Source organism: Pinus tabuliformis, chromosome 1_1 (genome assembly GCF_031772625.1).
Source record: "Pinus tabuliformis cultivar Carrire ecotype Pingquan chromosome 1_1, CPIR1, whole genome shotgun sequence".
In the NCBI taxonomy this organism is placed as follows: Eukaryota; Viridiplantae; Streptophyta; class Pinopsida; order Pinales; family Pinaceae; genus Pinus; species Pinus tabuliformis.
Window position 1 is genome coordinate 181,648,928 of NC_142297.1, and position 72,089 is coordinate 181,721,016.

Consider the following 72,089-nt stretch of genomic DNA (forward strand, 5'->3'; position numbering starts at 1 on the left):
GTTTCCTCTCCGAAGTTGCATATATTGTTTTTAGAGATAGCTCATCAGAATGATCTTATTATGACACTAGATCTGCATTGTGCTTATCGGCGGCCAGTATCGTCATATCTCTTTTATGAAAAAATCACTCTAACATAGCTACTGAGTGTGGGAATGCTCGACTCAGAGCATGATTTTAGTTTATGTGTGTGTGTGTGTGTGTGTGTGTTGTATCAGGTTTCCCATACCACCTGAAGCTCCCATCCTCTCTCTATTTTTGTCGAAGAAGAAAATTACAATTAAGAAAATTATTTCATCCATTGCCATAGCCTCTGATCTCACACTTTAGGGGGCATTTGTTATACAATAAAATTACCTCCTCATCAGCTCAGAGGAGAAATACATGATGGCTGAAGCAATAGCCAAGATCACAAGCCTTGTTTCCACACTAATGTTGTCTATACACTAACAACATGATTTATAAAGCTTCTCTGTAAGCTTAAGGGAGCATTAGTGACCCCACTAACTCTACTTGTTGGTTTGGGGATAATGTTAGTGGATCCTAATGAGAATCTAAAGGTCAAAGGAGCGAATTGACTCATAAATATCTCTATATTCCCTCCTAAATCTACTCAGAAAAGAAAGGAAACATCAAAAGCTTGACCTATTTGTGGGATTTCTAATCCAAATGAAGGAGGCAAATGGTAAAAAGCTAAAAATCATGGCAACATCATTTCTTTTACCTAAATAAACTCATGGAGGAACTTGGAAACCCTAACTTGAATGCTCCATAAGCAAAACTAGGGCTATTGTGATGGAGGTCAGATCATTTGAAAGGATAGATTACTTGATTGTCAAGCATAGTCTCAAATCTAAGCATAAGAAGTTGGTAAGAAGGGAGAGAGAGAGAGGATATGGAGGGGTAAGGGAAGGTTGATGCGACAGAAGGTTGTAATCAATATTCTGACATTAATATAGAACTACAGTTGTACTATCTACTCCATGGTGTTGGTACTATCATTCATTCAATTGTTTTTCCAATACCTTTTAGAATGAGTACCTTAGTTATGTGTAACTAGATGTCTTTTATTTATTCATGTATTAATTATCAAGTTTGTATGATATGATTATGCTTGTCTCTTCTATGAGTAGGACTTGATTTGGAGCTGGCTCAGGGGATTTCTGTTTCTGAGAAAACTAGTGTCTTTTCAAACAACTAGCCCTCTAGGTTTGGAAGCTACCCTAGAAACAACAGTTTAAAGCAGTTCAATGATTTCTTCTATGTATAATAGATAAGATAAAGATAATGGCACCAACCTGGAACTTCTTCTTAATCCCTTGCTTGATCTCTCTCCCCCTTGACAGAGCTTGAAACTCCTCCCCTTACTTAACCTGCTTGGAGAGTACCTGTAGAAACACAGTAACAAAAAACTGTCAAAGCATCTTGATCTATTATAACATAAAAATTACAGAATCAGATATATAATGAACATACAATAGCATTCACAAATGATAACATTCACAATTACACAATCATATGGAAGAAAACTTGAAGAACTTTATTAAATAGAAGGGAGAATTACAACCCGGTTGTCTAATCCAGCATCATCCTCCCAGCATCAGTCCCTCTTAACCTCATGAAATAGCAAGATCACACCAACAATACAATGCTCCTTCCTCAATTACAAACTATCAACACTTCTTTGCAATTCACAATCTTCCAACCTCTGGATCTCTTAGATGAGGGATCCATTTATAGATGTGTGCAAGGGTGTGAGTCATCTCTAGGTTTTGATTAGTGTCATTCCACTTGTTACAATTGGTTCCACTTGGAGATTTCTTGGATATCTTACACATCCCTGGGTGAATTTAGAGAGGCAAGTGTCATAGGATAAGTTTCTAGAAGATTCCATGAGTAACCACGTAGCAAACTGTCTCAGACATTTGTCCATCCTCACCCATCGCACCTTATAGAAGGCCCAAATAGTATGCATCGCATCTGGGCAATGTAACACTCAATATGTAACTTGTACTATCATTTTCACTCTCTTCTGGAAGGGACAATGTAGCCATATAAGGAGCACCAATATTTCCCCAAGAAGGAAAAGGACTAGGATTGCCCTCAAAAGGGATTCCTTGATTAGTGGACTCTGAATTCGACGCCATATGTCTCAACCTAAGATCAACTAAAGAACATGGATGTTATTCTGATTTCAGTTAATTTTAATGACGCTTTGACACAACTTTGCTTTTTTAGTTTTTAAGATTCGAGAAAAAGTTAAAGATGACTCTAGTCACCTTCAATTTTTAATGAGCCTGGAGTGGCAAGTGCTCAGATGGACCTTTTATTTTAAAGAGTCGAAAAGGAACAAAAGTGACTACTCTGGAAAATCTAGATAGAGGGATTACCAAACCAATCAAAAAACTACAATATACACCTTAGTGATAAATTAAAGGGAAATTACCAAGGACTTATGTACGACATTCAATCTTCCCGAATGTTGTGTTCAGTGCATTGCAATCAATAAGGCGGCAAACTCGACTTCCTATGGATAAAGGATATAAGCCTATTGTGGTCTCCCAATATATACACGATGGTACAGGGAGCACAAGTCCGTGCTAACACTTGTCGTATCAAGGAGGATTAATCACCCAACCTTCGATGAAAATGATAGTTACTATTTTTTCCGATGCCGGAACACGTCTCTAGCCTAGACCTCTAGATGTGTTGCATTAAGTTCCAAAGCATTGTTAGGTTCAAAATTTATTTTAGAATTGATCTTGTTTAGAGTTTTCCTTTCAATGGTTCACCGTGTGATGATGATTTGAGATTCCTAAAATTCAATCTACAATGATAAACAATCTTTGTTTATTTTGAGCAATGAAAATCCTAGCTACAAGGGAAAGAAGATTACAATTCTTTCAAAAAAAGAGCAAAGAGCACACACTAGTGAATTTTCCTAAATCATTTTCTGCACACCAAGTAAATGCAAATTCAAATGCATGTATTTGTTTTTCGTTCTCCTTAATGTAAAAAATGCCAAAAAGGGAAACTAAATGCAGCAAAGATCTGAAATACTTCTTTCAAAATGACATTTTCGACAATTTCTTCTTCAAAAGAGAAAGGAAGACTAAATGACACTTTTCAATTTTGAATAAAAAAATGCTTTCGACACTTTGAGTAAAAACAAATCAAATGAAATACATGATAAAAAGTTCAATCAACTATCCAGGGAAGGAAGAATCCATGACACTTCTCTTTTCGACACAAAGCGACAATTATGACACTTTTGTACCAAAGCAACAGATCAATTTAAGCAACTTTTCCACAAAGGATTGTAAATGATGAACAAATACATAAAAACATTTACTAATCCTAATCTAATGGAGGCTAATCTATGTGATGCAAGTAGGCTTACTGTTCATAGGCAGAAAAACAACTAAACAAAACTAAAAACAAGGTCAAAAACCCCCAATTTCTAGAATGGAAATAGGTTAAGTCATTCATCGCACCTGGGCTTCACAGAAACAAGGATGCATCACACTTTACACACTTGGGAGGTGTGATGCATACTGGGTTACAGTGACAGATAGTGCGATGGGTCAGGGAGCACAACTGAAATGGGTTTTGGCCCATATGTGCGACTGTTTTCAGTGAGGTAAGCTGAGTTATGATGGATAGTAAAGAGCAAAGTACATAAGAATGACTTGAGAGGTTACTGAGCTACCAAAAGGGCATCTAGATGTGCTTGTAAGTCAAATGTTTAATTCATAAACTAAACCAGAGATTGACTGAAGTAGCATTCATCTACTATGCAATTGTAGAGCAAGAGCAGTTCGAAGGCTACCTGGCTGACTTCAGGCTCTATCTATAGTTTATAAAACAAAAAATAACAACAAACAAACATCTATTCGCTCCCCAGTGGAGTCGCCAATTTGTTTTTGGGAAAACTAGAGTCTTTTCGAATGACTAGCCCTCTAGGTTTGGTAGCTACCCTAGAAACAATAGTTTAAAGCAATTCAACGATTTCTTCTATGTATAATAGATAAGAGAAAGATAATGGCACCAACCTAGAACTTCCGCTTAATCCCTTGCTTGATCTCTCTCCCCCTTGACAGAGCTTGCAACTGCTCTCCATACTTAACCCACTTAGAGAGTACCTGTAGAAACACAGTAACAAAGAACCATCAAATCATCTTGATCTATTATAACATAAACATTATAGAATTAGATATGTAATGAACATACAATAGCATTCACAAATGATAACATTCACAATTGCATAATCATATGGAAGAAAACTTGAAGAACTTTATTAAATAGAAGGGAGAATTACAACCCAATTGTTTGATCCAGCATCATCCTCCCAGCATCAATCCCTCTTAACCTCATGAAACAGCAAGATCACACCAACAATACAATGCTCCTTCCTCAATTACAAACTATCAGCACTTCCTTGCAATTCACAATCTTCCAGCCTCTAGATCTCTTCGATGAGGGATCCATTTATGGATGTGTGCAAGGGTGTGAGTCATCTCTGGGTTTTGATTAGTGTCATTCCACTTGTTACAATTGGTTCCACTTGGAGATTTCTTGGATCTCTTCCTCATCCCTAAGCGAATTCAAAAAGGCAAGTGTCATAGGAGGAGTTTCTAGAAGATTCCATGAGCAACCACCTAGCAAACTGTCTCGCACATTTGTCCATCCTCGCCCATCACACCCTATAGAAGGCCCAAATAGTATGCATCACACCTGGGTAGTGTAACACTCAATATTTATCGCACCTTGCCAATGGAGTAGTCAGTATGGTTCAATTTAGGCCATTTCTAGATGGTTTCTCAGGTGGAATTTTTGGGGAATGATGTAATCAGATGACCATGTTCTTTTAGGGGTTGATGAGCCCTAGTTTATCGACATATAATTTTGGGGTTGATGTGCCCAAATATGTCTATAACAAATTCCACCTAGCTAGATTGTGCTCTCCAACAAATCTACACGGATACTTGAGGTAATGAATTTGTTTTGCTTTGATAGCTAGTTATTGAGTATGTACATGCATGTAGCTTTATGACAACTGTAGATAATCTTACATTCTACCAAGGGTCCCAGGAAGACCCTTAAGGGTATCTTCATTCTCCATACACCATGAATTTTATACTATAGTAACTTCGTATGAGCTAACAAGGTTAACCATGGACAAGATAGGCATGCATGAGGTTGCATACCAGATCTCCATAGGGTTATCATCAGGACTGCACATGAGGAATAAAGCACCATGGCTTACTCCTCCTTTGTGGATTGTATTGTACAATATATATACCTTGAAGGATGTGGATGTCGAGGTCGAGGACTTGAAGAAGTTTGGGTTCGGCACCAAGAGTTTAAATCTGTATGATCCCCACTGCATATGGAAGAACCAATGTGTGAAGGTGTATTACGCTTGGATCCATGAGGCATGTCATTGGCTACAGAAATATCCTTGGAGTTATTTCTACAACTCCTCTAGGCTCAGTGAACCAGTCAGCATAGTGGTATAATGGAAAGCAGCACTATAGGAAGAAACAACACTAGTAGTAGTGATCAGCAAACCAGCACAAGAGAAAGGCAAGAGGAAAATTTTTGAGAGCGCAAAGGCTAAGAAAATCTATAAGTTCATAGAAGATCTACTTGTTGAGAAAGTAGAATTGGAGATAGAGGTGAAGAGCTAACAATGTGAAAGGAGAGTAGAATGGAGGAAGAGAGAGAAGAAAAGGTTGGAAGATGTAGAGAGGAACTTGCAGAAGATGGAGAAGAAGTTGAAAGCATAGCAAGATCTTAGGAGAAGAGAAATGGAAGAAAAGAAAAAACAGGAACAGGAGGAAAGGCAAGGTGCACTAACAGAAAACTACACCTATATAGGTCGAGGAAGCAGAGAAGCTTGCAGATGAAAAAGGGGGTGAACAGGTGCAAGTTACAGAATTTCTCAGCAGGTTGAGCATATGTTTGAGGCAATAGACATGGAGACCAAACAAGAGGTACAGGACCAAGACACTGATCTCATGCTGAGAGCATCTGAGGTCACACCGTAGCCTCTGCCACCTCCAAAATGACAACCAGTCTCGAGCAAGCAAGGAGAAGTTGTTCTACTTGATGATGATCTAGAGATGGGTGTGTGCAATCTATCATTTGACAATTCACAACAAATTATTGTACAGGCATGAAGAAAGCATCTCCCAGATGATCACACATCACATGCACACATAGACGAAAGGGTGATTGTGTCAGATGTTAGAAGACATCCAGCTACCATAACCGAGGCTTCTAAGGCTTATGTGGAATCCATGAGTTTGATGAACAAGTTCTTGATAGAAAAGAATGGCTGGATGGCCAAGACTTGCAAGAGGCCAGGAAAAGAACAGTGCAGTCTGTAGAATCCGGTATGGCAGAAATGAGGAAAGAAATACTTGCAGAGATATCAACTTTGGAGACCACCATGCGGACATTGTATAGCATATTTTTTGTTGTGCACAAAGTGGTTGTCCATCTATATGGTATTCAGCAGCAGTGCACACAGACATTTCAAACTCTCAAAGAAATCCACGCTGCTATTGCGCATGTACAAGAATGGACAATGAGGTACAAGGGAGCCCCGCTGTACTTGTAGAATAGGATGAAGCCATATGTAGATCTAGAAAAATCATGTATTCATATGTTGATCCAAAACTATGAGCATCTCCATCCGCTTACCACTAGCATTGAGGCGTCCTATCCATGCTTGTTCAGGATTCTGGTTGTCATGGTGTGAATGCGCAGGATCCCTTCCATCGGAACCCTCACCCAAGCCATGAAGAAGAACCAAATCATGTTGGAGGTCGACGGGTACATAGAGCAGTTGATGCATGAAGCCACCAGTGATTACTTGCAGCTCAACATAGAAAACATGCAAAATTACATCGGTGGTCTAGCCACATTCATGACAGTGTTGCACATGCCTCAGGATGAGCTGGAGATAGGTTTTAGAACCATATACCCGAAATCCATGGAGGCAAGAGTCTGCTTCGATAAAGATGTCACCAAACAATATGCGGACACAATAGCATAGTGCCAAGCTTGGTATCAATTCATCACCGAAGACCAACACAAGGATGTTACCAAGTTAGTCTTTCCCCAAGACCCTGAGTGATGTTGTTTGTGTTGTTAGGCTGAATCAAGCTTATTTTTTCCCACATGGGTATATGCAAAAATTATATTATTGTAAATATGTTGTAAGTGAAATTCCAAGTGTCACTAGTGGAATGTGAATAGTCACTATGTAATGTGAAGAGTCATGAGGGTATTCCAAGATTCAATGGGGAATGTCAAGTGTCTCCCCACCCTTTGTTATATATAGAACCTCATAACTCATAGTACAAGATTTTTGGGGCCAAGCTTTTGGCTAAGAATTTCTTTGAGAAGGCTTGGAGAATATTGTCACGAACCTTGGCTTCTCCATAGTGTAGAGTGAGTACTTCTATTTGGAGGAGTAGGCGGTGTTGACTGTAATGTTTCACTATTGGGGCTAGTGGCTATCAATGGTGTATGTAAGGATGGAACTTTAACATTAATAATATATAACGAAGCCATCATGTTTTCATGCATATGTTGTTATTATAGTTGGACTATTCTGGTTGCTTTATAAATTTATATTATTTAACTTACGCATTTTTTTATGAACTATTTTCTATGAAATTGTATGAATATTGTTGCAGACATGTTGTTGGTTTAACCCATCACTTTGGTTTGTGGACTATTTCACTTTCCATCTTGTGATGCCATTCCACTCGTTTGTTCCTTTCAGGTCCCATACTATTACAGGCTTCTAAGAGACACATTTTATTTCCCCTCCATGTGTTAGAACCCCCATGCATCTCACTTGACTTGTTACAAGGTCACACACTTGCTTCTAACAAAGTTATCACACTCACCTCTACATGCTACCACATTCAAGGAATTACTTTACTACCTACTGCTAGGAATCCTACTCCAAACAGTCTGAGGTGTAGTTGGGACTTCTTACTTGGGATATCCCTTGACATGTTGGTAGGTCCAACACCGTCAACAAGATGGAAACACCATAGGTCAAGACACAACAAACTATGGGTAGAGGAATGGAGATAAGAGAGTGTTATAGGCCATTTTGTCACGTCCTATTAATGGAACTACTAATGGGATCAATTAAAATCCTATTCCCCCTTGTCATCATCTTGCACAAGGATGCCACTTTCATTCCCTAGATTTTTTGCCTGAAGCTACACCATATGAGCTAGTTTTAGGACCAACTCACTCTAGCCTATACCTAGACAACTTTAACCGAAAGGTTGCTCCACTGTGGATTGTGTTGATCACCTACATGTTGCTCCCCTTTGCACCTATGTTGGTTATAGAAATTCGAGAAAAAGAGAGAAATTTTGGAAGCTTCCTCTTCCAAAAGTTTCCAAAATTTGTTACAACCATTTACCTCATAAAAAAAAATTGAATCCTTTCCTACCCTGTTATAGACATTTTTGTGCCTTATAGTATGAAGCATGAAATGTCCATAATCTAAGGGATCCAAAGTCCCTAAACATGTTGTTCCTACCCCTAGAGGAACAAGGTCAGCAAACCACAGCACTGAATAAAAGTTCTCCACCTGAAAACACTAAAAAACAAGGCAATTCTGGATCATGTCAACTGCTCCACTGAGCATCTGCGTTGAATGTCAACTGCTCCACTGTCTACCTGCGTTGAATGTCAACTGCAAAGAAGGCTACCTGCGCTGGGCGAGTTTGGACATGTGGCACAGTCATTCCTCAAGGTGTCAATGCCCAGGAAGCTTCCAAAATGACACTTGGATCAGGGAATTCGACTAGTGATGAGTAAGAGGTTCTAGATCTCCAAGTGGAAGCAAGAACCTCCAAGTGGACTCAAGAACTGAAGAATAACTGAAGTGAGAGAGGACACTAGTCAGCTTCATGCCAGCCTCAAGCTGACTCATCCTTTCTCCAAAACTCCTATATATAAATCTCTCTCATGAGGTCTAGGGAGGCTGGAATCTTGTAAATGTAAAGAATTGCTGTTGGTTTGAGTTTAGAACTATTGGGTGATTTGCTTTGAAGGAGGTGAAGAGGAGATTTCTTTCTGCTGGGAAGGTGATGCTGGATTGGGCCTCTTATGGTTGTATCACTTAACTTTACTTCTTCCATTAATAAAGCATTTGAGGTTCTTCTATATGCATGTGTCTCAATGATGTATTATTATACTTGTGTATTTGATTTATTCTAATCCTTGAATGAATTATGAATGTATGCTTCTTGTAGTTTCCCTCTCTTGTCATTTTGCAGGATCTTGGTGTAGCTGGGCCAGTGAAAGAGCAAGGAGCTGGGGGCAAGCAGCAAAGAGAGAAGATTGGATCAATCATTAGCGGAAGACATCGGTTAGTGGATCTCTTTCTCCCCTCTTTTACATCTCATAAAGAAGTAATCTCAAATAGCTTTGCTTTGATTGTTGTTGAGGTACTATCACCCTTAGAGTGGGATAGGGTCATTCCGTATTCGATAGGGTCTAAGATAGCTACCTATCTTAGTGGGACTAGCAGCTCTGCATAGACACTGTATTTCCTGATAACACCTTGGCCTTTACATTTTATGCACCATACTTCCTCACGCGCCTCTTGCCAGGGTGCCCTATCCTGCTTCAAGCTCTACATTTCCAGGAAGATATTTTGTAGTTGTTCATGGATTTGTTGAACTCCCAACCCCGGATCTTGTATCGATGTTTCATGCAACCTCATCGCCATTTCTAACGCTTTGGCCTGGGTTGAAAGCCTCTGTTGTGATAATGTCATTCTAAGGTGTGATGTCAAAGATGCCACAAACCATGTGTAGTGTTGTGCATCCATTAGCATCATATTAGCCTCGCAAATCATACTCCTCAGCCGCTGATCCAAATCCTAGGGGGGTCTCGCCTGGAAGCATCGTGATTTCTTTAAACCCGATGATTGACTGTGTCTCTAATTTCAAAAGGGCTAAATTCTCTGTTCAACACATTATGGATCTCTGTTGTCCCTAGATTTGGGTGGTCATTGGAGTGCTTGATATACCACGTCAACACATGATCTTGCATTGCGCTCACCAATGTGGCCTTCTTAATGTTGTCATCTATAACACCCTGTGCTTCCCACGCTACTCTTACCACGAACCAGAACTAGTCCAGATCCTCATTCCCTACTCCTCTAAATACAGGCAGCTCGATTGTGCTCGCCATGCTGAACTACGGGGTTGGTGGAGGTAGAGTGGGTGGAGATGGAGGTGAAGGAGGTGAAGTGGATGGTGGCATGGGTGGAGGTGGTAATTGCGAAATGCACTACCTTATCAAACTGACCACACTTCTCAGAGAGACCCGAGCGAGCTCTTCCTCGCTCTCTTGTGAAGGTGAAATTAAGGGATTGTTTCCTAATTCCCCGCTACCTTTGTAGATCTTTCTTCTCCACGTCATTCCAAACATTAATGTATTTGCATAACCCGCTTTTCACATAATAGCATCTTAATCCAAGTATTCAAATATTTAATGTACTTACCTCGTAGTCCCTTGATAAAACTTCATTCTACTTTGTTGTATCTCACGGTCATGTCTATCGCAAACTCAGTGATAAATCACCCTATTATCCAGTCGAGCCAATGGTCCACAGCTCGTGTGATCTTGTCTTCTGATGCCTCTACTCTATGCACTAATTTTGGAGTCCACACTATCAATTGATTGAGCTTACACCTTCCCTGGTTGTCGGCTAACCTTGCGATCCACTCATACAATTCAAAAGGAAAGGATGCAAAGAAAATCTCATGGATTTCCATATACACGTAGGGATCCAGCCACCTCTTCTCGAATACCAGCAAAGTTCTTTTCTTGTGTCACGAACTCGTGAATCTTCTTGTCCACTCACTCTTTAATTTCCTTCTTTGCTGGGTTATAGTGGCACGACATCAGACATCCCTTAGGTAGATCCCAGTCCCGGCAACAGAACCACTTTTTGGCTAGTTTGGGCCTGACCCAGGTTCAACAGTGAGTTTAGCCAAGCAAATCCTAGTACTATTGGCCCTTTCAGCAACAATCCATGGAGCATGGACTGAGGTCTCACCCGAAGTAGTATGGGAGGGTGTTGGAACCAGGTTTCCACACCCTAGGGATGCCTTAATGAGGGTTTTGGAGGTTCGAAATCCTAATCTTCATGCTGCATTGCTTCACGCAGCTTTCTATTCTTTGCAACCCATGCGCACCTTTGTGAATACAATATTATTTCGATCTGATCCTTACTATGCTTATTATATTAGTGCTTAACTTAGTTTGTGCAGGCCCCATATTTCTTATTACTTATTCAACTTTCAGATTAGAGCGTGTACTCAAAAAAAATATAAATGCATAAAGTTAACCGGAACATAGAAATACAAATTTGAAAATAGACGCACAATATTCTGCATCAAACTTCTTTATTAATACTCAAGTTCAGTTACGGGCCTACCTCCGCCCTGCGCACTCATCTATAGGAGTCCACACACTCAGCTGTGGACTCTACTAGGCCTCTGCGCACTCAGCTGCAAAGCCTATACCTACTATTACGACCCAATATACCTCAGATTCACTTCTATCTTCTAACCATGCCTTTGCATCTATCTATTACTTCTCAAAACTCAGAAAAATTGTCTTTACACTTAAATCCTCACTCTATTTATACAATCCCATGGTTTGCGGACCACGAGTAGGTAGACACACTTTACATTAAATTACATTATTTTAGGGTAGACAACCCTAGACTCTCACATTCTGCAGCCGTATTTCGCAGGGTCTTTGCATTACATTGACCAAAACTCGGGCTTTATGCCCCAAAAACATGTTATGGGGGGGATCTGCTACCCAACACTTACCCAGTGATGGAACCTTCACAAGTCTAAACACATTACTGTGAACAAACTCTAATATATGTTTTGCCCTATTACCACTAGAGGCGAAACTCACCTGATTCTGCTTCCCATATACACAATTTTCACAAAAATAAAATTCCAAAGAGTTATTACTCATACCTTCTACCATACCTTTATCATGAAGTATTCGAAGGCCCTTCTCTCCAATATGTCCAAGCCTTTGATGCCACAACATGGTCTTCTCTCCAGAGACCATTGGGATTTCTGCTCTACTTTCAGGAACCACGGAACTGTTTCACCCGTCAACAACAGTGCTACCTTGCAGCTTCTATAGAGTTCCAATTCAAACTCCCCACATCAATACCAGTGCCCCCTGAACCATCTTGCAGGTATCCTTCTCGAACACTTTTTTTACACCTGCATCATCCAGCTTACTTACAGAAAACAAATTTTAGGCTAATGTAGGAATATGCAGAACACCCGGAAGTGTTCTAAGCCTTCCACCTTGCAACTTCAACTTTACTTTTCCACAACGAATGATTTTAGCCTTCCTGTTGTTAGAGCCTAGATTTGCCTCAGGCTGAAAAGACAAGGTTCTAGGTCCACATCAAACCACGCTCAGCCTCTAGCTAGCCCTACGAGGATAGGAGAGGGCTATCTCCAGGTCGATCTCGGAAAAAGACAAGCGATGGGCCTTGAGATGACTGAAATAAAAGCTAATTTTAGGCTAGGTATGAAGTACAAGGGTTTGTTTTGAGTTTTTGGGGGTTTTGTCTTGGAAACAGGGAAAGGCAAATTGGGCTCGGGGATGAGGCACAGTTTCTGCAGAGTTTTGATTGGGGCAAGGAAGGCAATCATTTTAATGCTTTAAATTGAGTGAATGGGTAGATCAAACTGGTGAGGAGCTAAGGAGAGCAAGAGAGTCTCAAGAATTCTCCTTAAACAGATGAAAACAAGGAAATTTAAACAAATTCAAAGGCAGATCATAGCAGTTAATGGATATTACCTTAATCACTCATTTGTTTCAAATTTAGAAGAAGAGATAGGAACATGATACACATAATGCTAATGAACTGACAATTACTTAGAGAAGAACACCATCAAACCATAAAGCCACATGGATCCCAAATAGTGGTGCAAAACCCTGGTCATTCCTTAGCCAAAAATGCAGAGATAGAATGTACAATGATATGCCAAAGAAATCACTAGTGTCCAACCCTGAAAATGACTTAGAAATTACATGATATAGACTATCCCAACCCATTCCCTTGCCTCTATGGATTGAGCTCATCATTCTAGGAGTTGTTTCAACCAATTCTAAACAAAGCACTAAAATCTAGGCAATCAAAACAACCTGCCTCTATAAGGTAGGAAACTGATTCATTCATTAAATTTTCACTTTTTAGTGAATGAATCCTCTAGAACAAGTAAATAAGTGCCAAAATTACATCAATTTTATCCAATTACATCAAGATAGATCAAAAATTACATCAAGAAGCAAAACTAGTCAAACTGGCCGAATTTCTGAGCTGGAAGGTGAAAAATTGAGCAAAAATCCTTTATGCGTCGCGCCAAATCCTCTATGCATCACGCTATTTTGACTCTAAGTTTTAGGCACTTCCTGAAGTCCAAATTGAGCCCCAGTGTGCTGGTTGGAAAGCCCTACCTGTCTACTTTCCAACCCAAGTGGAATTTCTGAATTTGGATGTCATTTGCCCATCCAAAACTTCAATCTCCCAAGACTTCTTCCTGTGTGTCAAAATAGGGGCAATGAGGTCATTTTTTGTGTTTTTGGCCTCTTGAGGACTCAAAACTTGCCCAAACTTCTTGGACATGCACCAGAAGTCATGATTTTTCATGAAAAATCCAAAAATGTAAACTTTTTGCAATTTGGAGCTCCCTAGCAAAAGCGCGCGCCACGTGGCGCGACGCACAAGGAGGAAAACCCTGTTTTTTAGTGCAAAAAATTTCAAAATGTCAAAAATTGCTCCAAATTTCTTGAAATTTGGGTTGGAGCTTCTTCATTAAGTGCCATGCTGAGCTAAAGAGGCTTTGGCCAATATCTGAAGATGATCAAGCTCCCTTTGCCTCTTTTGCTTCCTTATTGCCTTCCTCAATTTTGCCTTTAAATTCCTGATTCGTGCCTTGCAGACCTTGTTCCACGCCATGTAGTGGAAAGCCATGTGTCTCAGCAATGCATGGTCCTTATTGGCCTTTTCCAATAGTCTCTCTAAGTGCATGTTAACTCTCTCAATATTAGACTCCTGATCCTCATCAATCTCTTGCTCCAATGACGTGAGCTCAATTCTTCTCCTTTGTGCAGCTTGGTGATTCTCGCAGATGTTTTGTAACTCCATGATTGCTTGCTAATATTCAAGCTATTTGTTCCTCTGCTCCAAATACTTCATAATCCACTTAGCTCTCTCCAAGTCAAGGGATAAGGCTTGGATCTCTGTTTGCTGCTCCTGGATGATCTCTCTAAGCAGCGCACTTTGCGGGCCCATATATGTATCATCATCATGAAGGAGAATGAAGACGGTCTCTCGTTCACCTGATGGCCCCTCATCCTACATTGGCCTCTTGCCTTTGTCATGTACTTGTGGTGTTGATGTCGAAAATGAGGCCCCTTCCACCCCGGGTGGAGATAACACTCACTTTGCTACTGCAAAGAAATGTCTAGTGCCTCTCTAATATGTGATGAATACGGCACACTAGCAGTCTCATGGCGCACATACTAATGAGAAGGTTCACCTTCATGCTTAACCTCTGATAATCCCTGTGAATCTCTGAAGAAGTCATGGGAGATGAAATCATCCCAAGTGATGCCCTGTAATCCAAGCTGATGAACCACCATAATCTTAGTAAGAGCAAAATGATAAACACTGTTAAGTTGCTGCTGAGGTGTTTTGTGTTGCACAAGGTTGGTCATCCTCTCTATGTTCTGGAAAATGAAATATGGAATGTTCATCATCCGTACCCTGGTGAAATGCATTAGCAACCTGATGTGATAAGCGTATAAACGAGAGAACCGTCCCTCACAGCTGAAATATTTCATGATCAATTTCATTAGTGGAGCATATTCATCTTTCAGATATTGGAATGGAAACACTCTCTTGAGCTGCCTCAAGAAACCGGTTTTAATGTATGGCTCATAATGCTACCGGTCAATCTTTTGCTTCTTGTTCCATGGTTCTCCAATGTTCGGTATGCCAATTTCTAATGAGACAGTTTCTGGTGTAAGAGTGAAGGTGACACCGGCTAAGATAGCTTGATCTCCATGTAAGTGCAACATGAATAGACAAGCTAGCTCATGATGAAATTGAACACTAGCCACCTTTTGACAAAACTCATAGCATGATTGGCTAGAAACAAAGCATAGCAAGAGGGCAAGCCTGCAATTCTGTAAGGGTGGTCGGTTCTTCTCTAACATGTCTGCCACTTTTATGAGGCCTCCAGGGTGCCTGTTCTTCCAAGGGTGAGTCACTTTGGGTTTCCACTTCATAGTCCGATGAATGCTCAAATGCCATGATTGTTGTTTTTCAAACTGCCTTGGAGATGAAGATGCTGGTGTATGAAAACTGTTTAGACTGCTCTTTTAGTAATGTGTGCCAACTTTGCCACCAAAGGGGAAAACCAATGACACAGGGACTGTTAGGAAAGGGACATAATATCAAGGGATTAGGAATTATTGGGAGAGATTTGTTAGGGAAATATGGGAGAGGGTTTGAGGGATTTATGTGTGGGATAGGGTTTAGGATTTCACATTTGAAAGTTTTGGGAAAGGGAATTTAGGATAGGGGTTTAGTAACTTTAGGGGATGGGGAACAATGGAGTCAAGGAGCAAAGGGAATTAAGGAAAAAAGAAATAATGGAAAAGAGTAACTTTGGTGGTAAACAAGTTTTGAAACCCTAGGCAGCAGCTTACATGTGAGGAATTCAAAATGATAGGGTTTGAATTTTTGTTTCTATCATTAGCATCCATAAACCACCATCACTTATCACACAATTGGATGAAATACTAAGATAAGGACCCTACCTGGCAAATCCATGCAAGTTATAGGCAATTTGCAGAAATTTCAATCAAATTCAGGCTTTCAGGTGTATGCGCCACGCCGCATACCCAACGCGTCGCGCCTATTCAGAATTACACTGGACAATTTCTCCCTGTGCGCCGTGCCTCCCCAGTGCGCCGCGCCACCTGCTCTCTGTGCCACGCCGGCCAAATTTCCTCCAACTTCACCCAAATCGCACACTAACTCTACCAATTTGCTTTGAATGGCTTCTATTTGGTCTTGGCATACAAATGACATTGATCTTCATGAAAATATATTTATAAAGACATGGATTATATTTTTGACTCTCCAAGACCCATATTTGTAATGTTTTGGCATTAGCACTTTTTCCATTTTCATACAACTCTATTTTTAAATTTCCTTTTTGATTTTTTGACTAAAATGATGAAATTCTTGGCAATTTTTTTTTTTTGCAGGGATAGCTGACATGGAATTTGGCAAAGGAGACCAGGTGTTATAAACGTTTTTGGGCACTGCAACCCCAAGCATAAATGTCCATAAACCAAGGGCTCCTAAGTCCCTAAAGGTGTTGTTCCAACCCCTAAAAGAACAAGGTAAACTGATTACAGCTTCTACCAAAAGTTCTCCATGAAAAACCACTCAGAACTGGTCAAAACTGGATCATTTCACCTACTCCATAGGCAAAGTGCATTGCATCCCACCTGAATACACATATTAGGTGCATTACATGTCAAAAATCCCTTCTATGGGGTGCGATGGGCGATAAGAGACAAATGGCAGGGTCAATCCGCAAGGTGGAAAAGCATGGAATCTTCCAGAAACTTCTCATGTGACACTTGCCTCTCTGAATTCGACCAGGGATGAGTAAGAGATCATCAATATCCAAGTGGAATCAAGACTATCAGAGGGAAGACACTAATCAAATCTCAAGTTGACTCACCTCCCTTGCAGACACCTATATATGGATCCCTCATCCCAGAGATCCAGAGGCTGGAATTTTGTATCTTGTAAAGAAGTGTTGTTGGTTTCTTGGTGCAATATCATAGTGTTGGGTGATCTAAGCTTTTCATGAGGTGAAGAAGGGCTTCTTGCTGAGAGGATGATGCTGGGTCAGAACAATTGGTTGTAATTCTCTTTGCTCTTTCTTGATTATCAATAAATCTATTCAAGTTTTCCTCCATACACTTGTGTTATTGATGTTTTATGCATTTGTATGGTTAATATAGATCTGATCCTATATTGCTTATGATAATAGATCTATGTTCTCATATAGTTTTATGCTGCTTTGATTCTACAGGTACTCTATGAAGCTGGGCACACAAGAAAGCAAGTAGCAAAGGACTATCAGAAGAGAGAGGAATCGAGCAAGGAACCAAGCGCAAGACGGAGGTTGGTCTCCTTTATTCGTTTCTCATCTATCTCTCATAAAGGAAAACGAAAGTAGTTTTAAGTTTGTTTGTTTCTAAGGTAGCTACCAGCCTTAGTGGGATTAGCAGCTCTACATAGACACTATTCCTGGTAACAAAATGGCAACTCCGCTGGGGAGCGAGTACATTGTTTTTTCATCTACATTTGTTTACTTTATAAACTTACAGACGAAGCCTGAAGTCAAGCCAGCTAGCCTTCGAACTGCAACTGCTATGCAAGTGCAAAGTGGATCAACGCTACTTCAGTCAATCTCCTGGTTTTGTTTATGAATTAAAAAATTGATTTACAAGCTCTCTAATTGCCCTCGTGGTGGCCCTAGTAACCTCTTTAGATCTACCCCTATGATTGATTTACTGATTACCACTTTCTCGGCCTAAATCCCTGAACTGAACTGCAAACTGTGACCCGGAACCCAATCCAAGTCTCGTCCCTAATCTAGCGCATTGTCTGTTCTGTGAACTTCAAATGCAGCGCACTTCCCGAGTGTAGTAGGTGCATTGCATTTCAGTTTCACTGTGTTACAGGTGCGCTGATCAGACAAGGCCTTGTTCCTAAATTTTGGCTTCTGTGTTCATTCTTTTCAGTTCTATTCAAGAGTTTTGCTTCCTGTAGTCAGTACACCTCTGTTTGAAACCCCTTTTCTTGCTGTTATTCCGCCTCCATTGTGCAAATAATTGTAAATGTTTTTATGTATTTTTTGAGTCATTTTCAGTTCTCCTTTACAAAGAAGTAGCGTAATTGCACTGTCGTTTCTTGATTTGAAAGTATCGCAAGTGTCGTTTTCAGTCATAGAAGAGAATCTGATTGTTCTTGATAGTCGATTACACTGTTACTCTTGTATTTGATCTGAATTAGTAGTTTTTTCTAGTGTCTAAAGCAAGTTTTCAATTCCAAATCACAAAGTGTTGTCATTGTCCTCATTTTGTCTTGAAAAGAAACTTGTTAGTAATTGTCACTTTGAAAAAATAATTCAGATTTGCGCTTAGCTTTCTTTTTATCATTTACACATTAAGAAGGCTGAAAACAAATACATGCATGTGCATTTGCATTTAGACTATTTTTTGGTTTGATTTAGGACAGTGCATATAGTGTGTGCTCTTTGCTCTTTGTTGAAAGAATGCCATCTCTCTTTCCTTAGTAGCTAGGATTTTCATTTGCAAAAAGAAGACTAAACGACTATTTATCATCTTAGATTTCATTTTAGGAATTTTACATCTACATCACACGGTGAACCTGAAAGGCAAATTTCTTAAGCAAGATCAACTATAAAATAAATTTAATGAATCTAAAAACGCTTTGGAACCTAACACACAACATCTATAAGTATAGGCCAGAGACGTATTCCAGCGGCGTAAAGCCTGGTAACTGTTGTTTTCACTGTTGGTTGGGTGATTCCTTCACTTTGAGATGATAAGTGCCAGTACGGACTTGTGCTCCCACATACCATTGAGTATATTTTGGGAGACCACAATAGGCTTTATCCTTTATCCATAGGAAGCCGTGTCTGCCGCCCTATCGATCGCAATGCACTGAACACAGCATTCGGGAAGATTGACTGCCGTACCATAAAAAGTATTCTACAATTTTGCGATTGGTTTGGTAATCCCTCTGTCTAGATTTCCAGAGTAGTCTCTTTCGTTCCTTTTCAGACTCCTTAAAGGAAAAGGTCCATCTGAGCACTTGTCACTTCAGGCTCATTAAAAATTGAAGGCGACTAGAGTCATCTTTTGTTTTTTCTCGACTCTTAAAAATTGAAAAACAAGTTGCGTCAAAGCATCTAAAATTTATTTTAATCAGAATAACATCATTGTTCCCTCGTTGGTCTTAGAAGTTAGTCTCCCTTCATCGTAAGTTCTTGTAGAAACGCTACGAAATCTTTTGGATATACTAGATATGTCTGAACAACCATCAACATGCAGGACTATGTCATCTGACACAGCAGTGGTAGAGCCTCCTGTTGCTACTCCAACGATGTTCGCCAGTATACCATATGTCCTGGCAAGTTATCAACAACAAGTCGGAGTCCAATCAGGGATTGTTTCGACGACATGGTCAGTTCCTATTTCTTCATCCGGATTATCATCTAGTATTTCTTATGTTGAAACTCAACAAATTGATCCAATGTGTCTTCAAAGGCCAATCTACCCTTTAAGTACTGGATTGCCACCATATGGAGGGCAGTATGCCTTTTCATTGTTCCCTCCCGGAGAACAACCATATCAGAGTTTACAACAAAGTTCAGGTCAAACTGGAACTGCATCCAGTGGTTGGGTACCAATACTGCCTCAGCAACCAAGGGTTGTATATTCAATGCAACCAGTCCACCCTGTGTCGAATATTCCCACTATACCTGCTATGGTGACTACGTCGCAAATACAAGAGCTACCTATTGTATGTCAACCCCAAGTTTCTCAGGTTGCAATACAACATCCTCTTGTCTCAACGACTCAATCACAACCTTAGGTTAGTGCCTCCTTATCTGGAGCGACTCAGGCTCAAACCAGTAATATGACTCCTCATCTTGGTCAATCATCCAGTATTGAGAAACAACAAATGGTCCAACAACCATGGCTGGTTCAATCTCAACAACGCCATTCCAGCAATCATATCAAGGACCTGAGCAACAAGTCCTTATAAGTAATGGGCAACCGCATTTCCAAAGCGGTTATCAACAACCATATTATAATGGTTATGCCCATCAACCTTATCAAAGTTACTAGCATCAAATACATTATGCTAGTATGCAAAGACCCACTGCTCAAGCGATTCCATCTTATCCTGGGTATGCTTCGCCTAACCTGAATCAACAGTTGCTCTTTATAGCAACTCTAGAATTACCAGATCTAAACTGGCTGACGAATGATCCAATTGCTTATGCCCCTTGGTGGCCGACGATTCCGCATAAACTTTCGTCAGATATTCCTAAATTTAACAGAAATCCAGGTGAAGACCCGTCGAATCATGTGATGAGCTTTCATCTGTGGTGTTCATCTAACACTCTAAACGATGATTCGATTAGGCTTCGACTTTTTCAACGAACGTTAACTGGTCCAGCAACAAAATGGTATATCGAATTGCCTAGAGCTTCATTCGATAACTTCAGTACCCTAGCCACAACCTTTTTAACCCATTTTCAGCTACCCATAAGGTACGAAACCGGAACAGAGCTTCTTACCAATTTCAAACAGACAACGACCACTCACATATCTGATCATATTCATGAGTGGCGACGTCGTCACAGAATGATAAAAACATATGTTCCTGATCAGATGCTAGCTGAATGGTTTATTAAGTCATTATTACCTTCCATTACAAAAGATGTGGCAAAGGGAGGAGTCGTCACTGAAGAGCAAGTTATTGCTCGTGCACAATATTTAGACTTGATTTATACTCAGTCTGGCACGCTCTACGATAAAATCCCTGACGCTCCCAGACTGGAATTTTCCGTTCCTCCTCCTCCTAAATCGAACAATGACTCTCATGTCGGCGATGGCGTGATTGATACGACATACACGAAATCGACAAAGGCTACATCTAAAAAGGCCCGTAAGATTTCTAGTCAAAATTCAAATGAAGAACTTCTCGCCTCGGAGGTAAATGTCGTGTCGACCGACAAGGGAAAACAACTGAAGCAACCAGGGGGCAAGAAGAAAAAGAAAGGGAGAAAAAAGAAGCAGGATGAGTCATCTCCTGAAAAACCTTCTGCAAACCCTTCTGGGCAAAGGAAACCCCCTGCGGGGTGTCAGATATGCGATGAGGATCATCGGACGAGAGATTGTCCACATAAAGCTGAAGTTAAGAAACTCTTTAAGAGTTCAAAAACCTCAGCAGTATTGACTGATCCGTTTCCAAACCCGGGAACCAAACTGGTTGCTAATCAAAATGCTTCTCGATCCCAAGTGCTTATGTTGTCTATCTCAAAGCAGCAAAATGATGCTTTGACAAGGAATAAAGATTACGGGAATCCACAGCTGTCGAATAACAAGGCTAATGAACAACCTAGTAGTTCGACAACGACTTTGACCGAAGTTATACCACCCATCATTCCTGACCAATGATAAAGCCGCCAAAGGGAGTAATACACAAATCGACATTTAATCCTTGTGCCAAAGTAGCACAGAATTATAATATAGTAGAGGACCTCGCCCAATCGCCGTCCGCTATGTCGACACTTGAGGTACCACAAAATTTCCTCTCCCAAAAGCAGGATCTATTATCAGTAATTGGTGGGATTGACCCAACGGATTCCAATCTTGTATCCTTTAATCAAAAACGATATGACCCTCAGTTACCAGCTCAACTAGCTTTCCTTATTCAAGTGAAAGCCCTCAACAAAACTGTTCATCAAACAATTATTGATGAGGGGGCATCTACATGTATTATGTCGATGAGTTGCTGGAAAAATTTAGGCTCACCACCCTTGTCGCGATCATCAACAATGTTAAAAACATTTGATGGATGATCATACAGTCCATACGGGATTTTAAGTAACTTGCAAGTTGAACTAGGGGGAAAAACAATAGAAATTGATGTTGAAGTAATCGACGGAAACCTCGATTACAACATCCTACTGGGAAGGCCCTAGATATATGTCATGGCCGCAGTTGTGTTGACCTACTTCAGGAAGATTACATTTCCCTTTCAAGGAGGAATTACAATCGTCGACCAACAAAAATTTCTCCCCGACAGTTCACAAGTTACGGGAAGCATTCCAATGATCCATGGAAGCAATGATTCGCTTCAAAATATTGGAGTAGGCCTCCTAAAAGACCCTGCCTTAATGGGTACTTTTGCCCTACCGTCTCCGAGTAATTTGGCGGAAGTGGCCACAATGGAAACTTGCAATATGAAATCTTCTATATCTAATGGATTCAGAAGATTCCTAAACATTTTGTCAGCATGGATCATCGCCATTTTAGAAATATTGTAGCAATCAATTTTCTTGGCCTGGGGGGAAAACCCAAATCAACGCTCATCGAGTGTTTGGATAGATAGGTCTAAGGAATATGGCACCTCTTCAGACCCTTATTTCGAGGATGGTTCTTATCTTGTGTCGACCTCGTTAAAAAATGAAACAAGAAGGCATGAGGATAGTTCTTTTATTGTGTCAACCTCATTAAAAAATGAAACAACTCCCTTTCCAAATCGAGTCTTTGATTATGGTCTCGTAAAATCCAAGTCAAGACTTTCAAAGATCTTGGGGGTAAACCTACATTCCAACCACCATGTTGAATGCAATGAAGCTTGGGGGGCATGCACCTAGACTTGCATTATTATGCTGGGGGCATGTAAACTTATCATGAGCAGTTTTAACGCGGACTTCAAGCTCGTTAAAAAATAAACATAAGCAATGAGCAAGTGTTTCCCCCAGCATTTAAGCTCATTTTAAAATAAAAAATGAATCAATTTTTGGTAAGTAACCGTCGTGAATGTAGTAATTCAACCTTTAAAGCCTTGGTCGTGTTCTCATCGCACCTCCACTTTGTATTGGCCGATCATTCACCTCCACTTGATTGTTTACCCCTTTTGAGGAACAGCTACAAAGAGTGATCCTGTTAGCCATCCTTGTATCACTGCCGTGATTGGAAAATTATAAACCTTACCTGGAATCATCTGCTACCCGAATTTATCACTCGTTCTGCAAATATGAGTCTCCTTTAAGCTCTTTTCAACTGACTCGTAAAATATGAAAAGATTGCCGAGCCATTGGCCTCTCCAGCTCGTTAAAGTGACCGGAAGTGCTATCCCTCCTTTAGATTTTAATCTTTTTGGACCTGAGGGATTATTACACAAAAAGATCGAGCGCTTGTTTTGTTCGGCTCGTTAAAAGTATCGAAAATTCATCCCTTCTGTATTATTTTATACTTTTTTGGACTTAAGGGATTAGATGACGAAAAAGGATTTTTTGGAGTTTCCTTTACGTCCCTTTTTAGACTCTCTAAAATTGAAAAGGACCGAGTTATGTTTTTCGTTAAACTCGTTAAAACCTAATAGCGACAAACTTGTCCATAACATACAAGAACGAGTTTCACTATCGTTAGGCTCATTAAAACATAGCGATGGGTTTGCCCGAAGGGCAAATTATAGAACAAGCATATGTTATCCTCCTCAAGCTTGACAAAAATAAAGAGATACTAGTCAGCAATGACTGGGGAAAAATTGGGAAGAAAACTTGAAGAAACTTTGTTGGTAGCAAGTCTCTCTTGAACATGACACTTTCACTCTGCATCCAAGTCGGGTTGGGTTGTTCCATTCACTAGTCACATCACCATGGTTCCATCACACCATCCACATTTGGGGTTAATTCTACCGATCCATCATGTAAGTGTCACCGATATGTTCAAGAGAATTCGCTCAGAGAATTCACCTGTGTCTCACCCACTGCAATACATTTACGCTCCATTATTTCATGACCGCCACCCTGAACCTTATATCACCAGATCATTTTCACCTCCATTAAAGTCATTTGCTCCATTCTGTGTCATTGATGTGGGATTCATTAAGGCCCTCCTATGACGGATCGTTTCTTGTCGACATCAACTCATTATCCAAGAATTACTTTGAAGCTTGCATGCATCAATGGCAAGTTTCTCACTTCCAGCAACAGGTTTACATCAATGGCCTTTGACCGAAAGATTTTGCGTGGTGTTCGACACCAAGTCCTTTATTCACACCACGTAAATTGTACTGTAGTACCTTGAGGGTCATCATCATTATCGGTGATTCCTCTCGCACCTGTTAACGGCTTACATCATTGGCTGGTAATCAGGCGATGTCTTTCCATGTTCGACTCCAGAACATCTCTCACATGGATCAACTTGTACTTTGAGTGAAGATCGAATGAGATTGAAGACCCCAGATCTAGTTTCATCCATCCGGGCTGTGATGTATATTTAAGACAATAAAGACATCAAATGTACATCATTGCTGCAGAGATAATCATCCAATCCAATGGATGATGGCTCTACTAGAATCATCAGTCTACACTCAGACAATTGTCTGTCTCATGTACATGAAAAATGAATTTATAAAGCTGAGCATGGGAATGCCCGCCTCAGCTAGATCATGAAAATATTATGAAGATAATGTATTGTATTGTATCTTATTACAGGTCTCCTTCCAGCTTGAAAGAACTTCAGATCCTCATGATAAAGCATTTCACCCGACATCAAAAAGATTAACGACCTCATGCTTTAGGGGGCAGCTGTTATAGACATTTTTGGGCACTGCAACCCCAAGAATAAATGTCGATAAACCAAGGGCTCCTAAGTCCCTAAAGGTGTTGTTCCAACCCCTAAAAGAACAAGGTCAACTGATTACAGCTTCTCCCAGAAGTTCTCCATGAAAAACCACTCAGAACTGGTCAAAACTGGATCATTTCACCTGCTCCATAGGCAAAGTGCGTTGCATCCCACCTGAATACACACAGTAGGTGTGTTGCATGTCAAAAAGCCCTTCTATGGGGTGCGATGGGTGAGAAAAGACAAATGGCAGGGTCAATCCGCAAGGTGGAAAAGCATGGAATCTTCCAAAAACCTCTCCTGTGATCATCAATCTCCAAGTGGAATCAAGAACTATCAGAGGGAAGACACTAATCAAATCTCAAGTTGACTCACCTCCCTTGCAGACATTTATATATGGATCCCTCATCCCAGAGATCCGGAGGCTGGAATTTTTTATCTTGTAAGGAAGTGTTGCTGGTTTCTTGGTGCAATATCATAGTGTTGAGTGATCTAAGATTTTCATGAGGTGAAGAAGGGCTTCTTGTTGAGAGGATGACGTTGGGTCAGAACAATTGGTTGTAATTCTCTTGGCTCTTTCTTTATTATCAATAAAGCTATTCAAGTTTTCCTCCATACACTTGTGTGATTGATGTTTTATGCATTTGTATGGTTAATATACATCTGATCCTATATTGCTTATGATAATAGATCTATGTTGTCGTATAGTGTTATGCTGCTTTGATTCTATAAGTACTCTGTTAAGCTGGGTACACAAGAAGGCAAGTAGCAAAGGACTATCAGAAGAGAGAGGAATCAAGCAAGGAACCAAGTGCAAGACAGAGGTTGTGTTACACAAAAATATCGTCACCATGATTATTTGCAGTCGGTATGGGTCTATCATCACTTGTACTGTCCTCCTAAGCAAGTCTCAGACCTCAGCTCTTCAAATCAAGCTTTGGAAATGAGAGAAAGACATTAAAAGTCAGTGTAACTCTGGTTCCGCACTTTCTCTCATGGTCACTTGCGGTCCCGCACCTTCTGTATACAAAAACTGCGGACCTGCCCGCTCTGTCCCTAACGGTGTAGGTGCGGACCCCTGTGAAAGTCAAAAGGCGCAAGTTTTATCTTAAAAAACTCACTTTGGGTTAATTCTAGAGGTTTCTAGAAGGAATTTTGACGTGGATTGTTCGCTCTAAGGTGGTTCATGCATTCCAAAAGAGAAGGAGCTAATCCCTTGATGAGAGGAGCTATCCCTTTGAAGGAGGGCTTTATCCCTTTGAAGGAGGACCTAGTAACCTCCCTCCATTGCACTATAAATACAAGCATTGGGTTGGTTGCTGGGGAGGTTAGAAGCTGAACATTTTTTAGGGTAAATGCTGCTGAAATCAAGACTTCCTAGTTGAGCTTAAGAGGAGAGATCACACATCTTTTTGGCTTCATTGGGGAGTGAGTGAAACTTGTCAAAGTAGAGGAGACTTCTTGCTGGACCCTGGGAGGAGCTTATATAGCGTCAAGGCAAAGGTTGTAAAGTTCTTCTTCTTTTGAATTAATACAATCAAACTCATTTTTCTCAACAAGTATCTTATGTTATTTGTTTCATGGACTCCTTGACTTTCATGTTGAATATGTTTTATGCAATCGGCTTTTCAGGTGCTATTTAATTTGTTTGCCTTGTTTGTGTTTGCAGATTCGCGAAAAAAGCTCATTTGGATCAAAGGAGCGAAGGCATCCACAAGCTTGCGTTGGACCTAAGGTAGGCCCTAAAAACACTTGTTTGCTATTGTTTATCAAAGCATATTTAGAGAAAGATAGTGTCTGGTTGGTTTTCTTGTCATTAGGTCTTCTTTAGATTCTAGGAAGGTCTATCTTGTCCACAAGATCGACTTATTCCCTGTGACAAAATGGCGACTCCACTGGGGACTTGATTGTTTTCCTTGTTTTTACTGTGACCTGAGAAACTCTATTTTTGTTTCTGTTTTTGGCTTGTTGTGTGTAAAATTGGGTAGAGTTTGTAGAATAGGGTTATTTTTCATTTTTCATAGCTTTGGGAGAGGACCGCACCCTAGCCGTTTGACACAGTGCGTACATACCCATAGCTTGGCTTTTAGCACAGAGCGAGACCGCACTTGTGCCAACTGTGGGCTTGCAGACCCTGTCAAAATTTTGGAAACCCTAAGATTTCCTCTGTTAGTCAGCTTAGTTTATGTTTAGAAATTGTTATCCACTGCCCAGACCTGCATATAACTTGTCAGAAGCTTTCCTTGGATTGATTTCGTTAGTGTTAGGGTTTTAGGTGAAATTCCTAGGAGTTTTGCTTGTTGGGTTTGTTTTTCATTGTGGTTGTGTAGTGGCTCTGATCTTAGAAGCTGTAGGGACTTCAGATCACCTTAGTGTCTACCAGCCTTCTTATGAGTCTGACCATTTATGAAATCTCCCCTTGTTTGAGGAATCCTCTTTGAGTTTTCTCTTTACAAAACTTCGAAAAGCTTGTGTTTGAGAGTTTGGATTTTCATTTTCAAAAAGAAAACGAAATTGGTTGTTCTTGACTGATTTGTGATTCTGCATAAATTAGTCCTTAGCTTGCATCTAGCTGAGTAAAACATCCTTAAAAAAGACTTTTAGTAGGCTTTGACTTCAAATAGGTTTTTATAGTTTGTAGATCTCAAAGTTAGTCGTTTGCATTAGTTTTGAGTGTTTTATTAAAAAATATAAAAATCTCTTTTGGAAAAAGTTTGTTTTTGTAGTGATTGAGTGCACGAAAAAGGAAATTTTTGTGAAATAACTAGTTGTCTCGTTTTTGAGTGCTTTGGAAAGGAAAAGTTCTTCTTTTAATTTGTTTAATTGAGAAAGATTTGTGTTTACAAAGTATTTGCATTCTCAAACTCTTTCTTAGTTTAGAAGTTCATCGAAGAGAAAAAGATTGTTTAGATCATCTTAGGTGCATTTTTAGTGATTTTGAGTCGAGTCTTCATACCACGAGTTTCATCTCCACACCTTTGGACTTAAACAAAAACCACTAAAATTAACGCTTAAAGTAAAATTCACCTAGTAACATTTTTATTTCTAGGGCTCTGATACACCAACTTAGCTTAGGCTAGTGTCTTGGAGTAGGAGAGTAATTAACTCTCCAAGACAGTAAAAACAAATAAGTAGTTGTATCTTGTGGTAGGGAAGAAATCCAATTGTTTCATTTATGCTCTGGGAAATCTCCTCTTAAAGGAGAAGCACGAGATCGTGTCCGAACCAGCGTGGGAATCAATCCTTCCTCATTGGGAACGCCGCCAGATATTCACGTATTAAAAACAGTAAACCTCGGATTAACCATAGTCGAGGAGCCTGGGGTCACTTGTTGGTAAACCTTGGATTATGTCAAGGAGCCTTCAAGGGGATTGAGCTTGCTACTCTGCCCTTGCGTGCGTATCAGATCGTAGACTGTTCCCCCAGGTGTATTTGTCTTAGTTGGTAACCTTAGTGGCCATATTCTTTAGGACTCTTCCTGAGGTGACAGTGGTGGGAAGATCCCACTGTACCTGCAGCAGACGTCGGCTAGACTCACTTGGATTTTCTGGGGGGTTCTCTTCACTCGAGACGGTTAAGTGGAGGAACTTGTGCCAGTCTATTCATTAAGCAGGTTGCCAGGGTAACTGTTCCAACCACCATTTCTGTATTGAACTCTGCGACGTTGGATTTCATCACCAACTAGTGTTTTCGGTACGGAAAGTTACTATTTGTGTGTGTTTGATCTCCTAGATTGTTTAGGCGTGTGATTCAAATTTGTTTGTTTCTTTAGATACTTTAGGTGCTTTTCATTGAGATTTTACTTTTTTTGCGTGTGAAGTAGTTAAAAGTCTTTAACTGTGGCTGAATTACCAAGGCAGTCCCATAGACTTCGAGGCCAGTCTCCTGAGTTAGTAAACGTGGCCGAGTTACTGAGGAGGTCTCATAGACTTCGGGGCCAACCTCCTGAGGAAGTACCAAGCCAGCTTGAAGGCTTAAAAGTCCTCGTAACTCCTAGAGATAGTAGAGTTGGGTCACCTGAGGAAGGAGAATCTTCTTTGATAGTACATCCTGATTTTCAACCGTTAGTAGCAGATTATAATCCACAGTCAGTGTTTGTCTCCGAAATCACTGGTAGCTTTTCATCTACTAGTGATATAGGTGAAGAACGCGAAATATCCGAGCCTGAAAGTGAATTTGCTGCTACTCTGACATCGGGGTTTGTTTCTCCAACTTCTAGTGGTCCTGGTTCACCTAGGGTAGAAAGAGTAATCACCCAATATCTTCCTTCTGGACTTATTTCTATTGAAGAACTTGCTCTGGAAGAAGAAGTAGGCATCCCTATCCCTGAAAATCAACATGTTATTGAGCTAAGGGAGCATGAATCAATTTTTTACAGCCCACCTAGGAGTAGTTCTTGGTATCTTTCTTTGACTAATTTTCTAGAAAACTCAGGGTTAAGTTTTTCACCACCTCGTGCTCCTTATCACCCAACACCTAGAGGTTTTTATACTCCCATCAATATGGCAGGACAGTCATCCATGTTTACTCAATCACCCGAATCTTTTTTGTACGGCGGTACTTCTGTTCCCTCTGGGTATCAGTCACTTTCTAGTACTTTTTCGGGAGCATCTCCTCAACCCATTGATCAAGGGTTATTAACTAGAAACAATGGTACTAAGCCGTTGAGCGTAGAAGACATTCTTATGATGTCAGGTTCTATTCCCAATCCTCAACCTCAAGGTGGCCAATTACCGCCTGGGGGGCAGCCTCAATTAACGCCTGGGGGGCAACCTCAAGGTACACAATTTGCATCTGGGGGGCAACCTCAAGGACAATACATACCTATGGGACAGTACGTTCCTCAAGGTCAACCCCAGACTCAATATGTACCCCAAGGTCAACCCCAGTATCAATTTATACCTCAAGGTCAACCCTAGTATCAGTATGTGCCTCAAGGGTATCAACCCTAAGGTCAATACTCGAACCAAGGTTTCCAACCACCCCAAGGTCAAACGTTTGTTCAAGGAACGGGAAATGTACCTTTCAATTATCAATCCTACTCTCAACCCGGTTATGGTCCTCAGTATTCTCAACCAGTTATGGGTCAGTACCCCGGAATGAATATAGTGTGGGATCCATCGCAAACCCAACAGGTGTTGCAGCCAAGGGTACAGTTTTCATCTCAAACTGGACAACCCTTAGTTTCTGGTACACCCCAGCAACCAGTCCAGTCTAACATTCAAACTTTTGTACCTTCGGTAGTTTCTCAGCCTGGGCCTAGTACACCTCGTACTCCGCCTCAAACGACTGCTACAACTGCCGCAACATCTGTTCAATCTACCACACCTACTTCTGGAGTATCGACAGCTCTGGTTTCTACTGTTCCTGTATCTACTCCTCAAACATCTTTACCACCGTCTGGATCTACGATTCAAACTTCGGTTCAAATTCATGTAGGACAACCTGGTTTAAGTACGGTTGTCACAAGTCAACCACAATTCACCTATCAACCATACCAAGGACAATACCAATTCGGTCCTGTTGTCCAGCAGCCAGTCTATCAGTATCAACCGTATCCTAGGTACACTTATCAACAACCTCAACAACCCCAGTACGGTCCGGTTAATCCTGGTTTTCAGGGAGGATACAATATCCCGAACACGATTCCTATTCCTAGTTATCTTAGATATCCTCCTCCTGGGGCTGGTCTCATGACCCAGAGTTTCAGGGATCCTAATCGACAGTTACCGTTTATCGCAACTTTGGACTTACCCGACTTGTCGCACCTAACGAACGATCCCATTAATTATCTTCCGTTTTGGCCACCAATGTCGAATAAGTTGCCCAGTGATATTCCCAAGTTCGAAGGTAAATCAAGAGAGGACCCATCGAACCATGTGATGACTTACCACCTCTGTTGTGCGTCTAACTCCATTACAGATGATTCAATCCGTATTAGACTTTTCCAGCGCACTCTAATTCGTCTCGCGGCCAAGTGGTCCATTAAGTTACCACGAGGCACTTTTTATAATTTTAGTCAGTTCGCTACCTCGTTTTTAACTCATTTTTAGTTGCCAGTCCGATATGACAATGGCACGGAATTTTTAACTTCGTTAAAACAATCGACATCCACTTGCATTTCAGATCATATTCATGAGTGGAGACGTCAACGTCGTTTAGTGAAGGTATTTATTCCGGATCAAACCTTGGCTGAGTGGTTTGTAAAATCTTTGTTGCCAAAGATCACTGAAGATGTTGTTAAATCTTGAGTTGTTACTGAAGAGCAAGTCATTGCTCAAGCACAGTACCTTGACTTGGTCTATACTCAGTCAAGTACGATACACGAAAAAATCCCCGATCTTCCCAAGCAAAATCAAATCACTGCAGCTCCTTCAGGATCTCATGCCGTCGATGGTATGATTGGCACGGTTAAAACTAAAAGTAAGAAGTCTTCCAAGAATTCTTCTCCCATTATAACCTTGCCTGATTCCCCAACAAGAGATTCTTTTGCGGAGATTTCCGCTGATATTCACGTTGTAGAGTCATCTACAGCCAAATCAAAATCAAGTGGGAAGAAGAAAGGAAAGAAGAAGAATAAAATGAACAAAAGTTCAAAGGAGAAACCTGAAAAGGCGGAATCCAATGATGAAAAGCGCAAACCTTGTTATCCTTGTCTCATTGGTGACGATGACCATTTTACAAGATACTGCCCTCATCGTGCAGAGGTTGCGAAGATTGTCAAAGGTTCCCAAACTCCCGCTGTTTTGAAGGATCCTTTTCGGCTTAAGATAGTAAGATGATAGGTTCATCCTCGAGTTCCAATGAAGAACCCATACTGATGATGTCCCATGTTAGGATTGCGACTCAATCGCAAGATTATGGTAGTAAGAGTCCTGTTGATGGTAAAGAAGTAGAATCTTCTCATTCTAATCCATCAACCTCAACTCCTGGTTCCGATCCACTACAGATCGAGAAACCTAATCCAGACTTGGTAATCAAACCGCCTGCCAAGGGTATACTTCGAAAGTCAGCTTTCAATCCACATGCGAGAGTGGCCCAGAATTATAACATTGTTGAGGATTTAGTTGTTTCACCCTTAGCAATGTCAGCTTTGGAAGTGCTGCAATCATGCCCAGCACAACGTAAATTACTTTTGTCGGCTATAGGAGCTGTTGATGTTCAGGACCCGAACCTAATAATCTTCGATCTAGAAAATAGTACACCGCGGTTGCCTCATCAAATGGATTTCCAGATTCCAGTGATAGTCAAAAATAGGCCTATTCATCAGACTGTAATTGATGAGGGAGCCTCAACGTGTATTATGTCGATACAATGTTGGAGATTGCTTGGTTCTCCTTCGCTAAATCAATCCCCAACGATTCTAAAGACCTTTGATGGCCGTGGGTTTCATCCTTTTGGCATTCTACAGGATTTTCCTATAGGGGTTGAAGGAAAAATCGTTAGTCTAGATGTGGAGGTGGTTGATGCCCCTCTAGATTACAACCTTCTCTTGGGTCGAAGTTGGTCTTACGCTATGACAACGGTCGTTTCATCGGTCTTTCGAGTAATAAAGTTTCCACACAATGGAAAGATCGTAACAATAGACCAGCTGGCTTACTTTTCATCTGACCCAGCCCCTTCGGAGAGTATTCAGCATGTTGGTAAAATGACTATCCCATATAAAGATGTTGGAGTAGGATTAGCTAAAGATGTCGGTTTACTGGGAACTTTTCCTTTTCCTCCAATCAACGCATCATCTTCATTTGCAACCATTCATATGATTACATCAGACACCATTATTTATGATGATCCTTGGATTGTCCCCTCTGAATCTGAGATAGACTCATTTGGTAATGACATGCCTTTGAGTCCATATGAACTTGCCTATGAAGCCGTGCAGTCTTTTGCCAACCCACGTTCAACCGAAAATGACTTAATGAATGTGGTCCGTGAGGAATCACTTTTCACGTCAACCTCGGGTTTAATCACGTTTTCTGAACTTGTTCACTCTGACAAGCAAATTCGCGAAATCCTATGTGTAGATGATTTACCATAGGAAGATTTCCATCACAGATCTTCGTTTTTACCTGAGGATGATCGTTTTGAAAATGATTTCTCATCAATTTTTACAACTGAATATGTCAAGGAACCTCAGAATCCAATGAAACGTTCTGATTCAGAGTTAAATTTGGGAAACATCTCTCGAACTATTCCTATTGACATTTCGGTTAAGCCCGGAATTGTTGAGAACATTCATATAGGTGCCTCGTGTACAGATGACGAAATTCAATTATATAAGGCCCTATTTCAAGAATTTTGCGACGTGTTTGCCTGGTCCTATGAGGAAATGCCAGGAATTGATCCCGCGATTGTTATTCATGAGATCAAGACTTACCCAGACGCTAAACCCGTCCAGCAACGTTTGCGTCAGATTCACCCACAAAAAGCTACTGCAATTAAAGCAGAAGTTGAAAAATTATTGAAAGCAGGTTTCATTTATCCGATCCCGTTAACGGATTGGTTATCGAATATTGTTCTGGTTAACAAAAAGCAGGGAATAATAAGAATATGCATCGACTATAGGGACATTAATCGAGCCTGTCCAAAGGACAATTACCCAACTCCCTATATCGATCAAATCATTGATGATTGTGCCGGCAGCGAAATATTCTCCTTTATGGACGGTTTTTCTAGATACAATCAAATCAACATTCTACCTGCCAATCAACCAAAAATGGCTTTCATTTGTCCATGGGGGGACATTTGCTTATTGCAAATTACCTTTTGGGCTTAAGAATGTGGGAGCAACTTTTCAAAGGGCGATGTCTTATGCATTTCATGACATCAAGCACATTGTGCAACACTATCTCGATGATTTGCCTGCTCGTTCATTACATCGAGCTGATCACCTCATCCATTTACGAGCAATCTTTATGAGGTGTAGGCATTATCGTATTCGTTTGAACCCACACAAATGTGTCTTCTGTATAGAAACGGGTTGATTGCTGGGGTTTGTAGTTTCAAAAGCCGGCATTCGCGTTGATCCCTCGAAGGTCGAAGCTATCATGAAATTGCCTCCTCCTTCGAGTCTTCGCCAACTCCAAAGTTTGCAAGGGAAAGCAAAATTTTTACGACGATTCATTCCAAACTATGCCGAGGTTACAAAGGGTTTTACCCTATTGTTGAAGCAGAATACTCAATTCTATTGGGATGAGATAGCTCAGAAATCTTTTGATGCACTCAAACACGCATTGACCCATGCACTGTTGTTGCATCCTCCCAACTACAACCAGGATTACTTCTTGTATCTCGTCGCCTCTCATTCCACCATTGGAATGGTCTTAGTTCAGGAAGATGAATTCAGAACGGAACATGTGATATATTACCTTAGTCGAACTTTAAAGCCAACTGAGCTAAAATACTCACATGTGGAGAAATTAGCATTGGCAGCCATTCAAGCTGTCCAACATTTTCGTCACTACATTTTACTACGTAAAACTACGGTAATTTCGGATTGCAACCCTATGATCTACATTTTGACCAAGAAATTGCTAGGGGGCAAATACTCTAAATGGATCGTTATCCTGCAGGAGTTCGATTTAGAATTTGAGAGATCCAAGTCTAAGAAATCTTTAGTTTTTGCGGAGTTAATGTGTGACTTCCCGTGTGCTGACACGGAAGTTGTGGCGGAGGAGCCCATTGCGGACGAATCCTTGTTTCTAATCAGCACTTTAGATCCGTGGTATGGGGATATCATCATTTATCTCTAGACCCAATCCTTTCGACCAGAAATTTCAAGGTCAGAACGTCGAAAAATACGATTCCAGTCCCAACAATTCAGGATTATTGGAGATACTCTTTATCGCCGTGGGGTGGATTCTGTTTTTCGACGTTGCTTAACTCACGAGGAAGCTGAAAGGGTTCTAAATGACTATCACTTTGGAGCGTGGGCGGTCATATGTCTGGGTTTGCCACAACCCAAAAGATATTGCACGCTGGCTACTTCTGGCCGTCTTTATTTAAAGATTGTATTACGGCGATCCGAAAATGCCACAACTCCCAGATTTTTGATCGTAAGATGCGCGCTCCACCTGCTCCTCTCCACCCTATAATTGTCGTTGGTCCTTTTGCCAAATGGGGTATCGATTTTATTACATGTAACACTCACTCGGCCGGGGGGCATGTGTATATCATCCTTGCGGTAGATTATTTTACTAAGTGGGCCGAGGCGATGCCTACATTTGAGGCAGATGGCAAGGCAGATGCAATTTTCGTGTTCAATCATATAATTTCTAGGTTTGGTGTCCCACAAGTGATAATCACTAATCATGGGCGTCATTTTCGAAATGTTATGATGACCGAACTTACAGGCCAGCTTGGTTTATGTCACGATAGTTCAACCCCTTATTATCCACAAGCGAATGGTCTGGTTGAATCCATCAACAAAGTTTTAGTTATCATGATCCGACGAATCATTGGGATTCATCGGTCGAATTGGCACAACATGCTATTTTCAGCGCTTTGGGCGTACCGAACTTCAATAAAAACATCAACAATGTTCACTCCTTTCCAACTAGTCTATGGTTTGGAAGCTGTGTTACCCATTGAATGCGAAATCCTGTCACTGCAAATGGCCATCGAGTTACTTTCAGCCACTTCCGAAGAGGAAAACAATTTGTTATACTTGTCTCAATTAGATGAGAATCGACGTGATGCTGCATTGGCGATCGAGACTCACGCAAAACGAATGAAAGCTCAGTATGATCTAAATGTGACCCCTCGAAATTTTTCGGGAGGAGATCTAGTCTTAGTTTATGATCAAGCTAATGATAAATTAGGTGCTGGAAAATTTGTTCCTATGTGGCATGGTCCCTATGTTGTCAAGCGAAAGCTAGCCAAAGGGGCTTATGAATTGGTAGACTTTGACGGGGACTCTTTGGGTAAACCCAGAAATGGCCTTTACTTGAAGACGTATTATGCTTAAAATAATGGGTATGGAGATTTTTAGTTAAGATAGTTTTTCTTTCTAGCTGGTGTGTTTTAGTTTAAACAGTGTGCTTAGCTTAGAGAGTGTTTTTTTGTCATTATTCCTGCTTATCTTGGTTTTACTCTTGATATTGCAGATGTCGATGCCTCTCCAAACATACATTGGTTTCGCTGATGGTGCTTGTCGTAATACACGGAACATCTCTTCCGCAGCTTGGGTTATCTATTCACCCTCTGACGAGTTAGTATCTATGCATGGGGTAAGCCTCGATCAAACAACGAACAACATTGCCGAGTATAGTGCAGTGATTGAGTTATTATCTGAATCTATTTCATTTGGGATTCGGAGTTTGATAGTGAGGTTAGATTCTGAACTCGTTGTATTACAGCTTAATAGAGTGTATACCATTAGAAATCCAGTGTTATTGAGATTATTTTTTGAGAGTGCATCTCTTGGAACGTGAATTTGATTATATTTAATATCAGCGTATTCCAAGATCTTTAAATACATTAGCAGATGCAATTGCTTCTCGAATGTTAAATAGACATTTGCAATAATCATACAGGTAAATTTAAAACCATTCCATAACATGATTTACAAGATAAGCCGGTAATAGTGATATATATATATATATATAGGAGTGTGTCAAAAAATACATCGTCCTCGTTCATAGGTTGAAAAATACCTTATGATCGGCAAAAATGATAAGTACAAAAAACAAAAATGTCATATGTGCCCACAATAGGCAATCATCCTATCACTGGTGATGATCTCTATAAGAAACCACTGCACGGGCCACCTTACAAAGGAACCTCCTAAGAGGTCCCGGGACTCCAATCACATAGCACTGAAGTCGACGAGGAATGTTGTCTATAGTGGTCTCAGGAATATCTCATGTCAAGCGCTCCAGATGACCCTCCAACTCGGCCAAAACCTCTGCTGATTCGTCCTGTGGGGCTGGCGCGGGTGCAACTGGTTGCCTCCTCTCATAAGGCTGGAGAGTGGATGGTCACTGTGGACCCACATCTACATTTGAAATTTTTACTATCAGTTTTGAGACGATGAAAAAATAACAAAAAATTAAAATAGAAAAATTTTGAAAAGGATTTTACTTGACTCGTCCCACTGCTCTCCTGGTGGAAGAACCATGTCTGGGTCACCACGAAAATCTATCCCAGCGTAAGGGAAGTCCTGAATAGAAAAGACCTGGTTTTCCAGCCATTGGAAATACTCAGGTTTGAATCGGCAACCTCTGTCCTCTCGTCCGGGTGACGGGCCATGACTGCGACCCATCGCATCAGTTTGGGCTCTCGAGGAACCCCAGCTCCAACAGTAATGTGTTGTGGGATCAGCATAGGAACCCTCTCCAGGCCAAAACTCATGACTAAAGCCCCATAACCAAAGGTCTTTAGTCGTCCGTTCTTGGCCCTGGTCAGCTGGCCTTTCACATTGGCCAACACAACATCGCACCAGTTGAAGATCGTGCCTCGAAATCAATCAACTGCCATACGCATCTGGGATCCGGTGGAAATATGTAATGCGGCAGCTCCACAAATTCTGGTGACAGTGAATGCAATCACCATGCGCTTGGGACGGGATATCGTCTTTATGTCTATCCCTTTGTCTCTAGCCTGGCTGTTGCAATACTCTAGCCGGAGGCTATCGACAGACTGGCCACCTAGCCTAGTCCCGTGCAGAGTCAAGTCTTCACCTCTCTTAGGCGAACTAGTCAAGAAATATATGTCCTCCAGCTCGATTTCGAGCTGGTGGCCGCCGATGAAAAAACATTGGTCCTGTATGCTCCATCTGTCAACCAGCCACTGTAAGAAATCCACCTGAGCCCTCATGCCAGGAATGGCCCAGAATTTGTACAAGCCGCACGCCCTAAAAGCATCAAGTGAAGGCTAATGATTCCATGTGGCAGCATCCACGTCCTCATGCTCTCGTTCACGCCAATCTAGCATGATGTACTCTCTGCATCAAGTATAAAGGCAAATTAAAATGCTAGAAAATATTTTGTGTGGTTCATTTTTGAGAATTTTTGGGTTAAAAACCCTTGCGGCGGGGACCGCACCCTCCAGGTTAGACACAGTGCGTGGGACCGCACTTTGTCTACACGGAAGGTGCAGACCCCGAGCTTTTTCCCAATGGAGAAAAAGTCGGGGTCCGTAGGCCCGCAATGGTAAACCTGCGGGCCCCCGCGCGCGGGTTTTGCGCCTAAAAACCATCCCAAAAATGAAATAAAGGAATAAAAAAAAAATTAAAGGGTTAAAAATGAAGAGTGGGATGATGTGGATTACCTGGAGAAGACGACGTTCGATTCCGACAGTTGGATTTTCCGCAATCTTCACAGGAAGTTTTCTGAGCAAAAGCACTATTTTCTCACCCAAACTCAAACAATAGAAATGAATTGACAAAGGCCCTTTTTATAAGTTTTTTGAGTAAATAAATTGCAAATTTGTTTATGTTTCACTTTGAAAGGGTATTTTGCGACATTTTTATCCATTTCAAACAGGTATGAGTAATTTTTGTGTTTTTGTGCAGAATAAAGGATTATTCAGGTGAAATCTATCATTTTCGACGAAAAAACATCTAGAGTCATCTTTAAGCTCTTTTCTGACTCCTAAAACATGAAAAGATTGCCGAGTGTTTCTTTTAAACTCGTTAAAATGGAATTAAAAGACAGTCCACTTACAACTCTTTTCCGACCGTAAAAACATGAAAAGATTGCCGGATTTTTGTCGTTTCAAATTCAATATCAGTCATAAAACGACGTGTCCTTGATCGCTTTTTTACTTTTTCGGCTCAAAGGCACTAATAAAGAAAAGTACTCCTTGGTCGTAAAAGATCAAGCGGTTCTCTCAAGTATTATTTTATACTTTTTCGGGCTTGGGATACACAAATTTACGAAAAAGGTCAACCCTGGAGTCTTCTTAAGTTTTTTCAGACTCTCTAAAATTGAAAAACGCCTAGTTTCTCCTATACTGGACTCGTTAAAATTTCACAGTAAAGGACCTGTTCAATTACAAACAGGAACGAACCACTCCTTCTTAGGGTTCGAATTTAAACTAAGTTGGACTCATCCGAAGGAGGAGCTTATAATCAAGCAAATGTTATCCTCCTCAAGATTTTCAAAAATAAAGAGGTACTTGCCAGAAATGGTGGGGGAAAAGAGAGAAAAATGAATCTGTTTGTCATACTTTGTAACCACTCTTGAACACGACACTTTCATTCACCTGGGTTGGGAAATCCCTTGCCTAACAGTTGATCAAACCACATTGAAAGTCTTCAGCCAGTTTCTAGGCATTAACTTTGGGTCAATTGTCACCAAGCCATCTGCTGTGTCGTTATGTGTTCAAGAGGTCACTGCCAATAAGCCATTCATCTGCAAAATATCTGTCATCCATCTTGACCATCCCTGAGTCAGTCCTTGCAACTAAATTTCTTCAACTTGATCTATGATTTCGTGTTGTGGGCTTGCCTATGATGGATCGCTTTCTATCGACATCAGTTCATTATCTAGAAAGATGATCTAGGAATCGTCAGTACCTTGAAGTTCGCATGCCTCAATGGTAGGTTTCTCGCCTTTGACGACAGTTTACATCATTGACTTTCGATCAAAGGATTTCGCGACATGTTCAACATCAACACATTTATTCACATCTCATGGATTGTACTGAGTACTTTGAGAGCCATTGACATCATTGGTGGTTTCTCTCACACTTTTTAACAGTTTACATCATTGACTGGTAATCAAGTGGTTTCTACCATGTTCGACATCAACACATTCATTTGCATGGATAGAATCGTACTGTTTCAGGAAGTAGAAATGAAGACCCTGGATCTAATTTCCACAATCCAGGCTTCGAGGAATTTTGTATTCATTATATAATGGACTATTCATAAACAGATGGTTGCACCCATACTGTGTCCACATGAGTCTTTACTTGTGATGCTTTACAAGATCATTCCTATATCAGAGTAGTAGTTAGTTTTTCTAGTCCGTTTTGATCTGAGTATGGGAATTCCTACCTCAACGATGATATGATCTCATATATATATATATATCTTGCATTGAATGTTTTTACAGGTTCCAACCGGGCTCTCCACAAGATGATCCTCGAAATGATAAAGTACTTCACTCTTCCTAAATGATAAGAAATCCTCATCTACTACAGACTTCGCACTTCAGGGGGCAATCTGTTACACAAAAATATCGTCACCATGATTATTTGCAGTCGGTATGGGTCTATCATCACTTGCACTGTCCTCCTAAGCAAGTCTCAGACCTCAGCTCTTCAAATCAAGCTTTAGAAATGAGAGAAAGACATTAAAAATCAATGTAACTCTAGTTCCGCACTTTCTCTCATGGTCACCTGCGGTCCCGCACCTTCTGTATACAAAAACTATGGACATGCCCGCTCTGTCCCTAACGGTGTAGGTGCGAACCCCTGTGAAAGTCAAAAGGCACAAGTTTTATCTTAAAAAACTCACTTTGGGCTAATTCTATAGGTTTCTAGAATGAATTTTGACGTGGATTGTTCGCTCTGAGGTGGTTCATGCATCCCAAAAGAGAAGGAGCTAATCCCTTGATGAGAGGAGCTATCCCTTTGAAGGAGGGCTTTATCCATTTGAAGGAGGACCTAGTAACCTCCCTCCATTGCACTATAAATATAGGCATTGGACTGGTTTCTGGGGAGGTTAGAAGCTGAACATTTTTTAGGGTAAATGCTGGTGAAATCAAGACTTCCTAGTTGAGCTTAAGAGGAGAGATCACACATCTTTTTGGCTTCATTGGGGAGTGAGTGAAACTTGTCAAAGTAGAGGAGACTTCTTGCTGGACCCTGGGAGGAGCTTTTACATTGTCAAGGCAAAGGTTGTAAAGTTATTCTTCTTTTGAATTAATACAATCAAACTCATTTTTCTCAACAAGTATCTTATGTTATTTGTTTCATGGACTACATGACTTTCATGTTGAATATGTTTTATGCAATCGACTTTTCAGGTGATATTTAATTTGTTTGCCTTGTTTGTGTTTGCAGATTCGCTAAAAGGAGCTCATTTGGAGCAAAGGAGCGAAGGCATCCACAAGCTTGCATTGGACCTAAGGTAGGCCCTAAAAACACTTGTTTGCTATTGTTTATCAAAGCATATTTAGAGAAAGATAGTGTCTAGTTGGTTTGCTTGTCATTAGGTCTTTTTTAGATTCTAGGAAGGTCTATCTTGTCTGCAAGATCGACTTATTCCCTGTGACAGGTTGATCTCCTTTATTCTTCTCTCATCTATCTCTCATAAAGGAAAACAAAAGTAGTTTTAAGTTTGTTTGTTTATAAGGTAGCTACCAGCCTTAGTGGGATTAGTAGCTCTGCATGGACACTATTCCCGGTAACACCAGGGTTGTGCCTGAAGAATTCAACTGAAATTTTTTTGAAAATTATTACAAAAGACAAAATGTTGACTTTTCTTCAAAACAGAGTTTTGAAAAACAGTCAACATTCATCCATATGATGATGAAATTTACGAAATAAAAAACATGTGTAGAACCTCCCTCTGGCCTACTGGAATTTGGACACTTTAACGACTCAATTTCTGAAACCCTAGACCTATGATTGACATGACTCTTTACCCATTAAAAGATCAAACATTGACTTTCATGGACTTTAATAAACATTGATGAAAAGACCTAAGCCAGTAGGTAAAAGACATGAGGGGAATGGATGACAAAGCCCTTCCGTCCGATTTATGGCATGCTCCTAACGGAATGCAACTGAGTGAATCAAGCGAGACACCTTAAAATAAAATGAAAAAAGAGTTTTGGTCTCTGACGAAGGGATGACCAGACTGACTCTAACATTGGCTCCAATTGGGATGGTAGCTCCTTGGAGGTGCCAAGAATGGCAGATCTCTGGAAGAGCTAGACAGTGCCTTCGTCCATTGGGCTATGGAGTCATTATTTCGAAAAACAACACAAGACTCTGACTCAATTTATTTGACTGAAATTTGACTCAGAACGACTCAATGATGAAACTGAAATGACTATAAAAAAATGACTCGACAAATTGAACTCAAAACAGAAATCTTTCTTCAGAATTATAGCCTTCACTTCAGGCCCCAGACTGAAGAAAAGATCACAGCACACACTTGCAATGAAACTGAAATAAAATGGTATTTACAATGATAATGTAAACAGCATAAATAACTCAGAAAAGGTACCGCTTGAGCAGCTGACCATTGACTGACCCTCTAGGACAATCTTCCCCATTCATCTCCTTCAAAAGAAAGGCATTCTGACCTAAATATGCTGCAATCTTAAAAGGACCTTTCCAGAGATTTTCAAACTTACCGTGCTTGCCCTTTTCCTCATTCCTTGCATCCCACTTTAACACCACATCATCCAACTGAAATGTGTCTGCCTTTGCTTTTCTGTCATAAATCTTTTTAATTCTCTCCTGCAACTTGAATGTGTTTTGAAAAACATCTTCCCGTGTCTGCTACAAATGGATCATTTGATTTAGTCTTCTCTGCATTGGGTCATCTTCACTACCAGCCTCCTGAAGAAGTTTGACTACCAGAGCTGCAAGAGAGGTAGGGAACACTATATCAACGCCATAAACTAGCTCAAAGGGGGACATACCAATGGATTTCTTTTGACTCACTCGATCTACCCAAAGTGCATGGACCAACTTCTTATGCCAACTTTTCTTGTTTATTCTAGCATCTTTTTAATGATATTAACCAAAGATTTGTTGGAAGACTCCGCCAATCCATTGCCTTGTGGATGATAGGCGGTTGAGTGCCCCAAAGTAATATGATATTTACTACAAAACTCAACCATCATTTTGGACTTGAAAGCTGTTGCGTTATCAATGATTAACTTATTCAGGAAACCAAAATGAGACAAAATATTATTCTCAAGGAATGAAATTATTACCGCATCCGTAGCTTGCCTAGTGGGAATTGCTTCGATCCACTTCGTGAAATAATCTGTCGCCGTGAGGATCCATCTATGCTAACCTGAAGAAGCAAGATGAATTTCACCAATGAAATCCAACCCCCACTGCTGAAAAGGGGCACTCACCTCAATGGGCTTAAGCGGCAAAGGCTGTAATTTCTGCTTTCCTTCAAAAATCTGATAGTTATGACAGCTCTTGACAGTTTTGAACACATCAGCAAACAATGTCGGCCAATAGTATCCAGCTCTCAGAATTTTATTTGCCATTGTTTTCCAGAAAAGGTGACCGCCACAATCTCCTTTATAGAAATCCTCCATGACCTACTTCGCTTCTTCTTCCACCAAACAATTTAACAAAACGCCACCGGGATCTTTCCAATAAAGTGTAGAATTCAAAATACAAAACTTAGCAACCTTTAACTTAAGAGTTCTAGCTTTGTTTCTAGCCATAACAGGTGGCGAGGATAAATTCTAAAGTACATATATGATATCTGAATACCATGGAGAAAGAACAAAGATTTCAGCTACCTGAATTGACGAACCTTCCTCATTCTCATTAGACATAGCAGTGATCAGATTTATGTCTAAGACGTGAAGATTTGATTCAGCCATTAACTTTGCCAATCCCTATCCTTTAACAAGCTTTGTGGGCCTTATCTCCACATCATACTCCAGCAAAGCTGCAATCCACTTGCCACGTCTTCCTTTAGGATCTGTTTGGACCAAAACATCTTTGACAGCAGCGTTAGGAACATAAGCTAAAATATGGGAATGCAGAATATACACGCGGAAATCTTTCAATGCTTTTACAAGTGCAAGGGCCTGCTTCTCAATAATATTGTATTTCAAAGCAGCATCTCTAATAGTCTGGCTAAAGAAAGCAATGGGTCTTTCATGCTCATCTTTTTTCTTCATTAATACAGCTGACATAGTATGCTCCGAAGCAAATGAAAACAATATAAAATCCTGAGTATAATCTGGGCTGATTAGAACTGGAGCTGAAGAAAGAGCCAATTTTACTAAATTGAAAGATTTTACAGCCTCTTCCGTTCACATCACTTGGCTGTCCTTTTTAAGGATGTTTGTAATCTCTCTTAGATGTTCAACAAGATTAGGAACAAAGTGGCGCAGAAAATTCATCTTACCATTAAACAATTGAATCTCCTTATTCCGAGGCAGGTCAATTTGCTGAATCGCTTCCACACATGCTAGATCAATACAAATGCCATCCTTTGAGATAATGTGCCTAATTAGTTTTCCTTCATCCTGTTAGAAATTATATATTATGGAGCAATGGAACACATAAAATATTGCAGAAATATAAACACAGAAAACGTATAAAACAAGAGAGACACAAATATACGTGGTTCACCCAGTTTGGGCTACGTCCACCCCGAACATCCAATCCTTCCTTTCTATTATCCAGCAAAATGAAGAGACACGACCTATAGCAGATCCGCTGTAATATCCTCTGTTTTCTCTCACAGTCTCACCTATCTATTTCCCGCTCATAGAATACACATCTATCACACAGCCTCAATTACAAATACCCTCATACAAAGAGAGGGGTTGCCTTCTAGGGCAAAAAACCCTAAACTAAACATAAGTTCTATCGTCAGATCATCCGCCTAATGAATGGCCCAGATTGACTAGAAATTACTATACTTTTACAAGGAAATTTTACAGTTTTTTTTAGCTTCGGGGACGCTGCCCCCGAAACCCCCCGCCAGGGGGGGGCTCCCAAAGGTCGCAGCCGTCCCCCCCTGGACCCCCCTGCAGCGAATATTTTACAGGCGGCGTTGCCGCCCCCATTTCGAACTGGGGTCCAATGTGGCGATACCTTTGAATATAGAAGATAATCAGGCTCCACACCCAACAATCTCCCACTTGGAGACTGATTGTAGCAACTCCACCGCTGCTCCATTTTCTGGACAATGACTCCTCTTTGGACCTGGTTGTTTCTCATATTCATCGTCATCCTTGACGACCAATTGAAACTGAGCATATTCTCAGTTTCTCCCTGGTTACAACTTTTGTTAGCATATCTGCAGGATTCTGGCTAGTGTGTATCTTTTCCAACTTCAACTCTCCATCTTCCAACACTGATCGTATGAAATGGTACTTGAGCTATATGTGTTTAGTACTGGAATGAAATGCTGAGTTCTTTGCAAGATGAATGGCACTTTGGCTATCACTGTATAACGCGCCCATATCATGCTCCTTACCCAATTCACCCATAAACCTTTATAACCAAATCATTTCTTTACTAGCCTCTATAGTAGCAACATACTCTGCTTCTGTTGTTGAAAGTGCAAAAACACTTTGGATTTTTGAAACCCAACTGACAGTTGTTCCTCCAACAGTAAATACATATCCTATAGTGCTCCTCCTGTTATCTTTGTCACCTGCCATATCTGCATCAACATATCCTTGTAGGGAGATGTTTGAACCACCAAAGCATAATGCTTGATTTGTGGTACCTTTCAAATATCTGAGAATCCATTTCACTGCCATCCAATGTTCCTTTCCTGGATTGTTCATGTACCTGCTTACAACTCCCACTGCATGTGCAATATCAGGCATTGTGCAGACCATTGCATACATTAAGCTTCCAACTGCTGATGCATATGGAACTTTAGACATATAATCTATGTCTTCTTGGGTCTTTGGGCACATTTCCTTGCTAAGTTTGAAATTACTAGCAAAAGGTGTACTAACTGGTTTTGCATTGTGCATGTTAAATCTTTTCAACACCTTTTGTATGTACTCTTTCTGAGACAATGTTAATTTACGATTTGTCCTGTCTCTAGTTCTTCTCATACCAAGGATTTGTTTTGCAGCTCCCAAATCCTTCATTGCAAATGAATTTGGAAATTTTATTTTGAGCACATTTATTTCCTGCATGTTAGATCCTGCAACAAGCATGTCATCTACATACAATAACAATATAATATAGTTGCCATCATTTCGCTTTTTCAAATAACAATATAACCTTGTTCAGACATAAACTTGTCAAATTTTAGATACCACTGCCTTGGAGCCTGTTTTAAGCCATATAAGCTCTTCTTCAACCTGCATACTAGTTTCTCCTTCCCTTTCACCTCATATCCTTGTGGTTGCTGCATATATATTTCTTCCTCCAAATCCCCATGGAGAAAGGTTGTCTTTACATCTAATTGCTCAAGATGCAAATCTTCAGCTGCTACAAGACTTAAAATAGTTCTGATTGAAGTCATTTTAACAACAGGAGAAAATATTTCATCAAAATCAATACCTTTCTTCTGTGCAAACCCCTTCACCACAAGTCTAGCTTTATACCTCTGTTTTCCTCCATATTCTTCCTTCAGCCTGTAAACCCATTTATTCTTCAATGTAGTTTTTCCTACAGGCAACCTGACTAAATCCCAAGTCTGGTTATGCATTAAGGAGTCCATCTCTTCTTCCATGGCTACCTCCCACTTCTTCCTGCTTTCAACCTGCATTGCTTCTTCATAACATTCAGGTTCACCGGAATCAGTCAACAATAAATAATATAATGAAGGAGAGTATCGTTCAGGGGTTCTACTTATCCCGGTAGATCTTCTAAGACCACTTTCAGGTGTTTGGGGTGCCTGTTGTTGCTGTGGTGGTTGTTGTTATTGTGGTTGTTGATTATTATTATTTTCAGGCACCTTTACTTTTCAGTGATTTCATCAAGAACTACGTATTCCTTGTTTTCCTTTTCCTGTTTCTTTTCTTGCAACTGATTCTTATACAAGACCTTTTCATTGAATATTACATCTCTGCTCCTAATGATTTTTTGATTTTCGTAATCATATAAGCGATAACCAAAATCATTAACACCATATCCAATAAAGGTACATTTCTTTGACTTTGCCTCAAGCTTTGTTCTATTTTCTTTATCAATATGGACAAAGGCCTCACAACCAAAAGGCTTTAAAATAGAGTAGTTTACCTTTTTACCTGTCCATGCTTCCTTTGGAATACCACCATCCAAGGAACTTGAAGGCCCTCTGTTTATTAGATAAACAACAGTATCTACAGCATCTGCCCAAAACTGTAAAGGCAATCTTGCATGCAATCTCATGCACCTTGCACGCTCCATGATTGTTCTGTTCATCCTTTCTGACACACCATTTTATTGTGGTGTTCTTGGAACTGTATTCTCTCTGTGAATTCCATCCTCTGAACAGTACCTATCAAACTCTTTGTTGCAATATTCACCTCCATTGTCTGATCTAAGACACTTCAATTTCTTTCTTGTCTCAATCTCAACCAAAGCTTTCCATTTCTTGAAAGTATCAAATACATCAGATTTATTCTTAATACAATAAATCCAAGTTTTTCTAGTTGCATCATCAATAAAAGTAACATAATAATGAGAGCCACCGAGAGATGATACCTGAGCATGTCCCCATACATCTGTATGCACAAGCTCTAGTTTTTCATTCTTCTTTTCTCTCCCAACTCTGAGAAATCTGACTCTCTTCTATTTTCCGTAAATGCAATTCTCACAGAAGTCCAAATCAACATTCTTCAAACCCGGCAAAAAATTCCTTGAGTGAAGAATATCCATCCCCTTTTCACTCATGTGTCTGAGCCTATGATGCCATAATGCTGCATCTTCTCCTTTGGAAGTTAAAGCATTAACAGAGTTAGAAATACCATTGCATAAATACAATGTACCAACCTTTTCGCCTTTTTCTATTACTAGGGCTCCTTTGGTGACCTTCCAGAATTTATCTGTGAAAGTTGTCACAAAAACTTCACCGCCTAACTGCCCTGTTGAAATCAGATTTTTCTTTAGATCTGGAACATGCCTTACCTCCATTAATAGCCATTGGTTTCCATTCTGCTGTTTTACAAGAATCTTACCCATTCCAACGATTTTACAGAGTTTATCATCACCCAGACGAACTTGTCCAAAATCTTCTTGAACATAGTCATGAAAGTATTTCCTATCAGGTGTGGCATGGAATGAAGACCCTAAATCTACCACCCAGGAATCAGTAATATTTTCGAAAGAAAGAATCAAAGCATCTTGTAACACCTCACCTGTCACATTTGCTTCATGATTTTTTTTTTGTTGTGCATCTCCTTCTTTTCCCTTCCGAGATCTACAGTCTTTCTTTAGGTGTCCTTTCTTTCCACATTTCCAGCACACTATCCCCGATCTGGACTTGGATCTGCCTTTCCTCGATTTACTGCGATATCCTGAGCTCTTTCCTCTTTCCATTTTTCTTCCTCTAGAATCTGCACTCAAAGCATTTCCCGATGTCTCACTGAAGCTTTTCCGTCGCATTTCCTTGCTAAGGATAGCACTGACAACATCATTAAACTTTAAAGTACTAGATCCAGAAACGGAGTTACTAATGGCCATTACCAAACCATTCCAACTTTCTGGTAATGAGCACAAGAATAGCAGAGCTCTAACTTCATCATCAAAGTTTACCCCTACAGAACTTAACTGACTTGTAACTGTATTAAAATCATTTAAATGGTCTGCAACAGATCCACCTTCCGACATCTTCATATTAAATAACCGTTTCATAAGAAATACCTTGTTTGAGGCCGAGGGTTTTTCATATAGTTTCGACAACGTCTGAATCAAACCCTGTGTCATCGTTTCCTTCGAAATGTTGAAGGTGACTGACGCAGCAAGGCACAACCGTATTGTTCCGAGTGCCTTTCTATCAAGAAGGTTCCATTCTTCATCTGTCATACTTGTCGGCATCTTTGATTTTCCTCCCAATGGTAGGTATAGATCTTTCTGATACAGATAATCTTTCGTCTGCATCTTCCACAGCGAGAAGTTTTGGCCATTAAATTTCTCGACCCTAAACTTTCCATCTTCCGCCATTGCTCCCACTCGAACCAGGAACCCTTCTTTCTTGCGAGTTTATCAGCCAAATAGACCTTCAGCTTTGATACCAGTTGTTAGAAATTATATATTATGGAGCAATCGAACACATAAAATATTGCAGAAATATAAATACAGAAAATGCATAAAACAAGAGAGACACAGATATATGTGGTTCACCAGTTTGGGCTACGTCCACCCCGAACAGCCAGTCCTTCCTTTCTATTATCCAACAAAATGAAGAGACACAACCTACAGCAGATCCGCTGTAATATCCTTTGTTTTCTCTCACAGTCTCACCTATCTATTTCCCGCTCATAGAATACACATCTATCATACATCCTCAAATACAAATACCCTCATACAAAGAGAGGGGTTGCCTTCTAGGGCAAAAAACCTTAAACTAAACATAATTTCTACCGTCAGATCATCCGCCTAATGAACGGCCTACATTGACTAGAAATTACTATACTTTTACAAGGCAATTTTACAACTGTTTTTAGCTTTGGGGGCGCAGCCGCCCCCCTCTGGACCCCCCTGCAGTGAATATTTTACGGGTGGCATTGCTGCCCCCATTTCGAACTGGGGTCCAATGTGGTGATACCTTTGAATATAGAAGATAATCAGGCTCCACACCCAACACATCCATGGAAAACAAGCTCTTCTTAGGATTTAGCGACACACCATATTTTTTGCACTTTTGAAAGACAATTTTTAAATGATACAAGTGTTCTTCATCTGATTTGGAAAACATGGTCAAATCATCAAGGTACACAACCAAAAATACATCCTTTTCATTAGTGAAAGCTAAATCCATTGCCCGCTAAAAAGTGGCACCCGTGTTCTTCAAACCGAAAGGCATTTTTGCGTAATAAAAGGTTCCCCACAGAGTGGTGAACGTTGTTTTGTCTCGGTCATCTTCATGTACTAAAATTTTGTTATATCCGAAATAACCATCGAGTAGTGACATGCAAGATGCTCCAACTACTCGCTGAAGTATGTGATCCATTTTTGGCAGCGGATAATTATCCTTCAATGAAACTTTGTTGAGATTCCGAAAATCAATGCACAAACGAATCTCACCTATCTTCTTTCGCACGGGTACCAAATTAGATATCCAATCAGAAAATCGGATGGGAACAATGATTCTTGATTTGTACAACCTATTTACCTCCTTCTCAATCGATGGAAGCAATTTTGGATTAAGCCTTCTTAACTTCTGTCTGAAAGGTTTTTGATTAGGCTTAATAGGAATTGTGTGCTGAATTATATTAGTGTCATATGTTTTCAAATCAGAATAGTCCCAAGCAAACACATCGGCAAAAGATGACAACAAACTGATATATTTGGCCTTTACCTTTTATGGCAATGCTTTGGACAGCTTTACCATCTTCAGATGTTCGGCTGTTCCAATATTCACCTCTTCGACTCCCTTCTCTGTTGGCTACAATGTTGGTTTGCAGGCTACGTCATCATGATCAAAGAGTTCTTCTAAAGGTATCAAGAATTTAGGAATCACATTATCCTTGAGCTGCAACACTTCCATTTGATTGGTCTGCGAATCATCTTTTCTGTCATCATATTCTACATCAATTGAGGTATCTTTGAACTTACCTTTACTTTGCAGAAAATCATCAATCTCCTCATCATCTTGAAAAACTTGCCAATATCTCTAATTGTCCAGGACAGTCGGATGGTGTTTCACATGGATCTCAAATTTATTACTTGAGTTCATAGGAATCTTCAAATTACTTGCTACCTTAGCAAGCGCATCAGCAATACTATTTTGAATACGAGGCACACACGTCAAGGTGTAATCTGAAAACAACTTCAAAATTTCTAGAACATCATTCTGGTATGCCCGCATCCGAGGATGCTTTGCTTGATATTCACCTTTAACTTGCTTAATCAGCAATTCAGAGTTGCCATATATAGCAATCCTATTAGCATTCAGCTTTCTTAGGATTTTTAGGCCAACAATCAAAGCCTCATAATCAGCTTCATTGTTTGAGCAATCAAAAGCAAGTTTATAAGAACATACCCGCACATTAATAGGCACTTTGTTTGGAGCAGAAAAAGGACTACGTACCCAAATTCCAATTCCAGCACCATCATTTCCCACTGCTCCATCGAAATCCATGGTCCACAGGCCATCTTCCTCCTCTTCCAAATGTTGAAACTCTGTCACCTTTGTTTTTCCTGCTTGCTGTCCATTGTTTTGGGCTGATTGCTCAACGGTATTCTGTTGTTTTTGTCCTTCTTTATTCAAAACTTCTCCGAAATTCTCTGTTATTTCTGGAATATCATCTATTGCAACTAACTGGCTATCAATCTCATTGAAACTATCTGAATACAAAACAAAAGACTCTAAATCTATATGTACATAATTAATCGGATGATTAATTGGTTTCTCCTTGCTTGTAATCATGTATTTCATTTTTTTCTCCCGATAAAGTTTTCTCATTTGGCCAAACACAGGAATCGTTGCATAGGAGAAATCAAGATGCATAGTTCCTTTGATCTTTGCTCCCCAAGATCTGGAAAGAAGCATTCCAAACCTAAGAGGTATATCCGCCACCACCACATCCATCAAAATGTTTTTTATCGGAATCTGATCCAAACTGACCACCAAGTGTTTAATAAGCCCAATACATACCACCCTGCTGGAATCAAATGAATAAAGATCATGGTATTTCCTAGTGATGTCCAAACCCAGCTTTTCCATGATAGCCTTCGGCATAAGATTGTGGGAGGCGCCGGAATCAAACATAGCATTATGCAACACAAACTCATGCACTCTCAAACTGATATAAAAAGAAGGCACATCACTATCCGAGACTCACCATTCAATGCTGGCCCAAAAATCAGTTTAGGTTGATCATCTTCCACACTCACCATATCAGACATTGGATCAAAATTCAAAATTTTGGAAACCTGACCTATATAATTGTTGTTCCTCATCAGTTCATTCAAGGGAATGGATACCTTCAATTTATAAATTTCATTTTCTAAACTAAAAGTAGAAGTCTTCTCTACCTCTTTGGCTGGAACCTCTTTCTTTTCAGCTTTATCTTTTGATACAATTGGCTGATTGACTCTTTCATTTGCTGGTGGAGATTTGTTAGGCATAGGATCAACAACTTCTTTTCCTTTATTTTGTGCAATAGGTGGTTCATTCTTAGATGTTGGACTTTCCTTTCTCTTTTGGATTGGATTGATGGGGACATTTCTGTTTCTTAATGAATATTGATTTTGCTGGGTGGACAAGGCATGCATATACCCTCTCTGATACTCATCCGACTCATCTTCAAGAGTTGTATCATTCGCCAAGATAAGATCTGCATCCTGCTGTACAGCTAAACTTTCTGCATACTCATCATCTTCAGTGATAAAGGTGGGCATATCATCAGGAGTAAAGAAGAGATTTTCTTCCCCTATTACATGGTCTTCATCATCAGATTCGAGACCAAAAAAATTCTGTTGAAGAGCTGTTTTTACCTGCTGCTGTTGTGATGTCAGTTCTTGTGCTCGCTGCTCACGTTGTTTGATCCTGAATTGAGGTTGTTGTTGTCCACGGAAATTAGGATTCTAGATCTACGGTTCAGGCTTATCAAGTGTTAACCTTTCAATCATCTTTTCTACCTTGTGGAGCACTTGATCTGAGGTAGAAGCTTCTTCCTTTATTGAAACTCTCTTCTCATTTTTCAATCTAGCCCTCTTGTCATTCAAATTCGCCTCAACACTAACGGCGATTTTCTACATTTCTTCTAAGGTAGTTGGATCTCTCTCTCTTAATTGACAAGCCATGTCCGGATCAAAACCATCCGGGAACTTAAGCAAAGCTGACTTTATAGTTGGCCTTAAATCATTAGGAATTGCATTATAAACTGCATTGAATCTAGTACAATAGTCTTGCACGGACTCACCAGCATTCTGCTTGATCTTGGTATATTCAGAAGTGATCTGAAGAGGATCTTTCTTGACTTCCCAGCGATCTAAGAACTGTCTTTGAAGCTCTTCTAATGTGGGAATACTTCTAGCTGTCAAAGCTCTGAACAATTTTCTCACCTCACCTGTGAAAGTCTGCACAAATAATCTCATGGTTACGTTTTCTGTATCAATCTCATGAAGCTCAAATAAATCCGTCATCTTGTCCAAATTTTGCTGAGCCGTGGTACTTTGAGGAGTGCCATCAAACAAAGGAATTCTACTTTGACAATCTGCGAGCATGTCACCCAAAACTTGAGGCAGCACGAGGGGTGCAAACCAAGCAACCATTGCTCTTGGTGGATTTTCAATCGGCCTTGGAGATGTTGGGGGAGAAGGTGCAGCTGATGTGTGAGGTGTATGCAGAGGTGAAGCAATTTTGGATGTAGAAGGAGTAGATGGAGGTGAATTTACAGCAGACTTTTGATCAGAAATAGTAGGCTGCGGGGGAAGGGTGGGAATGAAAGGTGATTCAGTAGGAACCCTTGAGCTAGATGGAGTTGCAGCAGCTCCAAGAGTTGCCGATGTAGCTTCTAGGAAATCAATGATATTTGCAGCCTCAATGTCAGTTTGGAGCTATCTTAGAATGAAATTCTCAATGGACTTATTGGATTTTTCGATTTCTATAGCAGTAAGAAAATCCGGATTCGGGACGATAGACTCAAGAGTGTTTTCGGATTTGGTTTTAAATAATGACAATTCAAACTTTTCATCAAAATCAAGCTCTTCAAGATACTTAAAAATTGCAGGACATGAACGAGATTTAAACACGAGCTCTCTTGATGAAGAATTCTTGAAATCAGATAGGTATTTTCGTAGAAAGGGGGAGGATTTGGATCTGGATTAGCTCTGGTATATCTCTTTGAAGCCAGTGTGTTATTTTCAAGAAATCAAAGGGACATAAACAACTTGTTCAGCATTTCAAATTCTAAACTTATCATCCAAAATCTTAGAATTCTCAAATGTACTGGGGCGATTTACAAGTCAAGTGTCACGATTACAAGCTAGACCAGAGATTGACTGAAGCAGCGTTTATCTACTTGCGCTAGTGCAAAGCAAAAGCGTTTCGAAGGCTACCTGGCATAACTTCATGCTCCTTTTGTAGCTTATAAAACCAATTACATCAACAAGTAAACCATTTTCTTCCCCAGTGGAGTCGCCACTATGTTAGAGCCTAGATTTTCCTCAGGCTGAAAAGACAAGGTTCTAGGTCCACATCAAACCATGCTCAACCTCGTAGCTAGCCCTACGAGGACAGGAGAGGGCTCTCTCTGGGTCGATCTCGGAAAAAGACAAGTGATGGGGCTCAAGATGACTGAAATAAAAGCTAATTTTAGGCTAGGTATGAAGTACAAGGGTTTGTTTTGAGTTTTTGGGGGTTTTGTGTTGGAAACAGGGAAAGGCAAATTGGGCTCGGGGATGAGGCACAATTTCTGCATAGTTCTGATTGGGGCAAGGAAGGAAATCTTTTTAATGCTTTAAATTCAGTGAATGGATATATCGGACTGGTGAGGAGCTAAGGAGAGTAAGAGAGTCTCAAGAATTCTCCTTAAACAGATGAAAACATGGAAATTTAAACAAATTCAAAGGCAGAGCATAGCAGTTAATGGATTCTACCTTAATCACTTATTTGTTTCAAATTCAAAAGAAGAGACAGGAAAATGATACACATAACACTAATGAACTTACAATTACTTAGAGAAGAACACCATAAAAACATAAAGCCACATGGATCCCAAACAGTGCTGCAAAACCCTGGTCTTTCCTTAGCCAAAAATGCAGAGATAGAATGTACAATGATACGCCAAAGCAATCCCTAGTGTCCAACCCTGAAAATGACTTAGAAATTACATGATATAGACTAGCCCAATACATTCCCTTGCCTCTAGGGGTCGAGATCATCATTCTAGGAGCTTTTTCAACCAATTCTAAACAAAGCACTAAAATCTAGGCAATCAAAACAACTTGCCTCTATAAGGTAGGAAACTGATTCATTCATTAAATTTTCACTTTTTAGAGAATGAATCCTCTAGAACAAGTAAATAAGTGCCAAAATTACATCAATTTTATCCAATTACATCAATATAGATCAAAAATTACATCAAGAAGCAAAACTAGTCAAACTGGCTGAATTTCTGAGCTGGAAGGTGAAAAATTGAGCAAAAATCCTCTATGCGCCGCGCCAAATACTCTATGCATTGCGCCACTTTGAGGTTGATTTTTAGGAACTTTCTGAAGTCAAAATTGAGCCCAAGTGTGCTTTTTGGAAATCCCTACCTGTATACTTTCCAACCCAAGTGCAATTTCTGAATTTGGATGTCATTTGCCCCTCCAAAACTTCAATCTCCAAAGACTGCTTCGTATGTGTCAAAATAGGGGCAGTGAGCTCATTTTCTGAGTGTTTTTGGCCTCTTGAGGACTCAAAACTTGCCCAAACTTCTTGGCCATGCACCAGTAGTCATGATTTTTCATGAAAAATCCAAAAATGTAAACGTTTTTTAATTTGGAGCTCCCTAGCAAAAGCGCGTGCCACGTGGCGCGGCGCACAAGGAGGAAAACCCTGTTTTTAGTGCAAAAAATTTCAAAATGTCAAAAATTGTTCCAAATTTCTTGAAATTTGGGCTAGATATTCTTCATTAAGTGCCATGATGAGCTAAAGAGGCTTCAGCCAATATCTAAAGACGATCAAGCTCCCTTTGCCTCTTTTGCTTCCTTATTGCCTTCCTCAATTTTGCCTTTAAATTCCTAACTTGTGCCTTGCAGACCTTGTTCCGCGCCATGTAGTGGAAAGCCATATGTCTCAGCAATGTATGGTCCTTATCAGCCTTGTCCAATAGTCTCTCTAAGTGCATGTTAACTCTCTCAAGATTAGACTCTCGATCCTCATTAATCTCTTGCTCCAATGACGTGAGCTCAATTCTTCTCCTTTGTGCAGCTTGGCGATTCTCGCGGATGTTTTGTAACTCCGTGATTGCTTGATGATCTTCAAGATGTTTGTTCCTCTGCTCCAAATACTTCATAGTCCACTTAGCTCTCTCAAAGTCAAGGGATAAGGCTTGGATCTCTGTTTGCTGCTCCTGGATGATCTCTTTAAGCTGCGCACTTTGTGGGCCCGTATTTGTATCATCATCATGAAGGAGAATGAAGTCGGTCTCTCATTCACCTGATGGCCCCTCATCCTGCATTGGCCTCTTGCCTTTGTCCTGTACCTGTGGTGCTGATGTTGAAAACAAGGCCCCTTCCACCCCTGGTGGAGATAACACTCGCTTTGCTACTGCAAACAAATGTCTAGTGCCTCTCTAATATGTGATGAATACCGGCACACTAGCAGTCTCATGGCGCTCATACTGATTAGAAGGTCAACCTTCATGCTTAACCTTTGGTAATCCCTGTGAAGCTCTGAAGAAGTCATGGGAGATGAAATCATCCCAAGTGATGCCCTGTAATCCAAGCCGATGAACCACCAAAATCTTAATAAGAGAAAAATGAAAAACACTGTTAAGTTGTTGCTGAGGTGTTTTGTGTTGTACAAGGGTGGTCATCCTCTCTATGTTCCGAAAAATGAAATACGGAATGTTAATCATCCATACCCTGGTGAAATGCGTGAGAAACCTGATGTGATAAGCATATAAACGAGAGAATCGTCCCTCACAGCTAAAATATTTCATGATCAATTTCATTAGTGGAGAATATTCATCTTTCAGATATCGGAATGGAAACACTCTCTTGAGCTGCCTCAAGAAACCTGTTTTAATGTATGGCTCATAATGCTGCCAGCCAATCTTCTACTTCTTGTTCCATGTTTATCCAATGTTCGGTATGTTGGTTGTTAATGAGACAGTTTATGGTGTAAGAGTGAAGGTGACACTGGCTAAGATAGCTTGATCTCCATGTAAGTGCAGCACGAATAGACAAGCCAGCTCATGATGAAATTGAACACTAGCCACCTTTTGACAAAACTCATAACATGACTAATGCTGGAAACACAACATAGCAAGAGGGTAGGCCTGTAATTCTGTAAGGGTGGTCGGTTCTTCTCTAACATGTCTGCCACTTTTATGAGGCCTCCGGGGTGCCTGTTCTTCCAAGGGTGAGTCATTTTGGGTTTCCACTTCATAGTCCGATGAATGCTATGATGTCATGGTTGTTGTTTTTCAAACTGCCTTAGAGATGAATATGTCAGTGTATGAAAACTATTCAGACTTCTCTTTTAGTAATGTGTGCCAACTCTACCACCAAAGGGGAAAACCAATGACACAGGGACTTTTAGGAAAGGGACATAATATCAAGGGATTAGGAATTATTGGGAGAGATTTGTTAGGGAAATATCGAAGAGGGTTTGAGGGATTTATGTGTGGGATAGGGTTTTGGATTTCACATTTGAAAATTTTGGGAAAGGGAATTTAGGATAGGGGATTAGTAACTTTAGGGGATGGGGAACAACGGAGTCAAGGAACAAATGGAATTAAGGACAAAAGAAATAATGGAAAAGAGTAACTTTGGTGGCCAACAAGTTTTGAAACCCTAAGCAACAGCTTACATGTGAGGAATTCATAATGATAGGGTTTGAATTTTTGTTTCAATCATTAGCATCCATAAACCACCATCACTTATCACACAATTGGATGAAATACTAAGATAAGGACCCTACCTGGCAAATCCGCGTAATTTATAGGCAATTTGGAGAAATTTCAATCAAATTCGGGCTTTCAGGTGTATGCACCGTGCCGCGCCGTGTGAGTGTGCCGCGCCCGTTCAGAATTACACTGGACAATTTCTCCTAGTGCGCTGCGCCACCTACTCTGTGCACCATGCCGACCAAATTTCCTCCAACTTCAGCCAAATCGCACACTAACTCTACCAATTTGCTTTGAATGGCTTCTCTTTGGTCTTGGCATACAAATGACATTGATCTTCATGAAAATATCTTTATAAAGACATGGATTCGATTTTTGACTCTCCAAGACCCATCTTTGTAATGTTTTGGCATTGGCACTTTTTCCATTTTAATACAACTCTGTTTTTAAATTTCCTTTTTGATTTTTTGACTAAAATGATGAAATTCTTGGCAATTTTTTTTTTGCAGGGATAGCTGACATGGAATTTGGCAACGAAGACCAGGAGTGCGCCTGAAGAATTCAACTAAAAAACTTTTGAAAATTATTACAAAAGACAAAATGATGACTTTTCTTCAAAACAGAGTTTTGAAAAAAAGTCATAATTCATCCATATGATGACGAAATTCGTGAAATAAAAAACATGTGTAGAATCTCCCTCTAGCCTGCTAGCATTTGGACACTTTAACGACTTAATTTGTGAAACCCTAGACCTATGATTGACATGACTCTTTTCCCATTAAAAGATCAAACATTGATTGTCATGAACTTTAATAAAAATTGATGAAAAGACCTAAGCCAGCAGGTACAAGACATGAGGGGAATGAATGACAAAGCCCTTCCGTCAGATTTATGGCATGCTCCTAACGGAATGAAACTAAGTGAATCGAGCGAGACACCTAAAAATGAAATGCAAAAAGAGTTTTGATCTCTGACGGAGGGATGACTAGACCGACTCTAACACCTGTCGTCCCCCAAGAAGACATCACCACCATCATATTTCTCATACTCGCAAAACCACTCCCTATGGGGAGTGAAGTGAAAGGATGCACCTGAGTCAATCAACCATGCCTCATGATCTACATGTGTACTTGAAGAAGCCAAGTACACATCCCCACCTTCATCTGAGGTGGTTTTCACCTCTACAGAAGGAGCATCATCAGATCCCTTTTCTTTATTAGGAGCTTTAGATTTACAGTCCCTTTTGTAGTGCCCTTCCTTTCCACATTTCCAGCACACCACCTTTATAGGTTTTCCTGGAGATTTAGATCTCCCTCTAGATTTAGATCTCCCACTCGATGACTTATTTTTTTTATGTTATGGGACCATTCTCATACAGACAAGGCATCACCATTCTGGCTCTCCATATTTTTCTGTCTCATCTTCTCCATCAGCAAGGATGAGACTATTTCATCAAACTACAAGGCAATTGTATTGCTAGCTATTACAATAACCAGACTATCCCATGAATCTGGTAGAGAACACAACAAATTGATGCACTTATCTTCATCTAAAGTTTTAATAACAACATATAATAACTGACTTACCATAGTATTAAATGTGTTCATATGCTCTGTCACTGAGTCTCCATCTTTCATCCTCAGGTTATATAGTTTTTTCCATAGAAACAGTTTATTCACCAGAGAATTAAATTGGTACAAAGTCCCTAACTTGTCCCACAAAACCTTAGTTGTAGCTTCCCCTGATACATTCAGCAATACTGAATCTGAGACACACAATTGTATTGTGCTCTTTGCCTTCCGATCTAACTTCTTCCATTCTTCATCGAACACCCCCATTATTTTAGTACCTGGATCTACCATGATCCACTGATCTTTATCCACCAACAGATCCTCCATCTTGAGTTTCCACAACTCAAAACTCTAACCACTAAATTCCTTGATCTCTATCTTTCCACTGCTCACCATCTTCTTTCACTACCAGAATCAATCTCGCAGATCTCCCACTGAACAGGGTCTACCACAGGCCCAAGTGAAACCCCTCAATAACAAAGGCATCCCTTTGAAGCCAAAATAACTCTGATACCAAACGTAGGTTTTAACCTCGTACAAAAATTACCTGCATAAAAATTCTAAAACACAAAAAATAAAAAATGTGAGAGCATAACACATAAAACACATATACAAATAGATTTTCCCCTAGATCCCAAAACCGGGACTACCATCTTGATTTTGCATTATGTTCCTTTCAATGTTACAATACATATTTATATATGTCGCAACATCCAATACCATGGACCAAAAACCATCACGTCCAAAACCATGGACCAAAAACCATCGCGTCCAAAACCATGTGCAAAAAATCATGCACAAAACCATAGGTAGGTCTGCCCAACCTAATATAGGGTCCAAAAACAAACCCCCATAGAGTGGGGTTACCTGCACCCCTCAAACCCCTAGTGACTCCCCCCGCTATGCAATTAGCTCAACGAACAAGGGGCTCTGCCCCCATTCTAACCCCATGATGAGCCTCATAAATGGGTAATTATATGGGCTCATTTTACCTCCTAACCTAGTCAAATCAACCATTCTCTTAGCTTATTGTGTGATTTTCAAATTATTTTTATGCTTATAGAGTGAGTTGAGTTAGTTATGATGCCATGTGGTCTAATATGTGTTTAATGCAAATTAGTGATGAATTTTGTGGTCACAGTTAAGGATCCAGTGTGTTAGCGCTTGAAATTTCACCTCAGGCTGAGAAAGGTAAACCTCAAGGCAACATCAAACCACTTAGCCTCGTAGCTATCCCTACGGGGCAGGAGAGGGCTCTCTCCGGTCTATCTCGGTAAAGATCTTCAATTGGTGAGATGACCAATAGGGTAACACTGATTTTAGGCTAGTAAACGGATCAAAAGGGTTGATTTGGGTTTTTTTGGGTTTTTGGTGGCAAATTGAGGAAATGGCAATTTTGGGTGCGGGGATTGGACACAGTTTCTGCAGGGGGTTCTTTGGGGCGAGATAGGAGACAGTATTGATGCCTTAGATTGAGGTGAATGGATGAGAAAGACAGGTGAGGAGCTAAGGAGAGCAAACAATAACTTTGAATTCTCCTTAAACAGTAGAAAACATTGAAATTAAACAAACTTAAAAGCAGAGCATGACAGTCATGAGTTCTACTTTAACACTTCATTTGTTTAATGTGCAGAAGGAAAAGAAAGGAAATGATTCACATAACACACTTACAAGTACATAGAGAAACACACCATCAATACATGTAACCACAAGAATCCCAAAAAGGACTGCAAAACCCTGGTCTTCCTTAGCCAAAAATTGCAGAGATACAGTGAATAATACAATGATAGCTTCTCCCTCAAGAGTCCAACCATGAAAATGAGCAAGAAAGTACATAATATAGATCATCTAACATCTTTCCCTGCCTCTAGGGGTCGAGCTCACTATCCTAGGAGCTGTTTCAACCACTTCTAAACTAAGCACTGAAAACTAGGCAGTCAAAACAACTTGCCTCTATAAGCTAGGAAACCAATTCATTCATTTAATTTTCACCTACTTCATGAATGAATCTTCTAGAAGAGATACATAAGTGTAAAAGTATCAAGAAATTACATTATTTACATCAAGGAGGATAACAATCCACTCCAAAAAGTCAAACATGGTCAAATCTGTGTTTTTCTGAGCTGTACAGTGAAATTTTGAGAAATTTGCCTGATAGGTCGCGCGCCTCTGCCTGACGGGTCGCGCGCCTTTGATGGCACATTTGGGGCACTTCCAGGTGTCCAATTGGGCAAGAGTAGGCTTGTTGGAAAGTTCTGTGAGTCTACTTTCCAACCCAACTGGAATTTATGAATTTGGTGGTCATTTGCCCCTCCAAAATTGCAATCTCTCAAGACTGCTTTCTGTGTCTCAAAAATGTGGCAGAAAGTCATTTTTTGCTTGTTTTTTTACTTTCTGGAGGCCCAAAACTTCATAAAATCTCTTGGCAATGGATGAGCATATGTAACTTTTCATGAAAAAATTGGAAATGCCGAGTTTTTGCAAAATGGAGTTGCCAAGAGAAAGGGTCGCGAGGGGGGTGAGACCCGTTAATGGACAAAACCTGTAAATTGCCTGAAAAAACCAAAATTGACCCAAAATGTTCAAAATTTCTTGGTATTTGTGCTGTGGCTGAGCTATTTGGTGCCTTGCTCCTTCAAGGAAGCTTCGGCCAAGATGTGGAGGGGATTAGGCGTCTTTCTCCTTTTTTGTGCCTTGGCCAACCGCCTTTGGAACATCTTCATCTTTACCTTGCACACGTGCATCCTCGCCCAATAATGGTTCTTCATGTTTCTCAACAATTTCTTATCTTGGTTGGCCTTAGCCAACAGCCTCTCCAAGTGAGCATTGAGCCGGATAAGCATGGACTCTCGCTCAACGGGCAATATATCACTGGGTCTTCTTCTATTCAAGATGCGGTCTCCACGAATCCTCCACAACACATCAAGAGCTTGCTCATCCTCCAACTGCTTGTTGCGCTGCTCTAGATATGAGATTGTCCATTGTGCCCCCTCTAATCTCCTCTGCAATGCATCATTTTCAGCTCTAAGGTGCTGAATGATCTCCTTTGACTCTCGGCTAGGAGAACTGACATCAAGATCAATAAGCTCTATATCTGGAACACCTGATGGTCCCTCATCAATCCTGGGTTGTTTGCCCCTCCCTGGTACATGTGCTACTGAAGAAAGCGAGGCCCCTTCCACCTGATGTGGAGATAACACTCGCTGAGCCGATGAAGAAGGCGAGACCCCTTCCACATGCTGTGGAGAAAGTACTCGCCGAGCTGCTGCAAATAAGGCCCTTTGGCCTCTCTGATAAGTGACCAATGGTGAGGAGCTGACATGTCTAGTAACAGGGATGTCATGCTGCTGTGATGGTCCTCCCTCCTCGTGAATAACCTCAAGATGTGGCGGTGGTGGTGCTGTGAAAAGCTCACGAGAGATAAACTCCTCCCATGAGATGCCCTGTTGAGCCAACTAATGTAAGACCACAAGCTGAATCAAACCATAATGGTAAAGGCTCCTATACTGCTGTGACGGGCTCTTCCGCTACATCACAAACACCATCCTCTCAATGTTCTGGCAGAAGAAAATAGGGATGTTCATCATCTGTACCCGTGTGAAATGCATCAATAGGCGAATATTGTACGAATATACCTGTGAAAATCTGCCCTCACAGGTAAAATAGAGCATGATGAGCCTCATCATGGGAGCATACTCACTCCTGAGAAATCTAAAGGGAAACACTCCTGTCAAGTGTCTCATGAGTGTTGGTCTAACGAAAGGCTCAAAATGAACATTGTCCAACACCTTGTGCTTATTCCATACCTCTCCGACATTAGGTATCCCTGTGGCCTGTGCAATCATCTCGGGTGTCAATGTAAAGTCCACCCCGGCAAGGTTGACATGTCCATCATGCAAATGTAAAACAAATAGGCGAGCCAACTCTCTGTGATGCTGAATCCGAGAGATCCTCTCACAAAACTCATAACAAGACATATACTGGAAACATGAAACTGCCATAGGACAAGCCTGTAAATCTGTCAAAGAAGTGGGCTCCTCTCTCTTATGATGACCACCCTTTCCACCCTTATGAGGCCTCCTCTGTACCTCAAACTCTGAAACTGATGCTTGCTCATCACTTTGCTCGTAATTGGTTTCGGCTTCTGACATTGTTTAAGGATCAAAGTGGCTGAAATGTACTGTTGTTTCTGCTTGGTAAAATGCTGATTAAAATGTTGTTTCAAGGGGACAAGGAGCACGAGGGGAATGTTAGGGGAGGGACATTTTAAAGGGAAAATGGGAATAAATATATAAAACAGGGATTTTAGGAAAAATCATTGCAAAATCATTGCATATGCATCATTATATAAATTTATTTACATGGGAATTATGAGAGGTAGGATTAGGGCTTGATTTGTTTTTATTAGGGAAGAGGGGTAGGGTTTAGTTTTTCTTTACAAATTTAAAAGGGAAATTTACATAGGAAGACAAGGAAAATGAAATGGGAAATGGGGAAAAAATTATTACAAGGGAATACCTTAAAACAGCATAAAACCCTAGTCATTTTTTACAATTTTAAACCACAGCCACATGGAGCTTTTCTCTTGCAAATATAGATCTTTAAAAATGAAATCACGATTTCCTTTGACCATATCAAGCAACAATTTTTAAGTTGGAGGGCCTACCTTAGGCAATTTAGCGATTTTGGTGGTTCCTTGGATGAATTTGCAAGCAGTTTGATAAGGAGGGCGCTGACGGGTCGCGCGCCTCACCCGACGGGTCGCGCTCCTCTGACGGGTCACGCCCGTTACAAGTTTGCACTGTCGGAGGGCGCCTGACGGGTCGCGCACCTCTGACGGGTCGCGCACCTGGTCTGACGGGTCGCGCGCCTGTCCAGCTCTCAACTTCAGCCAATTTCTCACCCAATCTCTCTTGCAAGTGACTTGGATGCACAATGAGGTTCGATGGAGGGAGATTGGGCTTTTATAACCTTGATTTGAATTAATTTCATGCCCAAACCCACTTTATAATTTTTTTCTTTGACACTTTATAAACTTGATGTTTTTGGTTTCCTTTTGTCCTGAAATTGACTAATTTGATGCTTTTGCTCGATACTTTTTTGCAGGGATAACATCTGAGGGATCTTGGCAAGGGAGCCAGGGTTACATGCTGTCCTTTGAAGCCTTTTGAAATTTTACCATTTTTTACAAAAAAATTTAAAATGACCTTGGCTTTAAAAACAAGGTTTTTAAATCCAAGGTGAAATTTAACTGTACAAGATAGAAATTTTCGAAGAAACACTTTGATAAACATCCCTCTGGCTTGTTGGGCACTTATTGACCTTCAGAGCCAATGACCTTGAATACAAACTTGACCAAAACCCTAGACCTAGAATTTGACTTCAAGACCAGACAAGTAAGCTTGAGAGAGTCTAAGGACTGAAACAACTTGGATCCAGCAATGCCAAGAGGGGGACAAAAACACCAGCTCCTCCATCAGGGTTATGGCATGCCTAATGGAATGAAAAAATTGACACTGATGAGACACCTACCTATGCAAATGCAAAGAGCTTTGATCGCTGATGGAGGGCTACCAGACCGACTCTAACATTGGCTCCAATGGGGATGGTAGCTCCGTGGAGGTACCAAGAACCTTAGAATTCTGGGAGAGCAGACCAGTGCTTTCAACCATTGGGCGATGGAGTCATTATTTGACAAACAAGACAAGACTTTGACTCATCTATTGGCTGAAACCTGACTCAAGCCGACACAATTATGAAACCAACATGACTGAAAACTGACTCACAAATGACTCATGACTGACTTAACGAAAACAAGAACTTACAAAGCTTATTGAAGGGCAACAGTTCATCAAGATTTGAAATCATGATGACAACCACCTGTGTTTCTTACAAGACAATATACATCAAACTATATCATAATGCCAATGTAACCAATCAAGCAGATGCCTTCTTGACTGATTCTCCCAATCAGATCTCATGATCAACAATAGATACTGGTAACTGGGCATCCAAAAACATAGCTGACCATGATCTTCTTCATCACTGAACACAACAATAATCACTTTCACTGCTGACTGAAACAAATCTGCCATTGGATCCTGGAAAACATGAAGACTTGACATTGCCACCTCCTGCTGAAAGAACAAGGTGTCTTTTGCTTCAAATTCTGATCTGCCTTCATCATGTGATTCAGTAATAGTATGCTCATAAGCTTCAAAAAAATCCGAACAAATGGATGGGCAGATCTCTTCTTGGAAAATCATTTCAGCACATGAAACATATGAAGAATCTAAAAGGTAATCCTGTATGCTCTGATCTTCTGTAGTCTGACAATATGGTAGGTCATCTTCATATGATATCACAACCAAATTATCAAGTTCCTTATTACATTCTTCAATATTATCAAGCACAATATTATCATTTACATCGTCTACCACAAATTCACTCAAAGAAACTTTATCACTTGCTTGAGCAAAGATCTCACCTTGTTGTTCATGAACATCTGAATCCAAAACTCTGTCTATGATCTCAACAGTAGAGCTCTCTTTGATGGGCTTCAGTACAAGATATTCCTGGTCATCATAATCTAAATGTTGTTCTGAAGTAGCTGTCCTAACATTATCACATTCTGCAATCTGGTCTTCTTCTGTGGGCAGATCTAAAACAAGCTCTTCTCTTTCATCATCTTCCACTATATGACCATCTTCAGCCTGCTGATCTTGATTCTGTTGCAAACTTTCCTGGTCATCTTGATGGGTATCCTCTAAGTTTTCTTTATGCTGCTGCAATGGATTCTCATACAGAGCCTCCATAATCTCAACGTCCATAAAATTATCATCTTCATAATATTTCTCAAGGCTTTCAATAAAACTATAAACATGCTTGCAACAGTCTTGAACTAAATTTAATGATGGATAAGAGTCCATATATCTTTCAATGAACATAGCATGAAAATCCTTTAAACAATATATACAAGCAGGCGACAAACTTTCATACCATGATTGGGCTTTACCTTCCAAAGTGGCCAAGAATATCTTCATTAAGCAATCTTCAGGAAAATCCACCTTCAACTTGCGAATATGCATATGAAATCTAACTAGATGTAAAGCAGCATCCTTCTTACCATCATCATTAAATGTAGGCAAATTCCTTGACCAATCTACCTTCGGAATTTTATTTGGAAAACCAGGGATGTGATCTCGGCTCAGGGGAGCGTATCTTCTTGCAATCCGATCCATCTTGAAAATCTCAAAGATACTGATCTCTCTACATCGAAGTCACCATGAAGCACAGGTTGTTGGATTCTTCAGTGAAAAGAGTCACCAGGTGAATGATTCAGCCTTGTCAGTGTCTGATCGTTGTCCACTATCAACAATAAGATCTGAACTTGATACATGTACTAGGGTAAAATGCAAATGAAGTGATGTATTCACAAGCTCACGGAGATGGACTGAAGCAGCGTTTATCTACTTCCTCTTATGCAAAGTTAAAGTGTTTCAAAGGCTGCCTGGCATAACTTCAGGCTCCATCTAAGACTTATGAAACCAACACATCAATCAACAAATAATTTCTTCTCCCCAGTATGGTCGCCAGTATGTTAGCGCTTGAAATTTCACCTCAAGCTGAGAAAGGTAAACCTCAAGGCAACATCAAACCACTTAGCCTCGTAGCTAGCCCTACGGGACAGGAGAGGGCTGTCTCCAGTCTATCTCGATAAAGATCTTCAATTGGTGAGATGACCAATAGGGTAACACTGATTTTAGGCTAGTAAACTGATCAAAAGGGTTGATTTGGGGCTTTTTGGGTTTTTGGTGGGAAATTGAGGAAATGGCAATTTTGGGTGCGGGGATTGGACACAGTTTCTGCAGGGGGTTCTTTGGGGCGAGATAGGAGACAGTATTGATGCCTTAGATTGAGGTGAATGGATGAGAAAGATAGGTGAGGAGCTAAGGAGAGCAAACAATAACTTTGAATTCTCCTTAAACAGTAGAAAACATTGAAATTAAACAAACTTAAAAGCAGAGCATGACATTCATGAGTTCTACTTTAACACTTCATTTGTTTAATGTGCAAAAGGAAAAGAAAGGAAATGATTCACATAACACACTTAAAAGTACATAGAGAAACACACCATCAATACATGTAACCACAAGAATCCCAAAAAGGACTGCAAAACCCTGGTCTTCCTTAGCCAAAAATTGCAGAGATACAGTGAATAATACAATGATAGCTTCTCCCTCAAGAGTCCAACCATGAAAATGAGCAAGAAAGTACATAATATAGATCATATAACATCTTTCCCTACCTCTAGGGGTCGATCTCACTATCCTAGGAGCTGTTTCAACCACTTCTAAACTAAGCACTGAAAACTAGGCAGTCAAAACAACTTGCCTCTATAAGCTAGGAAACCAATTCATTCATCTAATTTTCACCTACTTCATGAATCAATCTTATAGAAGAGATAAATAAGTGTAAAAGTATCAAGAAATTAAATTATTTACATCAAGGAGGATAACAATCCACTCCAAAAAGTCAAACATGGTCAAATCTGCGTTTTTCTGAGCTGTACAGTGAAATTTTGAGAAAATTGCCTGATAGGTCGCGCGCCTCTGCCTGAAGGGTCGCGCGCCTTTGAGGGCACATTTGGGGCACTTCCAGGTGTCAAAATTGAGCAAGAGTAGGCTTGTTGGAAAGTTCTGTGAGTCTACTTTCCAACCCAACTGGAATTTCTGAATTTGGTGGTCATTTGCCCCTCCAAAATTGCAATCTCCCACGACTGCTTTCTGTGTCTCAAAAATGTGGCAGAAAGTCATTTTTTGCTTGTTTTTTGACTTTCTGGAGGCCCAAAACTTCATAAAATCTCTTGGAAATGGATGCGAATATGTAAATTTTCATGAAAAATCTGGAAATGCCAAGTTTTTGCAAAATGGAGTTGCCAAGAGAAAGGGTCACGCGGGGGGTGAGACCCGTTAATGGACAAAACCTGTAAATTGCTTGAAAAAACCAAAATTGACCCAAAATGTTCAAAATTTCTTGGTATTTGTGCTATGGCTCAGCTATTTGGTGCCTTGCTCCTTCAAGGAAGTTGTGGCCAATATGTGGAGGGGATCAGGCCTCTTTCTCCTTTTTTGTGCCTTGGCCAACCGCCTTTGGAACATCTTCATCTTTGCCTTGCACACGTGCATCCTCGCCCAATAATGGTTCTTCATGCTTCTCAACAATTTCTTATCTTGGTTGGCCTTAGCCAACAGCCTCTCCAAGTGAGCATTGAGCTGGATAAGCATGGACTCTCGCTCAACGGGCAATAGATCACCGGGTCTTCTTCTATTCAAGATGTGGTCTCCACGAATCCTCCACAACTCATCAAGAGCTTGATCATCCTCCAACTGCTTGTTGCGCTGCTCTAGATATGAGATTGTCCATTGTGCCCCCTCTAATCTCCTCTGCAATGCATCATTTTCAGCTCTAAGGTGCTGAATGATCTCCTTTGACTCTCGGCTAGGAGAACTGACATCAAGATCAATAAGCTCTATATCTGGAACACCTGATGGTCCCTCATCAATCCTGGGTTGTTTTCCCCTCCTTGGTACCTGTGCTCCTGAAGAAAGCGAGGCCCCTTCCACCTGATGTGGAGATAATACTCGCTGAGCCGATGAAGAAGGCGAGACCTCTTCCACATGCTGTGGAGAAAGTACTCGCCGAGCTGCTGCAAATAAGGCCCTTTGGCCTCTCTGATAAGTGACCAATGGTGAGGAGCTGACATGTCTAGTCACGGGGATTTCATGCTGCTGTGATGGTCCTCCCTCCTCGTGAATAACCTCAGGATGTGGCGGTGGTGGTGCTGTGAAAAGCTCACGAGAGATAAACTCCTCCCATGAGATGCCCTGTTGAGCCAACTGATGTAAGACCACAATCTGAATCAAACCATAATGGTAAAGGCTCCTATACTGCTGTGCTGGGCTCTTCCGCTGCATCACAGACACCATCCTCTCAATGTTCTTGCAGAATAAAACAGGGATGTTCATCATCCGTACCCGTGTTAAATGCATCAATACGCGAATATGGTACGAATATACCTGTGAAAATCTGCCCTCACAGGTAAAATAGAGCATGATGAGCCTCATCATGGGAACATACTCACTCCTGAGAAATCTAAAGGGAAACACTCCTGTCAAGTGTCTCATGAGTGCTGGTCTAACTAAAGGCTCAAAATGAACACTGTCCAACACCTTGCGCTTATTCCATACCTCTCCGACATTAGATATCCCTGTGGCCTGTGCAATCATCTCGGGTGTCAATGTAAAGTCCACCCCGGCAAGGTTGACTTGTCCATCATGCAAATGTAAAACAAATAGGTGAGCCAACTCTCTGTGATGCTGAATCCGAGAGATCCTCTCACAAAACTCATAACAAGACATATACTGGAAACATGAAACTGCCATAGGACAAGCCTGTAAATCTGTCAAAGAAGTGGGATCCTCTCTCTTATGATGACCACCCTTTCCACCCTTATGAGGCCTCCTCTGTACCTTAAACTCTGAAGCTGATGTCTGGTCATCACTTTGCTCATAATTGGTTTCGGTTTCTGACATTGTTTAAGGAGCAAAGTGGCTGAAATGTACTGTTGTTTCTGCTTGGTAAAATGCTGATTAAAATGTTGTTTCAAGGGGACAAGGAGCACGAGGGGAATGTTAGGGGAGGGACATTTTAAAGGGAAAATGGGAATAAATATATAAAACAGGGATTTTAGGAAAAATCATTGCAAAATCATTGCATATGCATCATTATATAAATTTGTTTACATGGGTATTATGAGAGGTAGGATTAGGGCTTGATTTGTTTTTATTAGGGAAGAGGGGTAGGGTTTAGTTTTTCTTTACAAATTTAAAAGGGAAATTTACATAGTAAGACAAGGAAAATGAAATGGGAAATGGGGAAAAAATGATTACAAGGGAATACCTTAAAACAGCATAAAACCCTAGTCATTTTTTACAATTTTAAACCACAGCCACATGGAGCTTTTCTCTTGCAAATATAGATCTTTAAAAATGCAATCACGATTTCCTTTGACCATATCAAGCAACAATTTTTAAGTTGGAGGGCCTACCTTAGGCAATTTAGCAATTTTGGTGGTTCCTTGGATGAATTTGCAGGCAGTTTGATAAGGAGGGCGCTAACGGGTCGCGCGCCTCACCCAACGGGTCGCGCTCCTCTGACGGGTCACGCCCGTTACAAGTTTGCACTGTCGGAGGGCACTTGACGGGTCGCGCGCCTCTGACGGGTCGCGCGCCTCTGACGGGTCGTGCGCCTGTCCAGCTCTCAACTTCGGCCAATTTCTCACCCAATCTCTCTTGCAAGTGACTTGGATGCACAATGAGGGTCGATGGAGGGAGATTGAGCTTTTATAACCTTGATTTGAATTAATTTCATGCCCAAACCCACTTTATAATGTTTTTCTTTGACACTTTATAAACTTGATGTTTTTGGTTTCCTTTTGTCCTGAAATTTACTAATTTGATGCTTTTGCTCGATACTTTTTTGCAGGGATAACATCTGAGGGATCTTGGCAAGGGAGCCATGGTTACATGCTGTCCTTTGAAGCCTTTTGAAATTTTACCATTTTTTACAAAAAAAATTAAAATGACCTTGGCTTTAAAAACAGGGTTTTTAAATCCAAGGTGAAATTTAACTGTACAAGATAGAAATTTTCAAAGAAACACTTTGAAAAACATCCCTCTGGCTTGCTGGGCACTTATTGACCTTCAGAGACAATGACCTTGAAGACAAACTTGACCAAAACCCTAGACCTAGAATTTGACTTCAAGACAAGACAAGTAAGCTTGAGAGAGTCTAAGGACTGAAACAACTTGGATCTAGCAATGCCAAGAGGGGGACAAAAACAGCAGCTCCTCCATCAGGGTTATGGCATGCCTAATGGAATGCAAAAATTGACACTGATGAGACACCTACCTATGCAAATGCAAAGAGCTTTGATCGCTGATGGAGGGCTACCAGACCGACTCTAACACAGTGGAAAAATGGCAGCAATAACTCGAAGTGGACAAAGGAGAGGACTTAGAGGAGGGAATTCCCCTCATTTATTTCTCCTCACTTTTAATTCCCCTTCATTCAGCTCGGAGTACAAGCAACCAAGTCATGCATTAGCAAGCAGCCGAGCAAGTGGAGGATAACTGATCATTATCTCAAATTTTTGGGAGCCAAGCCTCCCTGATTTTAAGGAAGTTGTTGGTATCTTCATTTGTATAAGTAGAGAGGCCTAGGGCATCACTAGGGTCAGATTTTTGTTGGATTTTTTCTGCAGTATTGCTTATGTAAGCTCTGCTCAACTTTGAGCTTCTTATCTTGATAGCTCATGTAATCTTGTTATTGTTTTGAAATAAAGATGAAATCCTTTTTGAGCTAGCACTGAGTTACCTCAGAGAGCTGAAGCTCTTGGGTTAGGGCCCAATCCAAGTAGCCAAGCTCCTCTTTACTTGTATTTATATGTTTCATTTCAATTTTTAGAATAGGTTGTTGTTAGATGTATTTCTTTTATGGTTAAGAATAGGTTACTTTTGATGATTCAGTAGTTTGCTTCCATTTGTACTTTCTATAGCAGGTTAAGCAATGATAAAGAGAAGATCCAAAAGGCTATAAATAGTGCTTTGGCCTCTCTTGCTCCCTCTGGGACCATGATTTGAGGCAAAGACCCTCTTGCTGCCATAAAAATACAGATTTTCCTCATTCATAGGACTTCTAGTGTTTGCAGCTTTTTAGTCGGTTAATAGTCTAGTTTGTTGTGCTTCAGAACTTCTTCATCATGCTCACTTATTTATTTACCATAGTATTCTTCCATGCTTTCCTTTCTTGTAGCAGTTATCAACATTTCTTTTCATAGATCACAATTTAGATTAGTTTGATGCAAAACTCTGTTTTTCTAGATGCACTTATTTCATTGCTTGCTTAATCTCAGTGGTTGACTATCAGTTGTTTATGCAGTAGAGATCTTCTAGCAGCAGGCCAACCCATCAGCCATCCCATCCTCCATTTGATCCATGCCCTACATGTCGCCAAGTATCCCCTCCATTTTGCCTTAGTTTCCTGCATTTTCCATAGGATTTCTTCCTCTCTCCTTGAGCAAATACAATCATATTTCTTTCTCCTAATGATTCTTGATCTACCCTAGGTGCCTTAACACTTCATTCCAACCTTCATCCACCTTTTCCACCCAGTCTCACACCCTCAAAACAGTGAAAACTACTCTCGGCCCCCTCCTATAGGCCTCCTGTAGATTTCATGTGTCCTCCTGTAGGATTTCTTTTGAAGGCCGAGTGTGGGAAAAGCCTCCACAAGGCCACCTGAGACCTCCTAGAACCCAACCACACCATCCTATATCCTCACAAGTCCCAAAACCGCCCTTCTACACCACCTATTCATTGCCACATCCACAAACAATAAATCACATGCATGTCAAATTCACATAAAAATACATAAAAATCCAAAAAGATGTTTTTTCTCATTTACTTCCAGGAATAGCTTATTTAGATTTTGCTTACTTCCTTGAGTAGGTAATTG